The sequence below is a fragment of the Dermacentor variabilis genome, chromosome 1 (genome assembly GCF_050947875.1).
Source record: "Dermacentor variabilis isolate Ectoservices chromosome 1, ASM5094787v1, whole genome shotgun sequence".
Lineage (NCBI taxonomy): Eukaryota > Metazoa > Arthropoda > Arachnida > Ixodida > Ixodidae > Dermacentor > Dermacentor variabilis.
This window is the reverse complement of record NC_134568.1, coordinates 289,632,015-289,692,962: the sequence shown is the minus strand read 5'-3', so window position 1 is coordinate 289,692,962 and position 60,948 is coordinate 289,632,015. Positions and strand designations below refer to the sequence as shown.

The 60,948-nt window shown below is 44.4% G+C and overlaps 1 protein-coding gene across 1 annotated transcript; it reads left to right on the top strand.

Moving 5' to 3' along the window:
• Positions 1–1,430: 1,430 nt before the first annotated feature.
• arm (armadillo) lies at positions 1,431–56,779 on the top strand. Its single transcript, XM_075677813.1, has 15 exons — positions 1,431–1,575; positions 2,383–2,448; positions 2,837–2,958; positions 6,640–6,745; positions 7,429–7,616; positions 7,695–7,999; positions 13,635–13,836; positions 14,298–14,442; positions 22,458–22,768; positions 31,907–32,161; positions 34,057–34,224; positions 34,298–34,448; positions 36,865–36,989; positions 46,859–46,958; positions 55,665–56,779. Exons 2-15 carry the CDS (start codon positions 2,403–2,405, stop codon positions 55,871–55,873), a joined length of 2,433 nt encoding a protein of 810 aa, XP_075533928.1. The 5' UTR covers positions 1,431–1,575; positions 2,383–2,402; the 3' UTR covers positions 55,874–56,779.
• The last annotated feature ends 4,169 nt before the right edge of the window (positions 56,780–60,948 follow it).

Genomic DNA, 60,948 nt, shown 5'->3' with positions numbered 1-60,948 from the left:
TAGAGTGTGTGCACCCTTTGAGGTTTATCTTGCACTCACTCTTAGAAAAATTACAACCTTTGGGGCGTATCTTGTCCCACAACGATAATCGTCATCTGTCTGGCCAGCGTTTCCTTTCTTTAACGCTGCGAGCCTGGTACTTCCCAGTCACGAACGGCATGCGCGTTATCAGTGTGACGCAGCTCCTTGACAGGAAAGTAGCGAGCGCCGAGCTTTCAAGAAAGGAAACGCAAGCAAGGCAGATGACGATTGTTGTTGTGGGACAAATATACACCCCAAAGGGTGCAACCGTTTTAAGAGTGCTTTTAAAACGGTTGCATCCTTTGGGGTGTATATTTGTCCCACAACAATAATCGTCATCTGCCTTGCTAGCTTGCGTTTCCTTTCCTGAAAACTCGGCGCTCGCTACTTTCCTGTCAAGAAGCCGCGTCACACTGATAACGCGCATGCCGTTCGTGACTGGGAAGTACCAGGCTCGCAGCGTTAAAGAAAGGAAACGCTGGCCAGACAGATGACGATTATCGTTGTGGGACAAGATACGCCCCAAAGAGTGTAAATGTTTCTGAGAGTGTATTGTTGTGGGACAAGGTACGCCCCAAAGGGTGTAACTTTTTATAAGAGTGTGTCCCACAACGATAATCGTCATCCGTCTTGCCCGCGTTTCCTTTCTCTAACGCGGCGAGCCCGCTACTTCCTAGTCACGAACGGCGCCGCGTTATCAGTGTGACGCAGCATTCTCGACAGGAAAGTAGCGAGCGCCGAGTTTTCAGGAAAGGAAACGCAAGCAAAGCAGATGACGATTATCGTTGTGGGACAAATTTACACCCCAAAGGGTGCAACCGTTTTAAGAGTGCTGCTCTCGCGGAACCCAAGGGCTTCATGGAGTCCAGTAGTGCCTAAATCGCCCGCTGGGCAGATATCTTCACATTCTAATAAAACATGCTCGATCGTTTCCCTAGTACTTCTTTGTATTCTAATTAGGATTAATTTGTCATATTCATAGCTTTCGGCGCACGCCGCACGATTGTTTTTACGGTGATCGGATCACAAATAAGGGATGAGCGACACGCACACCTTCAAACATTTTGTTTGAAACACAGGAGAGCCGCGCCACGCAGGACGCCAGCCCAATCGTGACTAACCGGAAATACTTCCTTGTGCTTTGCGTGTGAAAATAAATGGGCGGAATACGAGTAACACAGCTGTTTCAAGAATTTTTTAACAGCAAAAGCTTGTGATTTGTTCATCAGTAGTAGTAGAGAGAAGCGTTATTAGGGACGCTCTTCGCACTCGCAACGGCTCTACGAAGGAGGCAGTGCCGATGTTGTCCCTACACGGTCTACAAAAACTTTTTTTTTCTTTCTCTATGGTCTGCACCGCAAGGGCCTTTCACCTCTCAGACATATCTGTTAGTTCCACTAGAGCGCGCTGGCTACAGTTATACTTTTGGTCACGTGGTCAAGTTTTGGTGTGCGATGGTTTCGTGACGCCATTTTTGGCTGAACGGAAACGCCAACGATAATCGACTTTTTCGAACATTCAGGCGCAACCTCAGGCTGTGCTGCCTCAACTCTGGTAAGTTGAAGTTACCGTTTGCCAGTTCGAACTTGTGTGCCTGCTACCGTTCGCGTGGCTTGCTCACGTTTCGATACTTTGGCTAAATACCTTTAGTAGGCCTACACTCGCCGCACGTAAATGGGCTTTATCGTTGTGCAGTTTGCTGTTAGCGGCGGCTTGACGCTTACCAAAGTGTATTAGGAGTCAGATATTTATATGCACTGTAATGAGACCGTTTAAACATTATTTGTTACAGACCTGACAAGCAGGCTATTTGACAGCCGCCAGCTGTTGTAATGTATATAGCTTCAAACATTTTAATGCGTGTGTGAAGTCGTTTATTATTTGCTTGTATGGAATACGTTTGCTTGTGTTGACTGTTTTAAACTTACACTGTAACCGGTAGTTTTATGCTCACCGTCTTCGCCCCTTTGTTTTCCTTTTACATTCCTGTGGCAAGCTTCAACTTGCTGTGCCTGACCGCCGCCGAGCGGTGATGCGTTCGGAGCTTATGCATTTTTTGTTTTGTTTATCAGCGTTGTGCATAGCAAGAAATGCATTCTAGGAGAGCGTTCTTCCCAAATACTGCTCAAAATCTGAATTGCGCGCACGCACACTTATACACAAGTAGAGCTGCAAGACTGCTTGATGTGCTTGCCTGTGCATCCACTGTTTTTCGAAGCAGCTTTGTGCTTTTGCGTGAAAGTGTATACATTAGGTGAGGACTGTCGGATCAGAGTGCGTTTCATTTCGATGGAGCTTGTTGCTTACATGTGTTGGTATTTTCAGTATCATTACACTAATGTCCTTATCTGTTTGTTTCAGGCGATAGCTGAACGACCGGAATGAGCTACCAGATGCAGTCGGGGGCACAACCTGCTGCGCGATCAAGTAAGTTCAGAAACGTAATGGCTTCCATGTTAATGTGGCGACCTGCTCAAAATCCTGTATGAATGGCGATGATGGATTAAATGTTAGCACTAGTGTCGTGTAGCGTCCATAATTGAGTTCTTGAGTTAGACGTAAAATCGTTCACCGGAAATGTTAGATGATTGAAGTGCTAGTTGTAATGCATGTACATTGGTCTTCGATGCTCTATTTCATTAACGTCATGCTTCTAAGGATAAATTCGGGTTGGACCATGCCTGTTTAAACTGGTGAAACTAGTACCCCATCCCGGACTTAAAAAGAAAAAAATAAGACTGCATGTTTTCTAGGAGCATGTGAGTAACGCCTTATTGCCCATGCCTAATTTTTACATCGTGACGTCCTTTTGCAGTGAGCCATGGCAACTACTCCAATCCTGGTGACGTGCCAGTCAACCCCAAAGAACAGACCATTCTTTGGCAACAAGGAAATTATCTGGCAGATTCTGGCATTCACTCTGGTGTTACAACTCAGGTGATATTGCTGAAACTATTGATAGCAAATCATACAGCACATTTATACCATGACAGGGCATTTTCCGCACGAAGTGCATGTTGTCAAGTGCGTTTGATGATTCAGTGCAAACTTTCAGAGTTCAGCACTCATTCAGCATTGGTAATGCACATTGTAATGTTTGAGTGTGCTGTTATATTTGTGGAGTTCCTTTTACTCTGCCATGGTTAGCATCACTTGTAGCCTTTATCATAATGCAAGCATAACAAATTGTGTGCTTTTGAGAATTATCAGTGGCCTTTGCTTTATGGAATATTTTTGGCCAACTATCAATCTAGCACAGCATGACATGACTGAAGTTTTGTGCTTGCCGAAAAGTGGTACTATGGTTCAGAAATGGGCAGCATTAGAAAGCGGGACCAGTGTTGTCATAGTTGCATGTTAAATTCCATGCAGTTGGCAGCTTTTCTTTCTTCATGTATTCATTAAAATTTTGGCATAATGGTGAAAGAAGGATGGCCATTTGTCACACGGTGCACTTTAGATCGTTGTCAGGCCCTATTGGGATAGAATTTCTTCATTGCAGTTGACTCCTTTGCGCAAACTGCAGAAGAGAAGCAATCACTATCAAGAAATTCGATCCCGATTGGCTGAATTTTGATCGAAAGTACATGTGATGCCGGTATTAGAATGATTGTCCTACTATGGAGCCCCAGTTGCCCTCTGATTTTTATAGAGCAAGTTAGTTGATTGTTGGGATATTAGTAAAGAAAAATATTTTTTTTTCCAATTGCATTCATTGTCATATCTGTATCTGCAAGATTTGCTGTAGCTTGATGTTATGCTCCACTTACTTTAGGTGCCTGTGTGGTAACATATTTCCTGTTTAAACTACTATTTAGAAAGTCTTAAATCTGCATTTGAGGCATTTTCAAGTTATAAATGCCTGTATTGAGGCAGGACAGTTCTGTGCGTATGTTAAGTGGTAATAACACGGGGGAGAAATCCACCTCTCCATGGCCCGAAGAGCATGCCATGTGACCACTACATTATGCTTTTACCAGGTGGTGCAGCCCCTCAAAAATTGCCACAGGGATGGCAGAGCGTTTGCTTGATAGCTGCAGACGCTCCTCCATCCCGGAGGGTGGGGGGGGGGGGGGGAGTGAACCGCCCAGCCTTCACGCGTGCATCTGTAAGGTGCTGGCATGCGACCTTGGTGCTTGGTGGGGAGTTAGAGGAGGCTCTCTGGAAACATAATAAATGGCGAGAAGTCCCTCGTGAAATACCGCTTAACATGCATGTGTGGTTTGCTGAGAAGCCTACTGTACATTAAGCCAGCTTTGTCTGACACATCTACCATCTGCTTCATATGCTGGCTTGAAGCTAGCAATGGGCTTGTCAGTGCAGTTGGTGTGCACTTTTTTGAATTCTAGCGTTGACTGTCACAAATTAGTGAATACTGCTTAATATGCATGTGTGCTTTGCTGAGAAGCCTACTGTGCATTAAGCCAGCATTTGCAGCCAGCTTTTCCGACACATCTAACATCTGCATCATATGCTGGCTTGAAGCAAGTAATGGGCTTGTCATTGTGGATGGAATGCACTTTTTCTCATTAATTCTAGTGTTGACTGTCACAAAGTAGTGAATACTGCTTAATATGCATGTGTGCTTTGCTGAGAAGCCTACTGTGCATCAAGCCAGCTTTTCTGACATGTCTAACACCTGCATCATATGCTGGCTTGAAGCAAGTAATGGGCCTGTCAGTGTGGATGGAATGCACTTTTTCTCATTATAGCTATCACAAGGTAGGTTCATTAGTCGTTCATATCACTTTAAAATCACAGTGCATATAAAACATTTATGACAAACAAGCTAAATGGTTTGTCAACTCCCACATTTTGTTAATGTAGTATAGTGCAAATGGGCCATGTCAGCTAAAATAAAAATTAATTTTATGAGCATGATTATTACAGGCATAAAGCTGGCACATACCGTATTTACACGATTGTAAGTCGACTCGAATGTAAGTCGACCCCCCCATATCGCTTGACCGGGAAAAAAAAAAAAAGAAACCCGAGGGCGCATTTTATAACGAAAATTTATTAGTAGCTGACATGGTCACTGGACTACTCGTCTTCACTAGTGCTGTCATCGTCGTCGTTGCTGCGGTCCCACAGCGCGTCGTGGTCCAGCGAAATTTCAAATTTGGCAAACGACCGCACCAGGACATCTTGCAGAACAGCAGCCCACGCCAAATGCACCCAACCACACGCAGCCGTCAGGGAGGCTCTTTTGACAGGTCCGGTTGGCTTAATTTCCGCAGTCTTCTGCCGCCAGCCACTCGTAATCACGGCGGAGCAGAACCTTAAAATTAAGGCGAAGGTCCGGGCTTGTTTCATGACCACGTCACACTTCACTGGCAGGGACCGATCACGCATTTCAGCGACGCTGCCGCAAGCTTAGCCTACAGCTCCGGAAAGCGTCCAGACTTCGGCACGTGGGAAATTTCTCACTTGCCGCCACAGGGTGAAAATTTCGCTTCTCTGCAGTCACCACTCTCGCACCACCCGTTTAGAAACATCGAAATTGCGGCACGCAGCGCAGTGATTTGTTTCTTCGGCGTAAAGGATGGCAGCCCTCTTGAACGCTGCTGTGAACGAGTGCCGAAAGATTAGTGGGCCTGCAGCACTCATGACGACTGGGGAAGCATAGAAGTAGCACGTAGCCGGCAGTCAAGTGGAGCGCGTCAAAAAGTTGGTCAAACCAATGCCAATGCCTTTAAGGCCTTTAAACAGAGAAAGAGAAACCCTCGAACGGTGTCTGCTCTTCCATGAACTACCGATACTCCCCGCAAGCGCCGCCGTTCTAAGGGTGCCGCCGCAAATGGGAACAGCGGCGCTTCCATCAACTATCGACACCCCCCATGAGTGTTGCATGCACTGTAAGACTTTCAAAAATGTTGAAAAACCCTTCCGAAAAGCAAACAAACACGCGGGATAGCGAAAAGATACGGGTAGGACAATAGAGCAAACATAAAATTGTAACTACGTTGTAGCTCTCGTTGGTATCACTTTTTTTTGGCGGGGCCATGTTTTGGTTTCGATTGTAAGTCGACCCCCCAACTTCAGACTTTCAAATTTTAAAAAAGGGGTCGACTTACAATCGTGTAAATACGGTAGTGCTGCACTGTCATGGTTGTGGCTCTAGCTGCTATTCATGTACATCACACCTTTCCTTTAACATACCCTGAAGTTAGTCCATGAGGTTGGCCAGGTGCAATGACTAGAGTAAACATTTTGGCAAGTGCTTGGATGTGTAAAGACTTCATGCATCTAGTATAGGTCGGGGTCTTGATGTCTTGGAATGAGCTGTGCTGCTTGCATAATTAACTTCACTGGCCTCTTTCTGCTGACTATGTCCCATTACCATCGGTGAATTTCTGTGAGCCAGCTGTTGCTCTTGATCGGTTTTACTCTCAAGGCCATGCTCTTCAGATGTAGGGTTCTTTCTGAAACAAACTTTGTTGGAAGGTAGCACTGTCATCCATCCTTTTGCTCATTGGCATGTTGCTTACATAGAGTTCAAATCAAGCAATTTCTCTTCACACTGTTTTTGACGGATTGGCAACACAGCTTGTTTCATGGGTCTGAATTTGCATTGTCTGGGTTGTATTGAAAGTATTCCTGTAATCTTTTATGCAGGCACCCTCCATAAGTGGCAAGGAGGATGACTTGGGTGATGAGCAAATGGTGTTTGACTGGGAACAGCCTGGCTTTGGCCAAGGGTTTACGCCTGACCAAGTAGATGGTGAGTGTGATTTGTAATTGGTCCTTTCCACTCTCTCTGTACAGTCATGGCATGCTGCATGGGAAGCTATATCATGTTGCTACATATGTACAGACAGCTGCTGCCACATGGGCACATGATGTAGTGTGCCTTAAGTAGCACAAAGGATGTAGCACAGCTGTGGTTCCATGGTGTCATATAGAGGCAGCAGGTGCTACAGTGGGTGCTTGCTTATGCTAATTGTCTATATTTACAGTGGGCATTTATAGATTTAACTGTCTCATTAGGGTCTTCTCTCCCTCACCACTGTATTTTCTCCAGTGGATGCATGCAGTGTACGAAGAATGTTTAAGATAATGTTAAATCACAGTAAGCATACTTAAAGCTAAGATTGAGATTGGGGTTGTGTAGTGGCTAAAAAGTGTTACCTATGGATCCATCATATATGAAACATCAACATACATATTCTTTTGTTCGGAAAACAGGTGATGAAAAATTCCTTGACATGGTGCCACTGCATAATAGATCAATTACCTGGCGAAATGCTCTACTTGTTTTTCCTGTTGTCCATCATTAGTACTTTCATCCACATGCAAGGAGGCTCCACAGATTTACCGAAAACCACTATCATGCACGATAGTTAATAGTCATAAATGGTAGTTGTCACAAAAGGTTTTAATAATGAGTTTCTTTGCCTGTTTCAGAGATGAATCAACAGCTGAGCCAGACTCGATCGCAGAGGGTGCGCGCCGCAATGTTTCCCGAAACACTGGACGAAGGAATCGAGATACCGTCGACTCAGTATGACCCTGCACAGCCAACTGCTGTGCAGCGTTTGTCTGAGCCGTCGCAGATGTTGAAGCATGCTGTCGTGAACCTCATCAACTACCAGGTAAAACATTGTGTGATGTGCATTGAGTGCTGCACTTTGTGTAAGCACTAAGGGATAAAATTTGTGACACTTTTATAGGATGATGCCGACCTGGCTACCCGAGCCATTCCAGAGCTAATAAAATTGCTGAACGATGAAGACCAAGTTGTTGTTAGTCAAGCAGCGATGATGGTCCACCAGCTGTCGAAGAAGGAGGCCTCTCGCCACGCTATCATGAATTCTCCGCAGATGGTAGCGGCTTTGGTAAGGGCCATGTCCACGTCCAATGACCTGGAGACCACTCGATGCGCTGCAGGGACCTTGCACAACTTGTCCCATCACCGCCAAGGTTTATTAGCCATCTTCAAATCTGGAGGGATACCTGCTCTGGTGAAATTGCTCAGGTGAGCATGCTTCATGATTGTGTTATGGATGTATCTAAATGTTAGTCAGTCATGCTGACTGTCAGGGTTTTTTCATCTTCAAGGGCGAGTGTGTTCGAATGTATAGACACAGGTTTGACATACCTTTTGCTTGAAATTGGGGCATGAGATGGTTATTTGTACGTTGCTCTGGGCACATTTAGTGTTGTAATAAGTTCTTGTTTGCATTGCTTGTGTAATTGCGCTTCTCATTATGCAATATAAATGGTGCACTTATACATGATCTTGCAAACATGAAATTTGGACTTGTAAAAAAAATTGAAAATTTTATTTTCTTATATGCTAGAACTATGAACAGAGCATAGAACTTGACTGTATTTTGTTATCCAAATACCATGTTTGAGTATTGCATATTCTTGTGTAACGGCTGAAACCTTAAATTTCAGCCTAAATAAATTTGAAAAAGCTATTCATGCATGGGTTGCACAACAGCATCTCCACATGATACCAAAACAGTATACAGATCCGTATCGGTCTCCTTTTCTGTTATAATCGCAGTTGATCTTCTGGCGAGAAGCTTGTTGACTTAATCATTGGCGCCCTCGCTAAATTCGTTTCCTGGCACCTCATGGTTTGTGCCGTTGCTCTTTGGCCGAGCAGTCTTTCGTAGACATCTGCACCCCACTGTATATGCGCAATTTGCACATGAGGCTTCTGGCACTTTGTGCGTGCGCATATAACACATGCAGGCACTATTGACTGTATTTTCACATTTTGCATGATACCCTATAGTTCATTGCGCAGCCTTATGTGTTGCACGTAGTCTGAGCACACATGTGAGGACGGCTTCATCCTGTAATATGCTTGGGGCAAGCAAGATCGTGGTGGCTCTAGCACCACAACGAATGTCAACGATGATGAGTAGGGTAGCAAACGAAGCTGAAATGAAGGCTTCCCAAGGTCTTTGCGTAAGGTGGCAGGCACGTCGGTTTCTCAAAACCAGATAAGATGAAGTTTACATTTTACTCGTGCATGAGCTGCACCCAAGAAATGGTTCAGATGTATGGGGAAAAAAACAACAAAAACAACAAAAATTATATATTTATAATGCATCTGTCTGTATTGCACAGAAGGGATTCCTAAGGTAATACAGTCACAGTACCTTTATTTCAAAAACAGACCACTTCTACGGGCTTGCCCAAGCCATCCGAGGGCTTCACGGGCAGTGCACAGTTTGGCAATGACACAAGCATTCTAAGACTAAGTACATGTTGTACTATACAGGTTTAGAAAATTGATTGAACAAATTTAAAAATGGGGATTTAACATGTTTGCATTTATCAGCCCTATGAGCATCATCTGGTGTGTCATTGAAAATGGAAGGCTTACCGTATTTACTCGCATAATGATCGCACTTGCGTAAAGATAGCACCCCTGAATTATGTCGTCAAAATTCGATTTTTTTTAATTTCCCGTGCAATGATCGCGCCCCAAACTTGCCGCAGCGATATGTTGTGTGCCAAGTTTAGCTAATAATGATTGCACTTACCATCTGTCTAATGCTACGTGAACGACTCTTCCAAGACAATCCAAGCGGTCTGCACGCACCAAACATTATTAAGCAGATGCCCGATTTCATTCCTTTCATCACTTTTCTGCACTTCCATGACAAAAAAAAAAGCTTCAACCAAACTTGTCTTTATTATGTGTAGGCTTTATATTGGGTGCCTTTCACAACAAAGGCGCCTTTCGATTCTTCTCGTCTGCACTCGTGGGCACGCAACAAATCGCGAGCGGCAACGATAGTAGCCACGTTTACACTGATACGTTAGAATTAGAAGTGTACCCTATTCATACGCTGACGCTTGTAACACAGCTAAGGTATTCGCCCACCCTTAGCGGGAACGTGCCGTATTAGGATAGTAGTGAAGACAAATGCTGCAGTTTCCACAGCATGCCTGCCACGCGTTTTTATATCACTGGCAGCTAAGCGCGCCCATCTGTTTCTGTCCCCTCAAAGTGAACATGGCTATGTTATTGTTGCAAAGTTGCCGATATTAACAATATTATTCATTACTGATACGGAAGAAACTGTTTTAATGCACGTAATGTACTCGCGTGAAGAAAAAAAAATGTGTTCGGCTTGCTCCGCCGGCCACCATTTTTGTTTTGGTGTCCCGCACTATGTACAGCGTCAGCCGCCTACTTGTTACCCTGTTGTCACGCCGCAGCAAACGTGGGATAAAAAAATTTTTCTTTCTTTTCGCGGGAAATTTAACTAGCGTAATGATTGCACCCCTGAATATGTGTCAATTTTTTTGACAAAAAAGTGCGATCATTATGTTAGTAAATACGGTATATGATGCATGGACATGTTTACTGTATTGTGTGTGGACACTAGTGACAAAGCATTGGCTTGAACAAAGTTTATGAGCATGTTGAATGGTACACAAGTATATTTTGTCTGCATGTACAGTCGAATCTCGATAATTCAGACTTTAAGGAGCCCAAACATTTTTTTCAATTAAACGAAGTTCGAATTGAAGGAGGCTAATTGAACGGAGGACTTGCATGCAGTGCTGTTATGCGGCATATGTGCACTGCGATAGCACACAAGTAACGAGTTTTCAGCGGCGAAAATGCGAAAATACCCGTGTACTTAGGTTTAGGTGCATGTTAGAGATCCCCAGGTGGTCAAAATTTCCGGAGTCCTCCACTGCGGTGTGCCTCATAATCAGAAAGTGGTTTTGGCACATAAAACCTCATAATTTAATTTTTTTAAGTAACGAGTTTTCGAAGTGTGGCTTCACGGCAGCGCAGCGTATGCTGTGAAGCCACATCTCAAGCTGCATCTCAAGGCAAAATTCGCAGCCCAGACTGTAGTGAAAAAATTTTTGCAATTTGTTTGCCAAAATATGGTGCTTGCAATGAGAGGAAGACAGCAGCAGTTGGTGCTGCCAGGTTGGAGCTGCCGCGCAGGTTTGCGCTGCTGAAAACATTGTCGGCAGCGTGGTACATTGGAATTACTGTTGCAAATACTTGTGCATTTGAATTACGGGGCATTTTTGCGCATTGAATTGACAGGACGATAGCGTCAGCTTGAATACACTGCAAACTTGAATTAAAGAGTGATGCTACTCGAAACTTTTTTTTTTTATTATTTGTACTAGATTTGAAGATACTGCCATAGTTCTTTATGTAAATTTCAAATATGCCATTATTTTTTCTGTAGCTGCTATATTTCTTTCGTTATGGCCTACACAACTGCAAGATATATTAATCTTCACAGGCACTTTCTTGTGTATAAAATTTTCAAAAAGCATCGTGCTGTAGCTTATTTAGCTTGTAGACTGCAAAGTGCTGATATATATCCAAACAGCATGTGCAATTACTGGAACTATGCAAGAATAATTCGGACACTTCAATTTTTTTCACGATCCCTTAATACAATATAATAATCGTTTTACTTACTATAACCTTGTACTTTTGCAACTACTGCCCAGAGGTGTTTTAAAGTAGATATCAGCATTCTACATATCCTGAAGAATGTCAAATTTCATTAGTATAAGACAATTATAAGTGCACAAGGTTATTCTCATGGTATTGTGAAATAAATTAGTTGAACTTTACTAATATTTTTTTGCATTGTACCACTAATTATACATGCTGGTTGGATAGATATTGGCACTTGGCAGTCTACAAAGAGCTAAACAAGCTACAGCACAATGCTTTTTGTGAAAATTTAATACACAAGAAAGTGCCCTCAAAGATCAGTATATTTTGTCATTTTGTAGGACGTAAAAAGCGTGGCAGTTTGGGCGAGTTGGTATGTCATAACTGTTTAAGGCTATTAGCGCAGCTCAGGACGAGCAAAAAAGGAAACAGGTAGGGGTAATCAAAGGGAACGGAAAACAGGGTGAGCGCTCACCCTGTTTTCCGTTCCCTTTGATTACCCCTACCTGTTTCCTTTTTTGCTCGTCCTGAGCTGCGCTAATAGCCTTAAACTGTAGGACGTAACTCAAGAAATGTAGCAGCCAGACAAAAACTTGACATATTCGAAATCTGCTTGAAAAACTCTCAGATCGACTCAATTTTCAAACCTCTAGTGAAAATTTTTTTTTTGAGTAGCATCTCTCCTTAACGAGATTTTATTGCGCTTGCTTAATTGAGAGAAGATATTGCAGTCTCCTCATGCATGTGCAACTAAAAATAGCCATTTTTCTTGTACTGGAACTCAGAACAGCAGAAAAACAAATGCCATTACGTAGCTCACCATAAGGGAATGCATGAATAATCTGTCTTGTCTGAGGGTGACCGCTCCGAGGCTTATCTTATTCGAGGCTCATGCGGCTGTTTCAAAAGATATCGTTCATTTTGGACACTACATGAGCTTATGTAAGCATTGTCATACTTGTTCTGAAGATTGTTCTGAATTTTTGTAGCTGAAATTTTGTTTCTATAACCAGAAGTTCTTTCACCATGCATTGATGAAATGAGATGTGGACTGCCTAGTGTACCTGTGGATATATGTTGGTGCCATATGACAATACTCAATTGCTCTAAGGAAAACACCACAAAGTGGAACCCCAATTATGACTTTCTCGGAACCATGTGAAAACATTGTATAATCTGAGCGTTGTATAATCCAAACAACAAAAATTGCCTATAATACTCCGTGGTTTTGCATGAAAGAGTTGCGAGGAGTATCAATCTAAGATAAGGGTAATAGTCTCCAGAACTTGTAAACCAGTACTGCCAGAAAGGTTAAGGCAAAAAGAATACTACATTGCAGGTGCTAATCACGCTTTATTGAAGAAATTTAGCATACTGTGTACCATGTTTCGTGCCTGCCGGCATGCTAAAGCATTCTTTTCTCATTTACCACCTTTCAAAAATCTGTAAATTTCTTATAGACTCTCCCTTTTAGCCATGCAGCAAGAGCTGTCTTTCAAGTGCCGCAACGTTCTCAAGGGGGTCACCTACTCCATCTACTCCTGCACAGATGAATATCCGAATGTTGTCGATGCTATGCAGCACATCTGTGAACGTAGGCACAGTGTGTCACAGTTTGTCACGTAGGCACGTAGCCAGCAGTGTCAGCATATGATGACCGCCACGAAACGAAAAACCCAGTGACAGGAAGTCTTGTGTATTCCCAGCAAACAAAACTCCAAACTGTGTGTGTAAACATGCGTACCTGATACAATCTGCATGCCTTCTGATGGCGAAGTGGCTCCATCTTTGCACGTGCTTTTGGGTTTTCCATACATGCTAGGGCGGTATTCTTGGGCGATAACTTTCACAGATGGTTTCACCTTTGCGAGGCTGTATGAAGCAAAACAAAGCCGAACAATGACGACGGTCAGTGAGACAATTTCGTGGCTGGCACCGCACTGGTAATAAATCCTGAATACTGAGTTTCCACTGTGCCACAAAACACCTGTTCTGGTGCACTTTCAGATTTAAGTGCTGAAAAATGTATTATTACTTGCACTGCTCAGAACTCTGTAGTAAATGTGCATTATTTAAATCTGATTAACTTGGGACCTCCTCCTGTGTATAAATATTGTTCCACTTTTGCATATTATGCGAAGAGAAATTGACGTGTTGGGGCCAAGCTTTCTAAATGAGCTGCCCGGGTTTATTCAATCTGCAGCTCACCAGTGGAGTCCGTGCTTTTTTATGCGATCACCACTTTGCACAACTTGTTGCTGCATCAAGAAGGCTCAAAAATGGCTGTTCGTCTTGCTGGTGGTCTTCAAAAAATGGTGTCCCTTCTTCAGAGAAACAATGTCAAGTTTTTGGCCATTGTCACAGACTGCTTGCAGATTCTTGCCTATGGAAACCAAGAAAGCAAGGTAAAGTTTTTCTCCTGCAAAGTATACTTGGTCAGTGTACACATTGCCTTTATGAAAAGGAGCATGTGAGCGAATGGCCTGTGATATACTGTGGCTGCTCATGTGCCGCCACCACACAGTTCCAGAAAGTTTGAAAATGGATAGCAGCAACTTTAGGCGCCACTTTGAGCTTTCTTTACTCAGCAGTGGCTTGACGTTCATAAATCTTCCAGTGGCTGATAGCTGCCTCTTGTAACTGTCGTGTGCAATTTGGGCTCGTGAGTTCCTTTTCGCAAAGATGCTGAGTGAACGTTTGGTTTATGTGCTGCATGAAACCTTGTGACAGGAACATGTTATTTTTAGTTGAAGTGTGCTCAAGTAATTGAAGTAGTCCAAGAAGTGTTGGAACTTCGAATAATTTGTGAGCATTTTGCTTCTATTATAAAGCATGGCTCATGCTTGTGTGCATGCTCTCTGTGCAGCTGATCATTCTGGCTAGTGGTGGACCAGCAGAATTGGTCCGCATTATGCGTTCCTACACCTATGAAAAACTTCTTTGGACCACTTCAAGGGTGCTCAAGGTGTTGTCCGTGTGTTCTAGCAACAAGCCGGCCATTGTTGAAGCAGGTACATAACTGCTTATATTTTTATCCTTTTGACAGTTGGGGGGGGGGGGGTGACAGGCTTGCCACTTACACCATTCTGACAGAAAATTTTGGCACGCAGTTAAGCATGTAACTGACACACTGCTCTGAAATGAAAGTTAAAATTCATATTTAGAACTGAAAAGTTCATTAGCTAGTGGTTTAAAATACAGTAGAACCCCGCTGTTACGTTCCTCACTGCTGCGTTTTCCCAGCTGCTACGTCGTTTTCATCCAGTCCGGCATAGCTTCCATAGGATCCAATGTATAAGGAACCCCGCTGTTACGTAGTAGCTGTGAAAACGTTCCCGCATGATACATCGCAACACCCCGAACCCGTCTGGGCTAAAGTAGGCAACGCGCTCCAACAGCCATTTTGGCTTTTGACGAGTTTTGGCCGGGCTTGGCTATGAAACTGGGTGCAAGAAGCCGCACGCCAGTTTGAGAGGCTGCCACTAGGTGGCCATTCGTGAAAAATGCTTTCACTATCATCACTGTAATTACGGTCGCGGCATGTTTGTTGGACGGGTCGACTCACGGAGGAAGGAAACTCAGGAGAGGCCCTGACGTCACTCTTTGTGAAGCTAAAGTGAAGCCGGAAGTTGGCGTTGCTCTGCCTATCGGGCCAGCTCTCCTCTCTTGTTTACATTTCTCGCGAAATCATGCCACGCTGCGCGCAACCGGGCTGCTCGGACGTGTGCGCTCTGCAGCAATACTAAACAATCGTTCGCACGTTATTACGTCAAAGAGGGCGAAATTTCCCGCGGATATTCCTTCGTCCATTGCCATTGCCGTGGCGCGGTGACGACGAGGAGCACGAGCCGCATAATGCCGGGGAGTTGCCAAATCCTAGCTTTGCAGAAGCCGTCGCGGCTCTGGACCTCCTCCGCAGGTACGTCGCACCTCACAGTGACGCTGACAGCAATGCGGCCTTCCAGGCTATTGAGAAACGTGTGGTGATTTCCAGCGAGCGAAAGAAACAGCAAGCCACCATTCTAGACTTTTTTAAGTCCTAAGTGCACTCTGTGGAAATAAATTGTCTGTAGTTGAAGCTGCACTTCTTTCATTCATTTTCGGAGCTTTCCTCACTGTTGCATTTTCCCGGCTGTTAAGTTTTTTTTTCCTCGGTCCGATGAAAAACGTATCAACGGGGTTCCACTGTATTTTAACCCTTTGAAGGTTTTTGCCGTACATGTACGGCAGTGGTTTTCTGTCCCGCAAGGTCTTTGCCGTACGGGCACGGTTTCGAACCTCCGTTTGAAATTTCGCGCCATTATGACGATCTGTGCTCACTGGGAGGTGCTGCCACCCCTCAGGACTTACAAGAATCGTTTGAAATTTGTGCTACCTTCTTGGGGAGATAAACAGAACTGATTCCTAGCTTCAGCGCGTCGCACCGACTGCGGCAACACTTCTTTTGCGGTTTCGGTTTCGCCGCATGATCGCAATGGAGGTGCGCGAAACGTCATTTTTCTCTTCGTCGGCACTCTCTTGCAGGGGCGGTGTTTCTACCTTGATTGGCGCTGCTCTTAGCTTATCACCGCCGCTCGCGAGGTATTCTCGCTCTCAGCGGCAACGCGCTTATGGGTTTCGGTTCCACCGCGTGATCGCAACGGAGGCGCGCGAAACGTGATTTTTCTCTTTGTCGGCACGCTCTCGCAGGGGCGGCGGAAGTTGATTTCTGTCTTGATTGGCGCTGCTCTTAGTTTGTTTATCACCGCCACTCACGAGGTATTCTCGCTCTCTGCGGCAACGCGCTTACGCGAGAAGGTGCGTCAGACCTCTGCCCAAGGCAGCCGCACGCAGAGATGATGTCGTGTGCGCCAACATAACTCGTCATTCCAAGAGGAGAACAGACATGCATTTTAGGTGTGCAGACTGCGATAAGGCGCTGTGCGTAGAACCGTGTTTTAAGGAGTACCACACTCTGAAATACTACTGAACATTTTGCAGTTCTGAGTGATGCCAACACCAAAATACTGTTCCTAATTTTTTTTTTTACTATTTATTCCCGACTTTATACATTTTGTACATTAAAGATGAGCAATAAAGTAATTTGACCGCCTGGGAAAGTTTTTTTCAAAATAATTCGACCCTCAAAGGGTTAAATTCAGAGAAAGCTTGTAGCTTGGGGGGGTCAATTGTGATTTCCCTGTTCAAATACATATAAAATGCAAAAATGCTTTTCAGAGAACTGCTGAACCAATTCGAATGAAATTTGTTGCATTTGAAAAAGTTGGATACTAGTGACTTGAAGGTGACTAGGATTTAGTGCCTGAAATTTTTAGAAAAATTTCTGAAAATTGGTATGCTTAAAAAAAAAGCATGAACTTTACAAATCAGTATCTCTGCATGAAAAATGGATATCACAGTTCTATGAGCATCAGTGATTAGAGCATCTAAACTGGACAAAGTAGTTATATGAATTTCTAGCTTACGTAAAATGGTTCATATTTATGAAGGTGTTGCAGAAAATCCACTCACAAATTAATGGTATATTTCAGAGTTGGTGTGTAATACATTAATTTTGACTGTTTTAGATGTGTAAATGAATGCAGTTTCCTGAATTGTGAAAGAGTAATCTTATTCATTCGAACTCTCTTAATTTGAGCTTTCGGTTTATGTGAACTGATGCTGTGTGCCTGTCAAAATTGTCTATTGTGAAAAAACAGCTGGTAATTCGAATGCATAAGCGTTTGCGATGGTTAATTCAAGCATATTGCTCTGCCGACCATGCTTTCAGCAGCGCGAACTCTCATGGCGGTGCCCCTGACCCAGCAGTCTCCTATTGAAAGTACTGTATTTTGGCACACGAAAAATTCGAAAATTTGTTATAGGGTAGAGGTGTTGGGTTTTTGCCTTGAGGTGCGGCTTCACAGCAGCGAAAGTACACTTCTAACGTATCAGGGTAAACATGGCCACTATCGTTCGCTCGCGATTTGTTGCATGCCCACGAGTGCAGACCAGAAGAACCAAAAGCGCCCTTTATGTTGTTGTTGACCAAAACCATTTTAAAGCCTACCAATAATAAAGCCGAGGCAAGTTTGGTTGAAGCTTTTTTTTTTTTTTTTGTCATGGAAGTGCGGAAAGTGATGAGAGGAATGAAATGGGGCATCTGCTTAATAAGAATGTTTGGTGTATGCAGACCACTTGGTATGTCATTAAGAGTCGTTTGCGTAGCATTCGACAGATGGTAAGCGCGATCATCATTAGCTAGACTTGGCACACGACATATTGCTACGATAAGTTCAGGGTACGATCATTACATGGGAAAGAAAAAGAAAAGAATTTTGACGACAAAATTCAGAGGTGCGATGATTACCCGAGTGCGATCATTATGCGAGTAAATAAGGTACTCAGTATTATGCGAAAATATTGAATCTTCGCACGGCCCTAGTTATAATGAAGTAATTTCGGTGCCACCCCTTCGGTTTCGTTATAGTGAGGTTTTAGGGTATACTGTGCAAAAGTTCGTTTTTGGTAGCAGTATGCGAATATTCGAAACTTGGAATATTTGATTCAAATCTGTTCGTATTCATTTGATTCTTAAGACACTTCTACTATGAGAAATAGTCGAACCCTCAGAAATTGCTGCTGCGGGTTCTTTAGGTCAACTTCATCTAATTCAGTGCAGTGTGCTGCTGCGTATTCATCACCCCACACTTCATGCAAGCAAGAGTGGGCGAACACCGCCAGCACAGCCCACAAGGAATTGTGGCTAGAGGAGCTCAGCCCCAGTGACGGATGGAAGCCAACGGTTGTGCTACAATCTCATTGAAGCGCGCAACCACTTTCGGTGGCGGCTTTCGCTGGTCAGTGAATATTGAGAAAGTAGGTTGTAGGCGAACAGCCAGTTTTTAGACGACGTTCGGTGGCCGTCGCTGAGTGGCAGACACCGAAAGTTTGTCACTTTTTCACTCCATGAAGGTTGGCCTTCTTGTGGCGAAGCATACTCTGTATTGCAGTGATGCATATTAAATGTAAGAACAGAGCACTGTCACTGGGCCCCTACTGGGGCTTCTGGCAACTTGACACTATCTGATGAAGTACCCAAACTATGCTGTTTCATCATGCGTGTGGACAAGACCAACTGCGAGGTGGAAACCTCTGTGTCTTCTATTAAAATGGCTAAGTGCCTAAAAAGACTGTTTCCAGACTACAAATTTGACTAAGTAACAAACAGGCTTAGCAATGTTTTTAGATCCTTGTTATAAAGTAGTTAAGTACCTTCAGGATGCCTCAATGGCAAACTGGATTGAAAACCTGGCTTGAGAAGAAGCAAGGAAAATTCCGACACCAAGAAACCCAGATATGTCCTCAACAAAACCTTAAGAGGCTCCTTCCATGTCAGCACAGTTGAAATATTGGATAAGCTTATCAACCAGCAGCAATTTTCAATTGTCTCTGACTGCAGTTTTCACTGGCACACACACAGGTTGAAGAATGTGAGCATGATGAAATTTTGGGCCAAAAGGAAGACGTGAATGGTGATGTAAGCATGATGCCCACTGCTGGCTTGGCTTGCGAAGAGATAGCTGCCGATACCATATACTAGTTTGTCTGGTTAGTAGCTGTTTTTGGCGTTTGCAGGAATTTATATGCAGAACAGCGTTGCTGCTCCCCAAACATGTCGAGCAGTTATCCTTCCCGCATGACAACATTAAATAACTGCAGTTATTATGCTGTCCAACAAAAGTGTTGTATAGTAGAACTTTGTATAGTAGAACAGGACCGGAAAAAATGTCTGAATTAACTGAACATTGAATCAGTGAGGGTATCAAGGAAAAAAAAAATGCTTACTACAACAATCCACATTTAATAAATGAATCTGCAACACTTCTATTTCGCGCAAAATCATTGTAGAAGCTGCAATTATCGTCATCTTGCGACTTATTATTGTTAGCAGCGGCGAGGGCCTCGTGTCTTTCTTCGTATTGTGGCCTGTTTGGCCGTGGCACGGGACCTGCGTTTTCTTCTGAGTAGTAGTTATGCTTTTCACTACCATGCACACATTCCAGTTATTTTTTTGCCATTGAGCTGGTTGGCAACATATCGTCCGTGAATCACAATTTAGCCAGTAGGTAGCCTGTGGGGCTTTGTAGAATCGCTTTTCATCCTTAATAAATAGCTTATTACGCACACATTGCACTGAGTCAAAGTGAAGCTACTGTTTGCTGCAACCACTGCAAAGGAAACTGCAGCCTATATTAACACGCTCATGGATGGTGACTATGCAGTTCTGAAAGCATGCAGCCAACTCTGTGTTGTGTGGCGGTATGTGCAAGAATAAAGGCTTAGAGGCACAAGTGGGCACGGAGTGTTTGTTCCTGTTGTTCCCGTACAATTTTTGCTGATCACTATAGACTCCGCTACTTGGTTTCAGTTGTATGCTGGTGCCGTTTTTGCTCTTTTTCAGCGGTCCGAGAATTGTCTGAATTGACTGGTGTGCTCTCAGATAAATCCGAATTAACAAGCATTGCCAGTATTCATTTAAGTACCTCAAAACACCCCTTTTCCGAGGTTTTACGTGAGGCATGGTAAAGCAGCATAGAAACAACTCAACAACAGGAAAGAAATGTTAATCACAAGAATAGAAAATAACTATGAATAACAAATACAAAGAGGTAGTAAATGCAACACACATAAAGTAAAATAAACGTGCATATGTGTAATATTTGCTGCAACAATACCTTGTATATATGTTTAGCACAGAACAGCCTTGTATATATTTAGCGCTGTAAAATAAAAAAGAAAGCAAAAATTCACTTGATGTATACATATAAAGATTTCGATGTAGTGCATTACAACATGGAAAGAGTGAGCAAGGCATAACACTGTTTCATAATGTCCACCAGAATCGCTTTAAATTTATCAGCGTCGGTGTTGATTACAGCATCTATGGGTAACTTGTTCCAATTTTTTGCCGTTTGGATGAAAGATGAATTCATATGCACAGATATGTGGGCATGTGAAGGATGAACAGCTGTTTGGCGACTGATGCGAAGCAATAGCCGATGAGCAGGAGCTGTGACAGCGTGGTTAATTGACAAGTGATAAAATTTGTGAAAAGTGAAAAGCCTCGAAATTTGCAGTGGGATTCAAGACTGGGAAGGTTGTTCCCGGGATTTTAGTGGTGACGCTTGCTAAATAAAAGTTTCTGAATAAATGAATCTCCCAGTACAATTTTTGACTGATTCAAGCATGTTTGAAAGGTTGATCTGATGGGGTTCCCAAATTGTGCTGGCATATTTGAATAAATTCTGCTGGCATATTTGAATTTCGATGATACCAGTGTTTGTAAGCAAGTATTTTTACAGCGAACGGGATGTGATGCAAGTTACAACATAAATAAGCAAGGGCGCAGTTAACATCATTTGTGATGTTTATTATGTGAAATGACCAGGTAAGATGCGATAGGGAGACCACAAAATATTTTTACGAGTGTAAGGAAGATATTTGGAACCCGTAAATTGTGTAACATGTTGTGGAATACGAGGACTGATGGAAGGAAATGAGCAGTTTTCTTTGTGTGGAGCGACATCAACCACATGCCGCACCATTTTTCAACGTGATGCAGATCGTTTTGCAGTTTTGTAGAGTCAAGGTTGTTACTGTGTTACGAGATGCACGATTGTTAGCCCATTCAAACTGTTGATGATAAATGAGGAAGTTGTGCACCGTATTTAGGACAAGGGGGTTAAAGTTTAAATATGAGTTTCAGTAGACGGCATTCATGAGCAGCTTTGTCAAAAGCTTTCTCAAAATCTAAAAAGAGTGCGTCGACGGGTACGTTGTCTAGGCTAGGGCTGATATCGTTAATGAACAGGGCTAGTTGGATAAAGTATGAGCGACCTTATTGGAATCCATGTTGGTCGAGGTGGAAAAATTAGCAAACAGAAATTTCTTGACATGTGAATAAATTATGTGCTTCATTATTTTTGAAGGGACACTTGTAAAGGATATAGGGTGATAGTTTTTGTGATGATTTGGGGCCGTTTTTGTGTATAGGAATTATTTTGCCAACCTTGCAGTTATGAAATACAATTCCAGTTATGAGATCCCTCAATGAGTGCATATGCCTGCCGGGACCAGAGGATGCATTCGAATTATCAGATTTTCTGGATTAACGAGGTTTTACTGTACAAGAGGATTTTGTTGACCACAAAGCATAATTTTCCTGTATTTTATTTGCTGTGCAGTAAACTTTTTTTGTGTACCTCTGGTTACGGATAAAATAGCATTTTTGCAAAAACAAGAATATTCATATTTGAAAAATATTCATTTCGATTCGCCACTTGGTTTTCATTATTCAAATTCACATTGAAGTGGAAAATTTGATATTCGCACACCCCTTGTTTTCGACACTATGTGCCATTTTCGGTGGTGTGAATCCGCAACCACCACCAGTGCATTACTGAATAACCTGGCCAGGCTGCTAGCACGGTCGTATGGCGTCTGCCTTTCCTTACATTCACAAACGTCAAGCTGTGGAAGCCGGGGTTAGCAACCACGATCGACATAGCTACGGCGGAGGGCAATGGACAGCCAAAATGCAGCACATGTGAATGGCCAAGACAAATCACTGGACCACCACCAGTTTTCTTATAATGAACCAGCCTTGTGCATTTCAAGTTTAAATAAATCCACCAACAAAATGATAGGAACATAGAAAAATAGATTAACCAGATTGTGTCTTGAATGCAGCAGTTTGGCACAAGATTATTTGAAAACCAGGAAATTGTCCATCAGACGCAGCTGAGCTAATAATTCCTCAAGGGAGTGCTGCAGTCCGTCATGGTGCTTTCTTCTAAGAGCTTAGATATTGACCTCCCTCTCAAGGTGTGCATATTGTGTGACAGCACAACTAAGGCAGACTGCCAGATGGGCTTGTGCTTGGGTTGTTACTAAGTCGCATGTTTTTATTCTTTTTCGTAGATAGTGTAAGTGGAATGTAGGGCTGTGGTTTCGTTCACTGCATGTTGTTCTGTTGTCCAATTAGGTGGAGTGCAGGCCACGTCGATGCACCTGGGGCATCAAAGCCAGCGGCTGGTGCTGAATTGTCTGTGGACGTTGCGCAACCTTTCGGATGCTGCACTCAAGCAGGAGAGCCTAGAGCCTTTGCTGGCCAGTCTGGTCCAGCTGCTGGCAAGTGGTGACATCAACGTGGTGACTTGCGCTGCGGGCATCCTTTCCAACTTGACCTGCAACAACCACCGCAACAAAGTGACCTTGTGTCACGTAGGGGGCATTGAGGCCCTTGTACGCACAGTTATCCAGGCAGGAGACAGAGAGGAGATCACAGAGCCTGCTGTGAGTGCCCTTTTTGATATTCACAGCCTATGTTTGTGCAGTTAAATTGCAAGATGGCAGTTGACTACCATGTGGTCACCAGCATGCCATAAGGTATCAGTGAGGCAGTCCTCACTGTTGTCGCATATAAAGACATTTGTGTAGTTATTGCAAATTTTTAGAGGGAAAGCACTGAAAGCGCATGAGCAGGAGAATAAATTGCATGGTAATCAGTGTGATGCTTATGTATTTGTCAGCAGAAATCTGCCGCATTGCTGCATACTTGCCCTGTGCTAGTATTTAACTTGCTTCCTGCAACAATGTTATTGCCAGCAGGTAGTAAGTGCCCTGTCTGTATTGTTACCGCTGCAATCTAATTATATGGAGTAATTTCTTAGTAACTTTTAGCTTCTGTGAGCGCCATTATTTCGAGGTTTGTACACCTCCTTGAAGACCCTTGAACTTGAATAAAGGAATTCAAGGCCCTTAAAACTCCTTGAATTACCTTGAAAACTGGAGTTGTAGGTGACTTTTGAAAATTTAGTGTAACAAACTGGCATAGCGGCTATGCCAGGGACACTATCTATCGAGAAACCATCCTAGATCATTTTTTTTTTTAGTGTTGCTAAACAATTGCAATGTTGCGTGCCTACAGCCTCCAATGACAGGCTTGTTTAAATCGCCGTGGCCATCATTGAAATAGACAAAGCCTGGTCAAGCAACTCAGTCATGCCACCATTTGTTTTGCTAGCTGGTTCACACCGTGACCATCATGACTTCATTTTAGAGTCCTAGGCTCTAGAAATGCCTTGCGAAAGTAAGTCTGAGCACCTGGCTTTAACATGGCGAGAAGGAGGTCGACATTACAATGGGAAAGCAGCTTAGAAAGGAGACCTGAAGAGCTTGAAGCCTGGTTCAACTCTGCAGTTGCTTAGCTGCAAGAAATTGCAGCTTAAAGGAGGCAGATGTCACTACTTTTCAGTGTGTGTCTACGAATATGGTTTGTTCCCCCCTCCTCGAATTTTGGCCTTCAACATTCTTGCAATTCTTGAATTTTGAGTATGATGTTTTGTACGAACCTTGTATTTATGACATGCTCAATTTATGGGATTTCTTGTATGTGTTGGCTTGAGGTACCGTGTTACTCTAATTTAATGCGAGGCCCAATGACAGAAAGGCAGTACTTTTTTTTGCTAACTGAGATTGGTTTATTAATCTTCGTCATTGTTGGAGATCGAGTTGTCGGAAGTCCCCCGCAACAAGTCAGATAACCTTATGGTGCAACTCGTTACTCATCCCTTTCCAAACTACATTCCATTGAAAAAATGCACAAATGCTGCTTCATGTGCTAAAAAATTCGAGAAGAAAGAAATTGTAAGAGCACAAAAGAAACCTGAATGTGGTGCCATAGTTGTGAAGTTGCTGTCCCTCTGTGCTGTACCTGGGTTTGAGTTGAGGATTGCGGCATAAGTGTCATGGATGAAAATACAGTTAAACCCCGTCAATACGCTTTTAAAAAGGGACCGTGGAAAAAATTACCAGCCAGGAAAACATAACCGTAAAGAAGCACGCGCGTAAGTTGCCACAGCACGTCGGAAACAGCCCAAGTGGTTGCCAATGCAGTTATTAGATACCTCTGTGCTCGTACTGTGACCAGGAACTGCACATGTGCGCGTGTAGTATAATTAAGGAACACGTACAGTGTTTCATGGCAATGGCCCCTACCTGAGTAGTTTGTGTACGCTTCACTGCCTAACTCAGTTTTACTGTGCCAAAACTGGCTAAAGAGAACCAGCAGTTGTGAAATGCAAATAAGACCCTTGCAGGCCCCAAAGTAAATGTAGCCCTGTACTTGGCAGAATTGGCCAAGCTTGCATGGTTCCCGTTAGGTCTTAATCGATGCGCGCTTTTTCAGATGCTTCACCAACTGCTCTGTGCATGCTTTCTCCCAATTTTTGTGCAGCACCTTGCTTGTGCAACTTTATTCGTTTATTGCAAACTTCAGTCGCTTGTTGTAACGAATTGGTAGATTGTTGCAACATGTGAGGACCAATTTCTCACTGCACTGTTATATTTACATGGCAGCCACTTTCAAATACAATGTAAGATCAAATGGGAACATAATACAGTTAAACCTCGATATAACTAACTTCAGTATTACGAAATTCTCGATATAATGAAGTATGTAACTTTTTATAACCTCTTGTCCATTAAACACCATGTTGGCAATAACAGAGGAAACGATGGCAAAAAGTCCAACCTCGTAGCAGACATCTTTTTGCGGTCGTAGCAGCACTGCCAAGCAACTTCTCCTTCGCATTCCAAGTACCGCACACCGTAGTCAATGGTAGATCCCTCTCACATGCCAGTGCCGACTTCTTCATGCCACGTTTGATAGCACAAATTATGTCCAATTTTTCATCTGTGCTGAGCACTCGGTTTTTCTCTGAATTTTGGCATGACGCGAGTCATGCAATGATGGAAGCCAATTATAGCCAATTGTGCTATACAGCGCCGTGAAGGAAATCCTGCTACATGCTGCTCAATATTGTTGCATATGGCAGGTATTGTGCCAAGCCTGCGCCCACCCGTACCTGCTCCGAATTGGGAACACGTATTTTGCATGCGAGAGAAAGCGCCGCACATCAAGCCACCCTTCTTTGCGACTCACCCTCACATGCTTTCCATCATAGCTACAGCATAGAGACCTAACCATGTTTGCAAACGGTAGGCACTGTCGATGTATTCACTAGTATTCTAGGCCCTATACAGTGAAGCCTTGTTAAACCGTAGTTGGCCGGAGCTCGGAAAAAGTACATACTAAACGGTAGTACTGTTTAACCGAAATAGCATGGAGATCGCCCACTTACCTGTTGAAAACGAAGCTCAGAGAGAGTGTGATGAAAGGGGAAAAAAAACATGCAGTATTTATTCACTTCACGGGACAAAAGTGTTATTTTCGTTTGATGCCGCGGCGGCCTAGCACGACAGCGGCCTCAAACTTACTGAAGCTGTGTGCCAGCTTTTTAGCCAGCCCCCCTCTTCTTGGCAAACAGTCGTATGGCAGATTCCTCGTAGGCGTTACGTATTCTCCGTGCACGCGCGCAGTAGTGCTGCAGAAGTCCTGGGGGCGCGTTTTTATTGCGTGCCGGAGTTTGGAATACTTTTCGTTTGGAATAGAGTTACGTTATCGCGCCCCTGTTCTCGTCGCGACGATTGCATGAGGCTGACGTAACGCGCAGCTTAAGCCGCTGTCGGGCCTGAATCGCCCGTGCTGTCGCTTTTCCGTGTCGTCCGCATCACTGTCGCTAGTCGACACTTCGGCAACAACAGAGGCAACGATGGCGAAAAGTCTAACCTCGTAGCCGACATGTCTTCGCGGTCGCAGCAGCACTGCCAAGCAACTTCTTAGCATTCCAAATGCCACACACCGTAGTCAACAGCAGATCCTTGTCGCTTGCCAGCACCGACTTGGTGTCACGTTCGATAGCACGGACGATGTCTAATTTTTCTTCTATGCTGAGCACCCGGCGTCTTTTTTATCCGAGCTTCAGAATGACGCGAGTCCTCGCTTACACGACGCCACAACGCTCTCTGGCGCGGCGTCGAAATGATGTTGGTGTTGATGTGGCTTCACGCGCAAACCCACAGGGCGCTTGGAAGCCGTTGTTCCGATCTGAGGCTTGTTGTTTTGCCGAACCGCCCGATGGAGACGATGCACCACCGTGTTTGCGCGACGAAAAGTTGAAACGCTACGTTTTAACTGATGAGTACGCAATAAGCTGGTACGGTTTATGCGGATACAAAACACATTACCGTATTTACACGATTGTAAGTCGACTCTAATGTAAGTCGACCCCCCCATATCGCTTGACCGGAAAAAAAAAAAAAAGAGCATACCCGAGGGCGCATTCGATAGCGAAAATTTATTAGTAGCTGACATGGTCACTGGACTACTCGTCTTCACTAGTGCTGCCATCGTCATCGTTGCTGCGGCCCCACAGCGCGTCGTGGTCCAGCGAAATTTCAAATTTGGCAAACGACTGCACCAGGACATCTTGTAGAACAGCAGCCCACGCCAAATGCACCCAACCACACGCAGCCATCAGGGAGGCTCTTTTGACAGGCCCGGTTGGCATAATTTCGCAGTCTTCTGCCGCCAGCCACTCGTACTCACGGCGGAGCAGAACCTTAAAATTAAGGCGGAGGTCCGGGCTTATTTCATGTTGCCAAAGCAACATGAAACAATTTTCAGTTGCCGAAGCCACGATTTCATTGAGGCACGCGGTAGTGTGGAACTCCATAATAATTTTGACTACCTGGGCTTCTTTGATATGCACCCGATACATGTTCTTGCATTGTGCCCGGTAGGCCTATCTTGCTGACTACCACAATTAAAGGGACACTAAAGGTTAATATTAAGTCAACGTGGACTGTTGAAATACAATCCCAGAAGCCTCGAAACGCTTGCTTCGTGCGAAGAAGATAACTTATTTTAATAGAAAATGCGTTCTGAAGCGTCCGCGTACCTCTAGCACAGTTCAAATCACCCGCCCTCCGATCGAGGAGTATTGACGTCATGGTCTCATAGTGACGATGCGCCGTCGGTGAGTAAAACGCCTCCCGCAGACGGCGCTGCGGCTTTTCTGCACAAAACGCAAACATGCGGCCAGAAACAGAGCCAAGACAGAGCCGACAGTAGCGCGAGAGCGGAACTGTAGTGGCTAGCGGAAGGGAAAGCGCACGACGATAAGCTGGTTCTTCATTTTATGACGCCAACTTCGACACTCGTTGCAATGGACGACCCTGACAACGACACATTAGCTCGCGATGCTGGGCTCGAGTTCAGCGATTTAAGCACTGATGAACGGGACCTGCTGCTGAGGGCTCGCGCTGCCGGCGTCATTGCGTACTACTACGACGACAGCCTGCTTTGAAAGGCACTTCACGCGACTTCAGTAAGTCGGCGCTGAACTCGTAATCCTCTGGACGAAAGTGCAGCGAGCACACTACGTGATTTTTCGGCTCTTTGCCAGCGCACTGTGGCAGAGGTACGGCTCTTAACCACTTCGAACGGAGAGGTTCACTCGTTGGCACACAGTGATAAGTAACGTTGGATTCGCCGCTGCAGCTGCCCTTGGCCAAGTTCCGCGGACCGTTCGCGCATCCCACGACATCACATGGACATGGCATTCTCGCTGCTTATTCCGAATGCAAGTTTCGCGAGCCAGCAGGAACACCGCAGCACGACGCGATAAAGAAACAACTGAAACTCCAAAGCGCGCGCCGCGCGAAGTCGAGCGCGCAGAGTCGAGCGAAAACGAAACCTTTCGATCACCCATACTACTCAAGGGTAACGTCAAAATGTTATTTTTTTCTTAGAATCGAATAGAAGTAGACAAGTAGCATTTTCTTCAGTCTTATAATCTAATGAAATTATCTTTTTAATACGAGTAGTTGAGTACTAGTGACATAAATTATGATGAGGAGTGCTTTCGTCATAGGGCTAGTACCGGAATGTCGCTAGGGGGTCTCAAATCGTGTCATGCATTTACCTCAATTTCTCGGTTACTAAAGATCTGTTCGCGATTATATTGAAGCCTTAGACATTCTAGAGCATTGCTTTATCACTTTAACTTTACTTTCAGGTAACCTTTAGTGTCCCTTTAATGATGACCGACGGCACCTACGATCTGGCCGCAGCTCGTCATGTGCACTTATTTTTTACAACATGATTATAGTGGACTTAAATGAACTGGTTTTCTCGGTTTTGTCGTTTCAAATAGCAAATGAAACATAGTGCTTGCAAGCCACCCGAGCCGCCTCGCTGATCAGTGTTTGCTTTCCGTCTGTGAGACGAAATGCCATCGGATTGTTGCTGGCAATCATGCCAGTGGTTTAGGACTAGGCGCTGCTTTACGAAACACTCGCACATTTGATCTAATGTTGTTCTATTAAGTACTACTTCATTGTGAAATACAAACTATAGCATATTTCTATGTCGCCGTGAGCGGCGATAGAAACGATCGCCTGGGTTGGGTGATATGGGACTGGCGAGGTACCGGCCCTACGGCCATGCCAGTTGTCTAAAGGCCCGCGCAATCTTAGGGGTTGGCCGTAGCGGTTGGCCGTGGCTGTCCGATCACTTCAACTCTGTACCAACTGTATATCTTATTTCGTGCACAGAAATTTCTTAACAGGTATGGGTGCATTGATGACATACACACTGTAATTTACATAGCTGTGATCGTGCTGCCTGTGTACGGGAACGTGTGATAGGCTATCTGTACTGCAGGTGGCTCAGTTCCATGAGGTGAAAGTAAATTATTTATTAAGTTCTTTATTGAAATACAGAACTGTGAATTAGGATTAAGTTTGTGCTTATCTTTATCTTATATAACAATAACACGGAACAGCAAGTTGAAAAAAAGATACTTGCATCTTAGCATAACACACATTCAATGCAATGTTTCTGAAAGTACGTACTAACTTGTAGAAAGCTTCCTCTTTGCACCAGAGCAGTAAGTTAGTGCACCAAAGCATTCCTTCCTTGCTCAAACAGCAAAATTTTCTGCTCCGAAAGCACATATTTCTGCTCTAAACTGTGATTTTTCCTGCTCTGAAAGCTGCTCCAAAAAACCAAGTGCCACTTCCATCACTGGTCATAGCTTGCACAGTGCCACAACGCTCTCTGGCATGGTGCCGATATGATGTGGCTTCACTCTCCCAAGTGCCCTCTGCATTTACGCTTGGAGGCTGTTCTGATTTGACACTCGATCTGCCGGGCCGACCTATCGTTGCGATTGCGTGACGAAAAATGGAAGAGCTAATAAGCCGGTATGGTATATAGATACAAAACTCGTTATGTTCAATGGCTGCTGAGTCGGATACTACTTTTAAAACGAAACTACTTCTTAAGCAGGTATGGTTTAACGAGGTTTTACTGTCCGATCATCCTATTAAGGTTCTTCACCTGATTTCTGGACATCCCTTGATGCACAGGTTTAATTGGACACTTAAGGAAATTCAGTAATTTGTAGATATTTTATCAAAAATAATGCGGTAGGTAAAGGGTTAAAGGAGGAATAAAGAGATACCATATTTATTCGAATCTAAGCAAGCTGACCCCCATAATTTGAAAGGTCAGAATATATATATATAAAACGTTGAATATGAGCCGATAGAGATAAATAGTTAACATCTATGAAAGGCAGATAACCTGTATTACCAGTATCCGGTGCCAGCAGTGGAATTGTCTTGGCTCACTTGCTGTTGTTGGGGCTTCTTCATACAGCACACTTCCTTTTGTGCCATCAAGTTTGCTAGAAATGCAGGAAGTTAGACTACTGCTCTCCCACCAGCACAACTTTTTGTTTAATGCAGTAATGAGTGGCATCGCTCACTCAGTGCCATTACACTGATGTCTAACCATAAGCCATTGTTGAATAAAAGAAAAAGAATGAATGTGCCTGCGTGCCCACAAAACAATCAAAATGGCGTCCTTTTGCCTGTGCTTTGGTCGGCCACCCAGCACATTGTTATGGCTATAATGTCTTCTTGTGGTGGCACTGAGTGCCATTTTTCGTTTTAACTGCTCCTAACAATATCCTTGAAACTAAACTGACCCTGGAGTTTCCTAACCAATGTTCTTTAAATAACTATCGGCTTAGATTCAAATAAATACCGTATGTGAAGATGCAAACAGGTGATTTCTACAGCAGCGATTTGATGTGTCTGAAATTATGGGGATGAAATGTTAGCAATTGTCTGTAACATCTAACAGGCTGCTGCATTAATTTGTGAGCTAGCTGCAGTTAGATTGTAACTAAGCGGATTATATAACTTAAGTAATCCATAAGGATTAAGTAAGCTACACACACTATACATTACACTGTTTTGATTTGTTCAAAAAAATATTAAAAGATTAAAAAGATTTAGTAGGCATAAAGAAATGCTTGCTGACAGCACAGCATACAGAAGACTGAGATGTTCTGTCGCTGATATATTATTTGGGCTTGGCAGGAATTGACTGACAGTCCAAATGATTGGCAGTCCCGAAAAACAAAATGCAATTGCCAGGAAAGAAGCCTTCATCCCATGAGTGGCCAGAAAAGCTTGCGAGTGCATTGCTGCATACACATAATTTCATGCAACAAAGCCAGTATGTATTTCAGCTATGGTCATGCCATCACTGTAGCCAGACGAAGGTTTGGTCAGTGGTTGTGCTATATTTGCATTTCCTGGCAACTTCAAAGTGATGTCAACTGCTTTCCGCTAGCCGAATGACCGTGATGGAAGTGCCGCGCCAAATTGTAATTTATCGCAGGTATTTCACCAGGTCTGCGCTGACATGCACCTGCTTGGAATTGTGAATATTTTGCGCGCACAAGGCGGTGCCATGCAGCAAGCAAACATCCTTCGTGGCTCAAGCCGCACACGCTTTCGAAATTATACGGAACCCCCAGCGGCGACGACCACGGAAGTTCACGTGGAGGGTCCATATAATTGCTATCGCAATAATAATTACATTGTGTAATTATGGTGACACAATTGTGAGGGCACGGCTGCTGGACACTCCTTTCTCTCAATCGTTTAGTGGTATATCAATAAATGCGTGAGGTGCATTTTATGACAACTAGGTAGCCCTGACTCTTTATTGAAATGCAGAATTAACTGTAAATTAGGATTAAGCTTACTTATCTTCATCTTCTTATATAATAACCATAAAATGAAACAGCAAGTTGAAGAAAAAATACTTGCATCTTAGCATAACACATATTGAATGCAATGCTTCATAATATACTAACCTATACAGAGCTTCTTTTTTGCACGAGAGCAGCAAGTTACTTTCTTGCTCCAAACAGCATATGCTCCAAACTGTGATTTGTCCTGCTCCCAAAGCTGCTTCAAAAGACCAAGTGCCGCGCTAACCTCACTCGAAGGATCATGTTTTCATTGGCTCTTGTTTATGTGCATTGGCTGCTGTCATAAGTGCACCATGGAGTTAGCTTATCTGGCATAAAGCCAGTGTAAAGAGCTGATGGTGCTGAGTGAGCACCACTGGCATACTGTTAGTTTTATTTCATACAGGTAAACTTTGTGAATACTCAGTGTGAAGTGGATGTTTCTGCCATTGAGTGCGTTACTTTATTTTTGCAGGTGTGTGCGTTGCGGCACTTGACATGCAGGCACCCGGAGGCCGAGCTAGCGCAAAACTCTGTGCGGCTCAACTATGGCCTGCAAGTGATAGTCAAGCTTCTGCACCCTCCAAGCCGCTGGCCCCTGGTCAAGGCTGTCATTGGGTTGATCCGCAACTTGGCCCTGTGCCCGGCCAATCATGCACCGCTGCGCGAGCACGGGGCCATTCCCCGCCTTGTCCAGCTGTTGCACAAATCCTATCAGGACACTCAAAGGGTAAGCAAAAGCTTGTGTGACGGCCTTCCCATTGTAAAATTTGGGCATTAGAACACTGGCTTTGCAATCTCTAACAATGGTTGGATTGTGACAGTGCTCAGAGTGCTCCTATTGAAAGCTGAAACTGTATGGTTGCAGCTGAACTGTGCATTAAGCAAGAGTTTTGAATGATTATTCTGAAAGCAAATGTTGCCTTCCAGCTGATTGTTGCATTGCACTACAATAAACTAGAACAGTTCAGAATGTTTTATAGAAAATTCACTAGTGCAGTGACTAGTCTGAAAGGCATAGGATCTTGCCTTGATTGGGGGAAAGCCATCTTGGCAGTGAATGGTACAATGAAAGTTCGCATGTGGAATTCCTTGTGGTCCTGACCTGTGCATCAAGGGCTCATTCCACTGGGGCTGCCATCGAAGTAGGGCCGTGTTTGGAATCTCATGCTCTCATGTGATAGGGAAGGTCCTTGAATGCCACGAAGGACTTCGGTAGAATCAAAGCTTAATGCAGTAAAATGGCTCACTACTTCAATTGCCATTAATTAAGAAAGGAATTTGGGGTTTGCATTCTGCTTCCAGCAAATGCACACATTATTCACTAGCATCAAATGCTTGTTAATATTGGGCTACTTGGCTGCACATCGATAAATTTGGACAAGTCCTGGTGAACTCCATTATGCAAAGAAATACGATGCTACTATCTCATTAAAATGCAGTACGCATTTCACTTGGAATGGAATTGTGGGAAGTTAGCAGGAGCACTTTTTTGCATGTGTGTGCATTCTGTCCCCTTGTGTTTTGCGTTGTGCGTAATGCAGTGTTATCAGCATGCCTTTGTGACCATTGCAACCACTGATTCTCCTATGGTGGTGATTACAACAGCAGTCACAGCAAGTGATGGTTTTGTTTTGATTTGGTGAAAAGCATGTGATCAAAAACATAACAAAAGCAATTTGCAAATTAGTGAAATGTCCTTTGAATGCTACTTCCCTCAAGAATGTCACTATGTACAATTAAGTGTGATTAGACTGGATCACACTGGTGACGAGATAATCTGGGAGTGCACATGGTAATAAGGAGCACATATTAGTATCAGAATGTGTGTCTTTGCTGCTGCCACCACCACATTGTGAAGGAATTCTCAATATACCCTCACTGTTTCATAGATGTTTTATGCAAGTTCCTGCCTTTTCCATCTCCTTTATGCATGTTCTTGTGGCAAAGTACAAATGGTTATCTGCACAGATGAAGAAAGCTGTGGTTTTGTGCAGGTTTTCTGTAAATCAGAAAGAAGGGCAACAGTTTTTTCACAAGTTTGTTTTCCTTGATGGTTTGATAATTTGACATGCAAATAATTTAGGCTTTTTTTCTTTCTCTTTTATTTTTTCTAGTCTCGTGAAATCGGAATTAGGAAGATTTTATTGTACTCCATTCAGTCATTTGTTTACCCTTTGAAATTCTGGGGCTGTACAATTCATCACCATTACACAATCGCATGTTTTTGTGAATGGTTACTGTATGCCAGCCTACACAGAGCTCCTTTCCACTGAATGAGTGTACTCAAATGACTCTTTAGTTTGAGCAAATTGCCATTCTACCCGCCGTGGTTGCTCAGTGGCTATGGTGTTGGGCTGCCGAGCACGAGGCCGCGGGATCGAATCCCGGCCACGGCGGCCGCATTTCGATGGGGGCGAAATGCGAAAACACCCGTGTGCTTAGATTTAGGTGCACGTTAAAGAACCCCAGGTGGTCAAAATTTCCGGAGTCCTCCACTACGGCGTGCCTCATAATCAGAAAGTGGTTTTGGCACGTAAAACCCTAAATATTATTATTATTAAATTGCCATTCTACTAATGACATTATTACAGGGTACCAAGTTTCTTGACATTTTCTATGCAGCAACGTTCCAGTGTGGCTTCAAACGGCAGTCAGCAGGGGGCGTACTCAGATGGCGTGCGCATGGAAGAAATAGTAGAAGGCACGGTTGGGGCTCTACACATTCTAGCGCGAGAAACGCACAACCGAGCCATCATCCGCGGCCTCAACGTCATTCCAGTGTTTGTGCAGGTCAGTATTTTCCTTCTGTTGCAGTATGTTGTCTACTTTGGTAAGAAGCATAATTGTGGGGGTATGTTTTCAGCTCCTGTACAGCGACATCGAGAATATACAGCGTGTTGCCGCTGGAGTCCTGTGTGAGCTGGCAGCCGACAAAGAAGGTGCCGAGATGATTGAAGCAGACGGTGCTACCGCTCCACTCACGGATCTTCTGCATTCCAGAAATGAGGGAGTTGGTGAGCTTTTGTCTTTTCTTTATTTTTGTGGCCATCATGGCGCTACAAATGTGTGAAGTGCAGTTGAAGCAAAGCAGAGCCACTCTTCTTCAGCACAAGGTCTTTTAGCATGCCTGGTATTCACATGTTGAGCCGCATTATATTGACATTTTGTTATCATAAAATTTTTTCATTAAAGCCACTGTCGCTGAAACTGTGAGGATCATGCCTGTAAAATGTGCAGTACCAAAGCTACCTGATGGAAGCAGTGCTTAGCATGGCCTGCTCCTAATTGCATTGATGCAGGGCAGGAGTTCGAATCATAGTGGCAGTGCTGTTGGGCAGTTCTTCACCATGCGGCGACAGTGAAGCTGAAGATGAGGAAGTGGCCTGATGACGATGGCTTTCATTGGTGAAACAAAAACATGGGTGGATAAACATGGCAAAGCCAGTGAAAGGTTCTATGGCATGACACCAAAAGGGGAAAGGGAATGGAGGGCAGGTTGGTGTGAGTCTCCATTTTTAGGGGTGCATGGGTGCCAGTATGGCTGAGTGTATACGCAGCTTGTGTGCCTTGTTTTAGAGGTAATCTGCCACTTGTGGAAAGTTTGGGCAAGTTTAAATGGTGTGGCATCGTGCGCTGTCTTGCTGTCCATTCAGTGCTGGAGGTTTTGTAATCTCAAGTTTCTGAGACATGTTGAAGCAAGAGGCAGACAAAGTGTTCAGTCCCCGCTGCTGGCCGTTTTCACAATAGTATTGTACCACTGTGGGTCGCACTATCAGCCACGGGATAGGTGCGAGTGTCTCTGGCTTCGCATCGTACTGGTGATTTGAAGATATCGTCGACGCAGCATGAAACCGTATCTTTCGTCACGGACTCAAATTCAACAAAATGATTTGTTTTAATTGAAATTCGCCTTTCTGATTGCCTAATAATTTGGAAAATTTTGCAGCCCCTTCTGTAAAAGGAAAATCCATCGGCGATGGTACCTATTTTCAATAAAGAGCCAGATTTCAATATAATGAAACAAATTCGCGGCAGATGCACTTTGGTTGGTAAAAAATGCAAAAATGCATGTATAATGCACTGGGCGCACATTGAAGAGCCCCAGTAGGTTTAAATTAATCACTAGTCCTCCACTATGCCGTACCTCATAATAGCAACTGGCACTCGTCTCGTGGGCCCAAGACGTCGCCCCCACCTGGGAGCCACACTAGGCCTACCTGCCCTAACTTCCTACCCTGCAGTGGCAAATAAAGTTCTCTCTCTCTCTCACAATAGCATCATGGTTTTGGCACGTAATACCCCAGAATTTAATTTAATTAAAATGAGGCAAATTGCTAATTGTACGAACTGTTATATTGGGGAGTAACTGTACCAAATTTCCTTAAATTCATAGTCAGAGTAATTATATCCTTGCCGTTTATCACTGCACGAGCTTTTACGGTATAGGAAGAGTACGTAATAAATACGATGGCCAATAAATTATTTCACGTGTTCAAGTATGAGCCGTGGTCAGTTCAACATCAAAACTACTGATGAACATTAGTTAAAATTAGATGTTCACATTCTAATTTCTAAATTCTAAATGAATTTCTAATTCTAAAGCAATTCCAAATTATAATTTAGTGCACAATAAAGAACCTCAGGTGGGCAAAATTAACCGGACTCCCCCACTATAGTGTGCCTCATAATCAGATTGTGGTTTTGGTACTTAAGCTCCATAATTAAGAAAAAAATAGCATAGCTGTGCTGAGTCGTGTTGCATTCTCAATCACAAACATTCGTGCTGGGCAATCGTACAAAGCGGGATCATATCGGCAAGGTTCTGCTGTATAAACTTGATGAAGAGTGCCTTTATTTCCGTGCAAACCACAATTACATGCCACTTTGCTGACGTGAAATAGTTTGTGCATGCAAGATAGGTTGTCACAGTTAGTGTGACCTTGTTCATTTTCAATGTAAACCAGCACCCTTAGTATGGCTAGTCTTTATGTTATTTTTAAATACAGGGTGGTGAAGTTTGGAGTGTAGTGTAAAAAGTGTCACGCCAATAGATTCCACACCTAGGTGCTTATTAAATTTAGCATGTAGCTAGTGTAGCTTGTTTTCTTATTGGAGAAAAGAAAAAAACTTTGTTTTGTGTAGTCAGTGTGTGTTGTGTATGGCTATGGCTTCTGAGATTTGTGTATGGCCTATCACATATCTCAGATTTCATGCTATCTTGAATAACTGCTGTGTCATATTTTTTTACATGTGTTGCTGTGTGTGTTGCCTGTTCACTTGTACAAAACTAGTGAACGTAATGGGAGAATATTTTCTGGCTCTTATGAAGTATAGTACTACTTGGAAAGCTCAGAGGTGCCATCTGGTGCAAGGTGACCGTGCCAGCTTCGAATTTGTTCTGGTGGTGAGCATTTACTGTTTGTGTTGCAGCCACATATGCGGCTGCAGTCCTCTTCCGCATGTCAGAAGACAAGCCACAGGACTATAAGAAGCGGCTCTCGATGGAGCTGACCAATTCGCTGTTCCGCGAGGATGCCGGACCGTGGGGAGGCACTGTAAGTACAATGTACTGCAAGCAAAATTCACTTCTGATAGTTCGTGCAATGGATACTCTGTAATATTGGTCAAAGTGACATTGTTACTTTGCTCACAGCTACCAGTTGCAAAAAATGTGTGCAAATTGGTACTGCAGTCTACTAGGACCAATGCAAATAGCAACTCACTTAGAATGTAAAGAAGGAAATCTCCCTAGCGACAAGAAATTTTGTACGAGGATTACGAAAATGATTGTGAAGGTGGGCTGTATGATTTGCGATGGACCTCAGGCCACAGCACTTGCAAGCAATATTAGAGAACCTTGGCAAGTCTTTGCCATAGCAGCCAAGGTTTGCAATAGCTATGACTCACTTGTCATTAATCATGGTGACTCTGGGCTTGTAACAAGTTTAAAGCTTTAGGCGAGAGGCCAAAAGTTGTTGTTCGGTTGCTTCTTTCATACTTAGAGCAATATAACTGTAGCATTGACATGACAGGAAGGAGCAAGCAATGGGACATGGGAATGCTACTTGTGTCGTCCTGTGGTATTGGGTATCCTTTGGCACTAAATATGGACATAGCACCTGTGTGCTCTTTGAATTAAGGGGGGACGCGGGGATCAACTCTGGAAAAACGACCCAAAAATCACTTTTTAGAAAGTTGCAGATTTCGAATCTTTGACCCCTTTTCTATAAGTTTTCCAAGTATTTCCGCTGAAAACGACTGCTAAGTGCCATAAATAAATATATACATAAGGCAATACAGCGAAAATTTCGTGAAAATCGGTGGAAAAGTCGCGGTTTTCGATCGTCCCTAGCTCCGGAACGGCAGTACGCGGCGCGGCCATGCTGGTACCGTTGAAAAGCGCGCCTCTTCGCCTTTCGACTCCTCTCTTTCATTTCCTGACAGAGAGAAGAGCAAGCATAAAAAAGCAAAAAGTCTGAAGGTCGCGGAGCTGCTTGTCGCGGCCGCCGATTGGCTTGCTCCGTCACATGCGTTCTATGAGCCGCCCCATTGGCCGGGTCTGGAAGCGAGCTGCTGCGGCGTCTGCTTCTCCCGTTTCTTCGCGCGCTGGCTGCTGCCCCTTTGTTTACGTGTTGGATATTCGAGGTACGCCGCCGCTTCATCGCTTTATTCGGATTTTAGTTTTCTATTTCATTTTGTGGTTGCGAGCATGACTTGGCGGACGTGGACGACGAAATATGCGACCAAGCACCGCTTCGGCAGCCGCAAGCGCAAGCCGCCGAACATCCGAAGGATAAGTAGTCCTAGCAGAGTTGCGTCCGTGCGCAAGCTTAGACTGTCGACGCATTGCCGGGCAATTCGCAGGCTGTTGCAGCCTTGAGTTCCAGTGGTGATGATACCGAACTAATAACCGCCTTTTCCGATGCTTCCGGGCCTGCAACGCCCTGTAAATGCTCCGCGACGTACCCCGATTGTGCCACCGCCGTCACCGAGATGAACGACGAAAGTGCGGTCCAAGCGCGAGCGTCTGCGGCCGTGAAGACGAACCGTGCATCAGCAACGGTCGCACCATGCAGTCGCATCTTGAGTCACAATTCATCTTGTCGGAGGTGTTGAATATGACCGCCGCCACAGTCCGCGCGTCACTTGGTTCTGTGCCGGCAACCGAACGGAAGATAAGGTTTACGGCTGGAGGAGCATGCTCGGTGGCGACGGACTCAAGCGAGTCGAGCAGCTGAGAAAGATGCCTTGCGCAAGAAGAGGGCACAAAAAGCACATGAAAGCAAGCATAAAAGATCCAAGAAGCCACGAGATCAACCTGACACCTGTACCTACAAGGCCGGTAGTTTCTAGTCGAATAAACATGGCGCAAAACTTCAAACACCTTTTTCTCAAAACTTTTTTCTACCACTAAGGTCAACTTGCAAAGCCAATATCTCAGCCACCGTTATGAATATTTTTACACCGTTTGTTTTGTTACACTCATTGTGCACCACTGCACACAGTGACATGTTTTGTTTTCAAAATAGTTGCTTCAATAATTTGTTATCTTTTGTTTTCACAGTCGAGATTTTCATGCAACTGAAGTAGCTGCAAAAGAATGAAAATATAAAAAAATTCTGTTAGGCAAAAAAAATTACAGGAATGTCACTGCGTGGAGGATACATATAGGAGTGCTATCAATGTTTGTTTGAACTCCTAGCACCAATATACAGGTGTGCAGGCATTTTGCAAAAATGAAAGCAGAACAATTTTGTAAACAAAGAAGTACTTCAGATATTGCAGCCATATTTTCACCATATTTTCACAGTTTTGTTTATGTGATATTATTAACATCTGTGCAAAATTTAATCAAAATCGGATGGTAAATAAAAAAGTTAGCTTTGATCCCCATATCCCCCCTTAAAATCGGACTTTGCTTCATTGCAACATTTCATTATATATATGTATTGCACTCTATGGTGGCATGGTGGCTTTGGTGTTGTAGTAAGCCCAAGGGCACGGTATCGAATCCTGGCCACTGCACCTGCATTTCGACGTGGACGAAATGCAAAAACATCTGTGAACCATGCATTGGGATTGTATATGGGAGGCCTCCACTATGGTGTGCCTCATAATCATATCTTGGATTTGGCACATAAAACCCCAGAATTGAATTCAAATATATATGTCATGGCCCCAACCACTCCAACTAGAGAAATTATTTTTCTCTCTGCCATTGCCACACGTGACGTGCATTTCTGGTGTAGCCTCAAAAAGTATACTGTATTTACTTGTGTAAGGCAACCACCCCCTTTAAAGCACGAAAATTTTGAAGAAAAGATTCATCCAAGTATCGCACGTGCATACCTACCTGCATGCATAACCTCCAAGGTCACACTGGTGAGCCATCCTGATCTCAAAGGCCACAGTTGGAGCCTGTGTATGTCACTATTAGGTGGCAATGGTTACTGTCCTGCTGAGGATGTCATTGTCATTATCACCATATCCTGCCAGATCACGATCGCATCGCAGAAATCCAGAATGCTTCGATGACGATGGCTGTGCAGCGGTACATTGTTCAGAAGGCTTAGCTGTGTAGCGCTTTTGGGTGAATTAATAGAGCATCGCTGCAAAAAATGCTAGTGTGAATTTTGAACACATGGCATGTGGCTTCATTCGTGACTGCCATGAAGAGCTAAGTGAACGCAATCTTAATTAGTAATGGACAGCACAAAGGACAGCTACCTTTGGGAAAGCACTGATGAAGTGAGGTCACCAAATGATGAGGGTAGTAGAAGCAACGAGGATGACTGAACAAAAGTCATCATAGTCGTCCGCTTGTGATTGCGTTAGTCTGCATAGCGGTCATAGCACAGTTCGAGGCTCCAGTGAATAACCATAAGCCTGCCTCGTGTAAGGTCCATAACCTCTAGAAAGATCCAGGAGTGGGACATTACATGAGTAAATACAGTATGTGTAACAGGCAGCCTATAGTTCTGCTTGAAAGACCCACCTACCCTTTTCTATAGCTATTATTGCGATAGCAATTATATGGACACTCCAGGTGCATTTCCGGTGTCGGCGTCGCCCGTCATGTTCCGTATAAAGTCCAAGTGCGATAACATTGTGACCGCGCGCTGTATGCTGTGTGTGCAAGTAAAAGCGTGCGAGGGTGAGCTGGCGATAGTGGCTCAATCTTTCACACACAAGGGAGGGAAGTGGGGAGGAAGTGCGCTGTGAGGAGGCCGCTGTGTATGGCGTGGCCGCGCGGACCCTATCTTGACGGCAATTCGCGATGGGGGCAGAGCTTATGTGTCTAGGCGCACCGAGGGCTGATGGGTTTGTGTGCACTGTGTTCTCGTCACTTAGTTCGCGTTGACGCAAGGGGCAGCACGAAGGTCAATTCGCTCGTTCCTGCTGCCGCACTTCCTCACTCCAGCATTTTGGTAGAGAGTTTCTGCAGTCATCGAGTGAGACGTGTTCATGTTTGCTTGTGTGCATGCGACACCATGCTTGTTAATTTAGTTGGTAAGCGAATGTTTACAAGTTTATATGGCCGATAAAACTACTATCTTACTTCATATATTGTATTGCTATTGCAATCGATGCTTCGCTTTTCAGGTGAAACTGCGATTTTTTTGTAGCTTCAAGCAACCTGTCACAAAATTAGCTTTGGATTTACACGGTGGGCACGAGATTGTTGTGTCCCGGTTGCATGCATTTGCGTGGATGGCGGATGAATAAGGCCGTGACGAAAATTTGCCGCTGCCCAATGTGGAAGCAAGCACGCATTGCACAAGCTTGCCGTGACCTTCCAGAGTTCAGAATTTTTAACCGGTGGCAAATTACGCAGAACCTGGCAATGAAAAGGTGCCTGCTCATTACCATCAGCGCCGGCTACCCGCGGAGCGGTGATCGAATCGCATGATGTGTAGTTGGTCCTTTCGTTTGTCGTGCAGATAAGCCTTTGATAACCCTCCTAACCCACCGGCCATAAAGTTGGAATAGCCCTTTGGTATTTCTGAGAAAACTGGAAAGCAAAACTTTCTCTGCAATAAATAAAATTGCCACAAAACACAGGTCTACTGTTAAACTGAGAACCTTATTGGTGTTCAGTACAACGGAAAATCACTACTTCATTTGTTTCAATAGAGAGAGAAAAAAGAAAGCACTTAAATTCTATTCAACACTAATTCCAGACGTTCATATAATAGAACTGAGCTCTGTAGTCGGTGCTTCCATGCTAATTTGGTGTTCTCTTTGATAATAGTGCATCATACTGTATATACATCTTGATTTATATGTACCTAGGTTCCTGATGGCTTCCTACATTCTTGTTATTCAATGCTAAGAGACTCCCAAGCATCTGCAGGGCTGTATTTTCTTGCCTACCAAAATTTGTGGCATTAAATTCTGTGAAACATTTTGTGATATTTGGTTTGAAATCTACTATTTGGTATTCGCACACCCTTTAAGGCCCAGTGATATCAGCAATTCCCTTTGTAAGCATGTGATTTAGTGCATGCAAAAATCTACCACTTAAGTTTTGCAGGACAACCGCTTTATAGAAAGGTTAGGCTTCTATATATATATATATATATATATATATATACACACACACATACTGCCAACTCAGTGCACATCAGTCAGCTTTTGACATTTCTGTGGCATAGCAATCTTTTGGCTGTCACAGGTTGCTGCTTGTGCATGCACCCAAGGTAAATATATCTGGTAGCAAAGCTTCCATAGAAGCCCATACGTTCAAAACATGGCTGTTCATCGGCGGTTCATTCAGCTTAGCGCCATCTGTATGTGGAGGAAACACTTCCAGCGGAAGGAAAGATATGACGCCATATCTGTTAAAAGCAGAAGTGATGTTATTTTGTTTTCAAAGGCGAAAAATTTGTTTTGTTGGTCTGCCTTTGGAGCTATATACCGTATTTACACGATTGTAAGTCGACTCGAATGTAAGTCGACCCCCCCATATCGCTTGACCGGGGAAAAAAAAAAAAAGAAACCCGAGGGCGCATTCGATAACGAAAATTTATTAGTAGCTGAATTGGTCACTGGACTACTCGTCTTCACTAGTGCTGCCATCGTCATCGTTGCTGCGGTCCCACAGCGCGTCGTGGTCCAACGAAATTTCAAATTTGGCAAACGACCGCACCAGGACATCTTGCAGAACAGCAGCCCACGCCAAATGCACCCAACCACACGCAGGGAGGCTCTTTTGACAGGTCCGGTTGGCGTAATTTCGCAGTCTTCTGCCGCCAGCCACTCGTACTCACGGCGGAGCAGAACCTTAAAATTAAGGCGAAGGTCCGGGCTTGTGTCATGACCACGTCGCACTTCACTGACAGGGACCGATCACGCATTTCAGCGACGCTGCCGCAAGCTTAGCCTACAGCTCCTGAAAGCGTCCAGACTTCGGCACGTGGGAAATTTCTCACTTGCCGCCACAGGGTGAAAATTTCGCTTCGCTGCAGTCGGCACTCTCGCACCACCCGTTTAGAAACATCGAAATTGCGGCCCGCAGCGCAGTGATTTGTTTCTTCGGCGTAAAGGATGGCAGCCCTCTTGAACGCTGCTGTGAACGAGTGCCGAAAGATTAGTGGGCCTGCAGCACTCATGACGACTGGGGAAGCGTAGAAGTAGCACGTAGCCGGCAATCAAGTGGAGCGCGTCAAAAAGTTGGTCAAACCAATGCCAATGCCTTTAAGGCCTTTAAACAGAGAAAGAGAAACCCGCGAACGGTGTCTGCTCTTCCATGAACTACCGATACTCCCCGCAAGCGCCGCCGTTCTAAGGGTGCCGCCGCAAATGGGAACAGCGGCGCTTCCATCAACTATCGACACCCCCCATGAGTATTGCATGCACTGTAAGACTCTCAAAAATGTTGAAAAACCCTTCCGAAAAGCAAACAAACACGCGGGATAGCGAAAAGATACGGGTAGGACCATAGAGCAAACATAAAATTGTAACTACGTTGTAGCTCTCGTTGGTATCGCTTTTTTTTGGCGGGGCCATGTTTTGGTTTCGATTGTAAGTCGACCCCCCAACTTCAGACTTTCAAATTTTAAAAAAGGGGTCGACTTACAATCGTGTAAATACGGTATTGCTGCATAGCGCGCATGTCCGAGCAGCCCGCTTACGTGCAGCGCGGCGGGGTTTGGCGAGAGATGTAAACAAGAGAGGAGAGCTGGCCCGATAGGCGGAGCAACGCCATGAGCAACACCAACTTCCGGCTTCACTTTAGCTTCACAAAGAGTGATGTCAGGGTCTCTCCTGAATATCCTTCCTCCATAGCCGGAAGCAATCAGTGCGCTGGAAACACAGCATAGCCGCCATCTTGTTTGTTGATTGCCCATTTGAAGCGGCACACGTGTTGCTACCGGCATGTGACGACAGTTTTTGCACTAGGTGAGATCGTAGATCGGTGTTCGAAACGCGCGTTCAGTTTGCGTTTCCCGCGGCTGACGACTCAGCGAGGCCTAGGCCAATAACGTGAGGCAAAACTGAGTGCAAACTGATCGCTTACGAACAACAATCGCCGATCGCAGCAGTGCACTGCGTAATGTGCACCTCGATGAGAAAAATGCAACAAAAACGAGGAAATCTGCGCCCCACCGACATGGAGTTGTTTATGGCGCTTGAGATGGCAGTCACAGTATACAGAGTGTTACGCATCGGGCCATGATTGAACGATCGTCCGGGAATACGCATCCCTTGCTTCGGTAATGCTAGTTTTGGTGCCAGCCGAGAGGCATTGCGTGCAGATTTGACGCTGGACGTATATTTGCGTGAAAGGGCCATTATCTTGATCGTTTGCCTTCGGGTACACGAGATACGATCACTTTGGCACTCGGCACCGGACGCGTCGGTGCCTGCAGGCAACAGCGTGCGCTGGAGAAATGCTGCTACATGCACTGTTGCTCTGCGTCCGGTGCCGAGTTACGCAAAATCTCTCAAAAGTGAAGCAATTGACTGAGAATACTGCGCCATGACAGTACTGCCACTGTTGGTCGACGCATGTGGCGCACTTCGTACTGTCAGCATTGCGGTTCTATATCCTCGCGCAAAGCTTGCCAAAGTAGGGTAACGGGATTTTGACGGTAAACTTCTGTTCTGCGATGCATTACCTATCTGTGCTGTCTCTTTTTTCAACAACGAAATTCTCGCGAAAGCAAATATTTTAGTGTTCCCTGCTGATTTCGTTGCTGCGAGGTTCAACTATAACTCGAAAACTGTAATAGGTAGCTCAAAACTAATTTCAGTTATAATATCAGCATAACAAATCACTCCTGTGTGCTAAATTTCAACAATTTATTCCCATAAATAAAATAAAAAGTTTTCATTGCCACGTTCCCCCTGAAGTGCCTTGAAATAGGAGCTGGAGAGTTGAAAGTCGTTGCGAAACTTCTGCATGTAGGAAGCTGAATCAGATCACAGCAGAGCTACGTTGGCTAAGGCCTTTCCAACCTTCTGAAGAGCGGTTTGCATCAACATGCGAATTGATACTGCCTTAAACAGCTGAACTACTTGCAAGTCTATCATGAGGGTCCTACGACCAGGAAGCTCGTCTTTGTAGAAGGATGCAAGCACAGCCACTGTCGGACGTCCGCGTAGTTCCAGCGACTCATCGATAGTGATGGAAATGGGGCGGTCTTTCATCGAAGAGCTTACCATTGCACTGTCTTTCGCACTGACCTCATGTAGGTATTTCCAATATAATTGATCACTACCTGGTGTCGTGTGTGACGCTGGACACTTGCTTCGAAAGAGGCTGCCAAGAGGTCCATCAGCCTGGTGCAGTGGAATCCTAGCATGACAGAGCGCACAGTCAAACTGCTATGGGATGTCATCCGTATCTTGTCTGTTGGATCAAGCCTGTCTAATGCATTGTTCCAACAAGCTTTGCCTGTAACAAGTTGCCTAAGGGATAGGAATAACAAGACAATGTGAACAAATTGGATTGCGACCATGTGAAGTCTGTTCAAACACTTGCCATAGAAGGAAACTTGCACAATAAACAGAGAAACCGTATCAGGCTGTACGAAGCATGCTGCATACTCCCACACAGCCATAAATTCAGAGCACCAACAGTTAAAAAAGGACTCGCCTGTGTCTAGACGGCGCTTTTTCAGCTGGACGGGGCACTGTGATTGTAGATGCTCCGCAATTCTCGAGTCGCCTTTGCTGTTGGCAATGCTAACTGTCGCATGACAAAACTGGCAAGCAATGACTCCTTCAGGTGACGTTGACTCTTAAAAATCACAAAACTCCTTTACATACTTGTGGGAGAGCTTTCGTTTCCTTCCCATTTTGCTTGCCCGAAATGTCTGTACATGCGCTACAGAAATACATCATGCGAGCACGCCATGCTTTCCACCAGAAGGCTTTCTGCGCTTGATTTGGTCCCCTGGTGCTCGAGTGCTGCCAGGAAACCGTATATTAAGATGTCTCGCACTCCCGAGGGCGACAAGCCCTTTGTTAAATATGCGATGAGTGCGGTCTACGAGATACTGTTGATGTGATATAAAGTTTATATTGGCCAAACCGGCCGATGTATTAGTGACCGCTTGGAACATGCCCTTTATCAAAAGGCTTTCGATAAAGAATGGAACAGGGTCATATTGGCTGTTAAAATCGGAGTTTATCCGAAAAATCCGAATTGTCAAAAATTTTATCGCATTTTTTTCGAAGTTATCCGAGAACACGGAGCCCTACCTAAAATACATGTCCTAGATACAACACTTTTAACATCTGACCATTTCTTCTCTGGCATTCAGTTGCAATGTGCTCATTTAACTACCACCGAGTCCTAGTGATTCCACTTGGAGTCATTCAGTAAAATCTCGACTATAAGAATGTGCGCTATCTATTTGGTATATTTTACCCAGGTGGCTTTATACGAGAATAATTAAGTTTGTCCAGTCATACATTAAATTTGAGCCTGAAAGGGTTAACATGCCTTTTAAAACTTCATTTTGAGAATTCATGTGCACACATGCTTTGAAGAGTCCAGAGGTTGCATATAAACTGCTTATTTCTTCGTAATAATCCATTTTTGCTTGTGCTTTTAAAAAGGATGCTTCATGATGTGCAGTGTAATGAAATAGACATTTATTTCTTGGCAAATCTATTTTGCACTCGATTATTTGGACCGTTGGACATTCCTTCCGAGTCCGCAATATTGGATGATGACTGTATTCGATTCTATTTCAAAGATTGTTGATTGCGCAGCCTAGGTTCTACATAAGCCAATGTCCTGTAGTAGTACCAGATGACCTATTGCTACTTGGGCATATGCTGTATGTGCTGCATTGGGAGATGTTAGTGAAGCCTTTCCTTCATTCCTGATCCACTCCTAATAAGCTGTGCGATTGTGCCCATATTGTTTGTTGTAATTTGTCAGCAACACTTGACTGCTTGCTGCTTTCAGGGGCCAGACATGGACATGAACCTGGATGCCTATCATGAACAAATGTACTCTGGAAGCCAAGGACCTCCTAGTGGGCGCCACAATCCCTACTCTCAGCAGGGTGAGGCCTTTGTGCTCAGCAACAACCTTTGAGGCCACAGGAGAGCCCAAAGAGAATACGAGCTTGGCTAGGCGCCCATAATTGAATGACTTTACTGCTTTTGTTCACAAGCTGAGCTTCAGTCTTCTTGTACTTAGACGGAATGTGTGGAAACACTTATTGCCTTCACTTGCGACAGTAGTTCTGCAGATGTACTTGCCCTTTGTCGAATGTGCCGAAGTTGCATTGTGCAAAACTTGTGCATTGATTGCTTGTGTTTACACGCAAGAAAATTGGCTCATGTAACTAAAGACAGTTGTGCTACTGTTTTTCTTATGAAACATACATATGCTTGATTTAATAGAATAAGTTAATCAAAAGTATGTAAATTAAAATGTGCTATGCATTGCAAAGCCTTTTGAAAATCACTGTGTCAGGACAGGAGTACATGCCAGTTATTTGCTTGCACATGTCAGGCTTAACAAACTGGTTTAATCACTAAACTTTACCATAACTATTTGATGTAAGCTTTTGTTATTCTGAGAGGCTTCATGAAAGATAAATTTATCAAAAGCATTTACAGCAGGCACGTTTCACATTTAATTTGTGATTTTCCTTGAAGCACGTTTTTGAGTATGTATGTGAATGCTGTGTGCTCTGCAACATTAGTTTTGTCTAAACAAAGCTTTTTAGTTCCCATAGTGAATAATTTTGCTGAAATGAATGAGCTTGGTTTTGAGACCACAAGGTTCAGGCGGGGCTCAGCGAGCAGTATGTTAAATGTCAGTCTGTAATAAGTGTGAGCGCATCCCCAGCCATGAACGCACTTCACGCGAAAACGCGACAAGCTTAAATGTGCGCAGCTCATCGCACAGTGTTTCGAATGCGATACCGCATGCGTTAATGCTCATAGGTCAGTGTTTGTCACCTTTTCAACTAACCAAGTTAACCACAGCCGTTTTGGTCGTAACATCTGCGACATGGGTCTCAAGGCCAACGAAATCATGCGCACAGTCTTTGTGCTTAATGCACTTGTTTTTCCTTGGAGCTCAAAGAACTATTGTTGAAGTGTCTGATACTGATCGCTTCAAAAACATTCTTTTCCTCTGAGCTGTCCTTTATCTGGAAGGATCATGCAGTGGTATGAACTTCGCTTCTCTAAGCATGCAGCACAGTGCATGCCTTGTCTGATCACCTACATAACAGGCACCCTGTGTTGCCTGAGTGCTGCATGTTAGTGCATGCTAGTTTTCAGACGTGCAGAGTTATCTATGCCGCCGAGTCCACTTATATCAAATTCGAATATAGCAAGTAATTGCCCATATCGAACAGTGAAGTCTTGCCTTGAATATCATTGGCAAAGGTATTTAAAAGTTGTGTACCGATATCTTCTTCCTCATCCCCTAGTGACATTTCATGTCCATGTCCATTTGTGTGCCTATATATTAAATAGTCATACCATAAGAAGCCAACAAACACTGACACCAAGGACGACATAGGGGAAATTACTTGTGCTTAATAAATGAAATAAAGAAACTATAAATTAATGGAAATGAAAGTGGATGAAAAAACAACTTGCCGCAGGTCGGGAACGATCCCACAACCTTCGCATGTCGCGTGCGATGCTCTACTAATTAAACTACCGCGGCGCCGTTTCCCCATCCACTTTCTTGGGTATTTATGTTTCCCTGGGAGTGTTAGCTAGTGCCACCACTTGCAGACCTTGGCGGCAGACGTTGCACATCCTTTCTGTCGCAGGCGTCACGAGAACGTGATCTTTTCCGATGAAGGCAACTGGTCAATAAACCCACGCATACTACCTGAAGGTATCAGTGTTGCCGGATTCGAGACCCTTGTTATTTAACAAACGAGAAGAAAGGCAGTTAACAGATGGGCCCTATTTTCATTAGTCATACCATAAGAAACCAACAAACACTGACACCAAGGACGACATAGGGGACAAATATATGTGACGCATTGAGTGATGCAAGAGCCCTGCCACAGTGAGGTGCCACTCCCCTCACTACAAATGCTCTGGCTGTGCCTCAGTTAACCACAAACACTTGTGTGAGGAGGCTTGCTTCAAACATGCTTATCACTCTCCAAATGACGAAAATTTAATCTGGAGCCCTCCATTGCTGAGTCTATCAAAGCCCAGGTGTTGGTTTTGAACGTTAAACCTCCTAAATCCCTCGATAACCTGTATGGGCATTTAGATCTGCATTGCAGTCAGAGGTAGAAGATTGTCTTGAAACATGCTGTGGACATCATAAAATAATGGATGTAAAATTCCGCTTGCCATCACCACGAAAATCAGTGTACTTAAAACCTAATTTTAACAAAGTAAAATTGTCCTGCAAGTGGAAGAACGAACTAGATTTGTCTCTGATACCCGAAAAATTTGACCCTTACACGCTGAATGTAGCACTTTCTGTGGGTTTCGCCACACATTAAGTGCAAAAGTTAAAAATTCTTGCATCCCCGTGTTAATGCGCTCTTGAGTAATGCTGGTCTTCCTCACCACTGCAAGTAAGCAGCAGCTCATTATCGCCATCACATTTCTCTCTCTCGCTGTGGTGAGAAGTGCGATCGCAATGGTGAGTCGCTGCTTGCGCATGACGGTGTGATAGACCAGTGCATCCGCTTGCACTGCGCAGGCTGGTGCAGCTAGGAGTGGCCTCCGAAGTCGCATTGGGGCAGGTGGAATCTTGGAGGCCACGGGTCGGGCAATCTTAGCCGACACGGCAAGCTTTGATGCCTTCATTTACACAGTGGAGTCATGTGAAAGCTGTGGATCAGCCTGCATCAACTGCGTAGTCCGCACGCTGTGTTGTGTGCCTCGTGCTGCTTTACCACGACGGAATTTTTTCTTGTGTTGCCGTGTGGTAGGTGGTTTCTACAACTGCGTTGCCATTTTGCTAGTTTCACGACGCCATAGATGAGCCAAAAGTGGAAAGCGGTAACGAAGGCGCAACGCATTGGAATAGAAGGCAGCTATCGTAAAAGAAGTTGCATCAGGTCCTAGAAGCCGTGGATTGCGCACACAGTAGATTCTATTGCTGTTCTATTAAAACTGCATCGCATGTAGGGCCATGTAGCAGTTCTGCGGACTGCAAACAAGATCTTTTATGCGTGGTTAAAATTGCGCACCCCACTCGGCATATACATATTGCAGTAAAGGGCAGCAGTGTATATAACAATCCAACGAATACAATGAAGTAATTTAAGTTTCCCTTCAACTTAATTATTACAAGATTATACTGTATATCATTAAAACCAGTGCTTCTGGCTTTCATTCCATCTAGATCACCTCTTTCTTTGTTTGGCAGACATAGAAAAATAGGGCACCTAAGTTGCCTATGCATACATGTCTCCCCATGTTGGGCACAGATGGCATTCACTGGGCAGATGGCACACAGATCCGACATGTGCATCCACTTTCGCCACTCAAAACATTGGTGTTTGTGAAAATGCAGCTTGCTGCAAAGAGGTAATTATTGGACATGGCAGGAGGCTTATAAACGTTTCTTCACTTCATATTTTACTTGTTGGACCAAGCTATTTCCAAGCTATTTTGACCCCCTTGGAATTCGATATGTTTGGACTCGACTGTAGGAAGCATCTTGCTTTTTCTTTTTTTCATTTTGCATGTAACATATTAAACAGAATAGTCAGTTTGGCAAGTTGGGTACTGGTTCATGTTTGAAGGGTAGTGTACCCACCGTGGTTGCTCAGTGGCTATGGTGTTGGGCTGCTGAGCACGAGGTCGCGGGATCGAATCCCGGCCACGGCGGCCGCATTTCAATGGGGGCGAAATGTGAAAACACCTGTGTACTTAAATTTAGGTGCACGTTGAAGAACCCCAGGTGGTCAAAATTTACTGGGTCCTCCACTACGGTGTGCCTCATAATCAGAAAAGTGGTTTTGGCACGTAAAACCCCATAATTTTTTTAAGGGTAGCGCAGAAACCTTTCGTCCCATCCAAGTTTTTGCATTGCCCTTCAAACATGATGCAGATATGCTAATAACACTTGGAGAGGGGGCTTAAGGCATTATTTCCTTATGGCATGTTCATTGCTGTATCTTAAAGTTGTGGACATAACACTGCACAATATGGAAAGTCCATAAGGAGAGTCTCACTTCAAAAGAATAGGCTCGTATAGTTGCGTTGGACACCGATAGTACCATGTGTAATATGTGCAAGAAGTTGATGTTGCATTCCAATATGTATATACTAAGGGCATACAAAGGTACGTTCGCTTTTGGCTAGCTAGGCTTCTGGTTTTGCAGTGTTTACTTTCACCAAGTATTAGTAAACATGTTTCAGCATGTTTTTAAGAAGCGGTGTATTTTGGTATGGGGGCCCTCTGTAAATGCTGAAGTTAGCAATGAAGATTACTTCTTTTTTTTGGAACCAATAAATCTGAATCTGGAGAAAATTACTAAAAGACCACGATCTTCAGCAATCTTTGTCAACTTACCTCTCGTACTTCACTGTAGATGATATTGCCTATGGCAGTCACCTCATTGCATAAGAAAAAGCACTCTTCAAGAATCAGTAAGCTGATCATGTTTCTCTGATTTGTATTCTTTCAGTTTGCCACGGGAAAAAAACATTTAAGTTTGCCGACGACAAAAACTGCTTTCAAAGAGTTTATATAAGAGATGCAAGAATGCAATTTATTTCTGCGTTAAATAGACCAGCTGCTTCAATGGCTGTGGTGCATCACACTCATTGCAAGGACATTTGTAAGGCTACAACAGCCAATAATTTTTTTTTCTTTTTCCTCCACCAATTTTACTGGTAGTTCCCTGCCCCTGCCCATTTAGCTTAAAGCCAAAACGTTGGGAAGCTTAGTCATAGCTTAATATTATGAGATTACTAAATGCGTGGTACTATTAGCCAGCTTAAGCCAGCAAAGTAAAAACATGTGGGAAAGATTATCAGCCTAGCATTGTTGTAGCCCAATAAAAGGCACCAGCTACTGAGCCTGACAAGGTATTTAATTTAATAATGGTGGCAACTAGGGAGCCTTTTTTGGCTATGTAACTTAAGCTGTCGAGCTTTTCATTTGTTAGGCTCACCATGGTTCTATCAGTAGCAAAATGTCCAGTTTATGTTAAGAATAGATTGTGTATATAATTCCTATGATTACAAAGCTATTTCTGATTGTATGTGCCCATGTCAAGGCTTCTATGTTCACCTACAGCATACAATCCTACCTCACTTTGTTACGCAGGTGTGCGAGTTCATTTCATTTCTTGATTTCAGTTAAGCATGTATCAAGATTTCTTATTGGTTCTGCATGTCTTAGTCCTCTGAATTCACATGGGGGCAGAACACCCTGCAATGCACTGCCGATGGATTGTGTTTGAACAATACAGTGTAGTCCACTTATCACAATAGTCACAGAAAATTAGAATCACCGTTATGTGGGCTGCAGTCTTTTTTCCCCCTCTATCCTTGTAAAGTGCAGCTTCAGGCGACTACATTTTGAAGACTTCTGTGTACAGTAAGTCCAGAGCTTAAGAAGCCGCTGGATAGAAAATGTGAGGTGTAGCTGATATTGCATGTTCGGCATTAAGCACGCTGTAAAAGAAAGAAAAAATACTTTGCTCTTTGGTAGGTGGGACCTGGCTATTCAGGCATTTCTCTTATGCTAACAGCAGCCCTTCATTGGCACTTTTCTGAGTTACTTCGAAAAGTAGCACAATTCTACAATTGGAGGCATTTGTAGCTATAGCCAGATCTGCTTCCGTACGAGGTATACACGCACTTGCCCGGCTGTTCTCTCATGGTTCAAACATAGGTGGGACTAATGTTGTGCTACCTGTTTTGTGCAAGAATCTGAGAAAGTTAGGAAAGCACTAGGATAGAGGGCAGCTAGCTGGCATACTTGACCCAGGGTGTCTACCTACTGGAAAAATGGGGAATTCTCAGGGAATTTAAATAGTCTGGAAATACTCAGGGAAAACTCGGGGAATTTGTGCCTCTATCGGGGAAAATTAGCTGTTATTTTATTGAAAGGGAATGAAAGTCTCAATAACGTTGGCTTGAGTAACAGAAAGGAATCGTAACAAATAATCTTTGACCCTGTGTCGTCCGCTGGAGGAGTTGCCAGTGTAAGTCTACGACCGACTTTCCGGGCGGCCTGGTAATTCGGACAGCTTCGCGGCACTACCTCGTACCCCATAGAGTAAGTACAGTCGAACCCACTTATAACGATATCGGCTTTAACAATATATCAGTTATAACAATGAGAAGCTGCTGCACTGTGAACTTTTGTATGTTTTCCATGGTGAAATAACTCTCTTACTACAATGCCCCGTTGCCGCATTGTTGGTTATAACGATGAAGTTTGACTTCTGGGTGTCCAAGCCGAAAGGTAGTGAAATGCGAAATCCTTGAAAAGAAATTCGAGCTGCTGCACGATGGGCCGCTATTCCAACAGTTGCTGCGCGCTCATTTTCTAGTCATCTCGGTGTGCCTCTCTCCCGTTGCCCTTCCACCCCTCCGAACACGAATGGGCTGCACGCACAGCTCGGCTGTGCCCACACTCAATGCCGCTCCACCCTCTGAAACAAAAATGAACCGCGCCAACTGCGCTGCTCGTATGTTGCTCATTGTTCTTCAGCGCAGTTCTGCGAACAGCTTAATTGCTCACGTTTGTCTTTGTTGTTTGCGTCGAAATCGTTCTTGGCCACGTGGTTTCTCGCCGCTGAAACGGAAGATAGCTGATCCGCCCGCTTATCATCGGCAATGCACGACGTTGCCGGTGGAAAGAAACTGCCCGGCTGCAGATTTTGAAACTAAGTGTTTCTAACCGAGGCGATCGTCGCGACCGTGCTTGCATCTGATAGCGGCGGCAGCGATGATGCAGTAGGGCAGACTGCCTCAATGTTGTCCTCTCACGAGACCCAGCAGATCATTCTGTCCTTTCGGGGCTTCGTTTTCACAAGGAACCTTTCGTTGCACTACGTGGAGCACCTGAATGCTTTGGAGAAGGATTTCTGCAAGCTTTGTGTAAAGCAAGGCTGACGGACATAAGGTTTTCTCGTGCAAGCCAGTGAGAAGTACGTGGTGAGATGCTTGTGGCGATCTCGCCTCAGCGTTTCTTCTGGATTTCTCAAGCTGACAGGCTGTTGCGGCAGCCTTCTCACACTTTTTAAAAGGCCCCTGCCATTTTAGTTTTCTCACAACAGCTCTGCCATCACCATATTTTGATTTTTTCATGCTAGCCGATTATAGCAATTATCGGTTATAACAATGGAATTTTCGTGGCTCCTGAATATTGTTATAAGTGGGTTTGACTCTATATAAGAACGTCTGAAATTTCGGACGCAAGAAAACTTCACCATCTGAATGCAAGCCACCACCGTCGCCTTGAACCAGTGCACGCAGAGCCGCTGACAGCCATAGCCACCACCACGGCAACGCTAGGGCTAGCTGCTTCGACGTTCGCTATTAAGCTTCTTGCCTTTCTGTGTTGCGTTTTTCAATGAAAGACTCCATCTTTGTGGTTCTCGCGATTGGCTTCAAAGCTCAGAAAGCATGGCACATTGCATATAATGCTGGTTCCCGGAAGTCAGCTTCGCTTCAATACAAAACTGCTACGTGGTAAATCATACGCGAAAGTGTTGCAGTGAAGCATAATGAGCGTGGGAAGGGTCACTTGTCGCGGGACACAGTATATATGTATTCCTCAATTATACACGCGTGCACCCGCCATCTTCTGTCAGAGTACGAGCATCGATATGCATAATAAGTGTACTGGAAGGCCTTCAGAGCTTTTTGAATGTGCCTGTGGCGATTTGAGACCCTAAGGACAGTAAAAGACATGCATTCGTTTTTTAGAACTGTCCGATTTTTCGGACGTTTCCACGGCCAATGGGGAGTCCGAAAAATTAAACGTTGACTGTACAACTGACCAAAACGATGCTTCAAATGGTCCGTGGGGCAACCGTGTGGCAGAAGGAGGAAGAGAACAGAAAGGTCCTACGCATTGCGTTAATGACCGGGATAAGAAGCATGCCACCACTTCTTTGAATGAACTTGAGCTCTAAAAACAGTGTTGGCTAATGCCGAGATGCAGGTGACCCTCATCCAAACCAAAATAAACTTTTTAAAGGAGTGAAACGCAACACTGAGTCATTTTGCAGGGTCTGACCGTCAGGGTAGTTGACGTTGACTTAACAACTGTTGAGGGACTCTCACTTGTGACCAAATTCAGGCCTCATACCTCTATTTGTTGATAGAAATAGCGCATATCCGAAAATATCTACTGGTATATGCATCTACTTTTTTTTCGAATATATTTTATTCGCTGTGAATTTTACTAACCCTTCCCTTCCGTTTCCTTTTTGAATAAAATACTACTCCAGTTTGAAAAGTCGCTTTATATTCTTCAACATGCTTACTAGAGTGTGACATTATCAGGCGACATGGTGTCAGCCTGTCTTGACATAAAACAAAAGTTCTGTGTTACTCAGGGAATTTTACAAATGCACTTGGGGAAAACCTGGGAAACTGGAAATTTGGAAATAACTTGGTAGACACCCTGTTAACCTGGTTTGGTTGAAAACACTATTAAGTGGCTTCAGTATCTTATCAGTTACGATAATGACACTGTGTATTATGTCGTTATAAGTGGACTCCACTATATTGTATGGCTTGCAGCTGTTGCCTGATTGTGCCATGTTTAACTTTTTGCTATGTCAAATGTGCAGGTTATGACAACCAAGTCCCCATAGACTCTATGCAAGGACTTGACTTGGGGCCATCACAAGGTGGACATAATTACACCCCGATGGACACAGGCATGGACCTTGATGCCCCGGGTGACCTAAATTTTGACCCTCTTGACCCTTCCCTTCCTGCACCAGCTCAGCAGGACAGCAGTGGCCAGCTGGCTGCCTGGTACGATACTGATCTATAGGATTCCAGGAGCTGCTGGCCATAGGCTTGGTTCTGGCTCTCCCCTTCTTCATAGATTTTTTTATGCATTTCTTGAGCAGCTAGAGTGTGCTTTTCCCATGAACCATACGTTTGGGGCAAGCATAGATTTTGATCCCTCTAAGAGTGGTGCACAAGGGGGACAATTTTTGCGGAGAATCTTTGCTCCTAATGCTCTTGGTTCAGGAGGCACCTAGTAGAGGCAAAGAAGTTGGAGCATGCTGGCTGTGTCAAACATTAAGGCCACTTTTTCTGCCAAGGTCCCTAATCATAATAGTGGCACACCTATGGGATCTCCATAACTGTGTTTGGTGGCAGCTTTTCTTTTTGTCTTGTCTGCCTTTACGTCCATTGTTTTTTAAGTAATGCAGTTAGTCTTCCCCACTTCTTTTTTTTTTTCCTGTTCTGGGCAGTCAATGCTATGCCAATCTGTGCTCCACTGCTTCACAAAGCAGTGTAGGCTTAGTTCTATGTGCATCATCGTTTCTTTAAGTGCCATGTTTGGCGTTTGTACTTTTTCATATTCAGTGTCCTTCAAGATGGCAATTATGCTGATATTTGTTACTGTCAGGTTACAAGGAATGTGTAGTATTCCATTTGTGTTCCTTCTGCCACAAGTGTTGTGGCTGTTGTGTTGCAATATCAAAATCTTGCCACCAATTGTTCGTATTTCGGACGTTTATATTAACCTGGTGATACATTTTTACTCTTTACCTAAGACATACTTGTATTTACTATCCAGCATGTATGTATTAATGAGACATCCACATGAGAATAGAACAAGTTTTCATTTGTATTAGGTGGCATAAGGCAGTGTGGGTATACTTGAAATGTCATTTTATGTATGTGTCTGTGCACTGTATCAAATAAAGTAGACAACATAAACTTGTCCATTGTATTTGTATGCTGCTGAAATAATCTTTACTCTAGGCAGTCAGTACATCTGCAATTTTCTGTTTTATTACTGTATTTTCAGTTCTTAATTCAAATACATACAGTAAATCATCATTTACTCAAACTGCATCTCAAAATATTGGTTGTCTAAATTTTCTTTTTCTTGCCGAGATTTTGCATGTTTTTCATGCCTTAGTTAGAAAAGCTTTTTGCGGCTGACATCTTGACTTTTGAAAATACCTGGAAAAAGGCAATAGGGCAGTGTCTGCAACATCGCTTGCACTTGCTTTTTACCCTGTAGCAGGTCACTAGCCAAGCCAGACACCACGCCGGGTTTTTCTCCCCCTTCTTTCAGTCTGTCACCGCTCACATGTACTTGCTCAGTCTCGTGAAGGGAGGGTGAGCTGGGACTCTGTCATTTGAAGACAAGGTGTTTTTAGTCAACTTCAAGCAGTTGCCCTGCCGTTAGAAACTTCAGGCAGTTTTGGTGTATCTGGGTACCTTGTAACCACTTCAAGAAAGTTACGATTGGTTAGGTGACTTGTAGGTGTATGAACGTGACAATGCTATTAAATTATACCTCATCAGGCTGAGAATATGTAGCAATAGTGACCAACAAAGGATATAACGAGTGCAAGTAGCCATAAACAGGGCGGGGTGCGAGTCTGTGTCGTCACCCTCTGCCGTGCTGCCACCAAGTCCCATATAACCTAACCACCGCCCCCTACGCCAGTTGGTGTGGAGTGTCAGAGTTCAATAAGAGTTGAATAGGGTGCCTCTTTGTGCACGCGCTGCCATGCACGGTAGTGGGGAGGGCGTATACATAGAGGCATCCTAGAATTCAGGAGCTGGGTCAGTAAAGCGCATCTGAGCGCGCATGCGTGTTGTCATCCTTCAGGGCGCACGCAAAAGCGGCACACTGGCTTTACTGATCTCTACGCAGTGGCTGGCCTTGACAAAGCAGCGCACTATCTCGTAGTGTGTGAAGCAAAAGTAGTACTCCAGCCACTCCAGTGTAGCACAGCTGCACGATGCAGTTCCACTATGCTGGCAAAAAAGTGGATGCTCATACAGTCTAGTAGTGTCTCTCAAAGTCTGCGTGACCAGCTGCTTTTGGTGTGCTTTGGCATGGCTGGCGTGGGAATAGAACGTGCCATCTCACACTGAAGCCACTACACCAGTGTGGATTGCACACTGGCCAGCAGCATGCTGACCTACAGTTTGTGTGCACTGAAGAGGGCGTGCAGAGTTTGCACCTTCACCAAACAAGAAAGTGCTTGCGCGTGGCTCGCGTTTAATGCGGCCAGTTGTACAGGGTGCAAATCTTTGGTGGCGATTTTGCTGTCGCTGGTGTGACTTGTCCAACTTTGCCAGCCGCTGCCTGGCACGCTGAAAACTCCTGCCACGCTGAAAACGCCTGCCATGGTGAAAGATGCATGTCGACTCTGAAGAGAGGAAACACAAGTGCACCGAGGCTGCGTGTGTTCGGAGGGGCCAATGAGAGTTCCAGTGTGTGTTAAGAACGCGCCATGCACGCCAAGAACATGCCAGATCGCTGGCAAGGCCCGTCTTGCCCAAATGCGTAATTTGTGTCGTGCCCGCCAGTAGCCGCAGTGCATCGAGCAGTGTTTAGGGGCCCTAGCAGAAGAAAGTTGACCAACACAGATGCATGGCTGCCCAGGCTTGTAAAAAATAAGAGCGTGTTCTAGATGTTGCAGGAAGGCCAAGGAAACCCGATAGGCATCATCGTAGTTGCGCATGAAATACGATATAGTTAAAATACTAGTTAAGTGAATAATAAACATAAAAAGGAGACAGAGTAGAGACATAATTAACATTAAGTTGTTGAATCAATTGAGTAACCGTATTTTGAGCGTCAACGCTTGGCTGACACGCATTCTTTTTCCTCAATTAGGGTGCTGTCAATGGCGCGTTAATTTCATAACACCGTATTAATCGTGACCTTGGGCAAGATGATCGACACCTTTAAAGGGGTTGGGACACCAAATTTTGAGGCTATAAAAAGCATGTTGTAGGCTGCTTCCGTATGCAAGGACACCCAGAACGAGGTATTGGACGCTGGAAACATTTCAAAATAATTTTAATTCAGCTCCATCGCTAGCGCGGCAGTTATGACGTCACAGAGGAGGAACGAAAATATTGACGTCATAGCACACTAGCACAAAAACGTGACGTATGATCAGTAGCGATGAAATGCCGATTACGGAGCCTGCTGAGCCGAGCGACCGAGCTACAGGCATATAGAAATCCTTTCTTAATGCAAAGAAGGGGTAAGGCGTGCAGATAGGGACACAAGAGGAGAGAAGTGGACAACACGAACGCCGCACGGCGGCCCGCAAACTGCAAACACTTGCTGGCTGACTCCGAAAGGCAGGATATGCGGCGTTCGTGTTGTCCGCTTCTCTCCTCGCATAGTCGGCAGCTCGGAGCGGTCTCTCGTTCGCTTGGCCTTTCTCAATGTGAGGGCCCGTCCACGTTACCGGCACGGTGACTCGCCGCACGCTGTTTGTGGGCCCCCGTGCGACGGCAGTTTTGCTCGCGAACGGCGAGATTTCCTTGCCGTAGAGAAGACGGGCCCGGGACCCATTTGTGCGGCAGCCGTACGGCGAAGCGGCCAACCAGCGACCGAGGAGTGGTCACTCTTGCTCCGACGGCAGCCTCACCGCCTCTGATCGTTCGGCGCCGCCGATATCGTCGCTAGGCCTTTTCCGGTTCACTTCAAAGCTAAAGTTTACGCCGCTTCGGAATGAATAGCCCAGAAACCGAAACTGAAATCGCTCGTTATAATAATGCTATTATTAAATTATTTATCGGATATATATGAATCCCGCTGTGTGTATCGTGCTCCCTGAAGCATGATGCAACGTTTGAAGCAACAAACACATGAGCGAAAATTTTGATGTCTCCACCCCTTTAAGCAAGCGTGATCAGCCCGTGAGGTGTGCCTAAAAGAAGCTAGCATGTAGCCCACAATGTTTAAGTGAGGTCACTGAGATTGGACGTTTGCTTCATGCTTGTGTGACTGGGAGGCGCAAGTGCCACAACACTCGTGGGCGTTTGCTAAAGGCATGACGATTTGCGCTCTTCTGTAGTTTTGGTTTTCGAAGTTAAATTGTCCGGAATTCATTACGACGCAGAAAGTAGCAGTGTCAGCTTTTTTGGTTGTCTGAAAACAGTTATGCCCAGATGACTGGCTTCAAATACAGTATTGCATTAGGATCAATAGTCTTGATTCTGTGCCAAGCATGCTGTCTTGGAATGGTGCCAGTAATGCCGTTCCCCATTGAAGTCCACATATGTGGTGCCAGTGCATGTGAAAGTGACCGAAAATATTACTAGTGGTATGTTGCAAAGGCTCCATGTGGTCTGTGCACGGCCACTTGGCTTCTATTTTTGTGACTTCGCTCATCTAGACATTATTTTGTGGATTTTACAGCTTCGAGTTAACGGGAGTTAACTTTTGCAGCATCCCATCCTTTGCACACCTTAAGATTAATGTATAGCACATGGCCCGGTCAGTGCACTTTGCCATGGTTTTGATGTTTTAATTTCACTTTGAGAATGTTTGCACTTTGAAAATGCAACCTATTATCAATGAGCCATTCAAGTGCAAACAAATGAAGTGTTTTCGGTTTTTATTTCTGACTGTGCCCCCTCCCCCCCTATTTAAAAAAAAATATATCTGGCTGAAACGTGCAGTATGACTACAGATGTTGTCCTTCAACATTGCTTCTCGAAAACTGTTATGTGTATTGGCTAACAGTCTCGCAAGTGCACACCATACCACGATGCGACTATATTTGTGCACAAATAGAATGAGCCCTTAGTTGAAACAGTATGAGGGTGCAGAGCTCCAGGGGCTAATACACAAAAAGAAGCTAGGTAGACACGAAGCTGCGTTACCATCACTGAACTTGTTCATCTACTCCAGTGGGCGCGGCGTGAGAAGTGCAAGGACCCGAGCCAGGGTACCTCCCCGCTTTTAGTGCAGAGCATTCTTTTCGACCTTTGGGTGCTTTGTGTCTATCTATATATCTAGTTTCCTATGCCGCCGTGCTGGCGCACCCTACCAACTTGAGCTGATGGATATATGCTCGTGTTCGCGATGCTGTCGTGGTCGCTGCATTGTCGACATTTGAGCTT

What these genes read in the sequence shown, in the direction of transcription:
- arm (XM_075677813.1), top strand. Translation starts at nt 2,403, where the DNA reads ATGAGCTACCAGATGCAGTCGGGGGCACAACCTGCTGCGCGATCAA. An exon ending in GCCGGCCATTGTTGAAGCAG is followed by an intron (nt 14,443 to 22,457) that starts GTACATAACTGC and finishes TTGTCCAATTAG; the next exon opens with GTGGAGTGCAGGCCACGTCG. An exon ending in CCTATCAGGACACTCAAAGG is followed by an intron (nt 32,162 to 34,056) that starts GTAAGCAAAAGC and finishes TTTTCTATGCAG; the next exon opens with CAACGTTCCAGTGTGGCTTC.